This window comes from Mytilus trossulus, chromosome 7 (genome assembly GCF_036588685.1).
Source record: "Mytilus trossulus isolate FHL-02 chromosome 7, PNRI_Mtr1.1.1.hap1, whole genome shotgun sequence".
Taxonomy (NCBI): domain Eukaryota; kingdom Metazoa; phylum Mollusca; class Bivalvia; order Mytilida; family Mytilidae; genus Mytilus; species Mytilus trossulus.
Window position 1 is genome coordinate 24,004,967 of NC_086379.1, and position 56,635 is coordinate 24,061,601.

Genomic DNA, 56,635 nt, shown 5'->3' on the forward strand with positions numbered 1-56,635 from the left:
CATTCTAAAAATATACGCAAGGTCAACGCGTTTACAACCCTATTACATCACTAAAAGAAGCATTCAATACTTTTAATTGCATTGTTTCGCTATAATCATGACACCACCATTATCATCAAGTTTTTCTTTTATTTACCAGTGGACGTTATTGTGAAAACGTGTGCCATCATGTTTGTTTCAATTAATGCATTTCATTTTGAAATGAAGAATGCTGCAAGAGTGCTGTTATATTTAGTTAATCAAATTAACGTATACTAATGAAACATATATCTGATGTAATTATTAGGGTGTAAAGGGTGACCAAAGTACATTTTGTATAACGCACGGTCAACGCTTTCACAATCCTATGAAATTACTAAATGACAGCAATCAATACTTATAAATACATGTTTCGCTATAATCATAAAAACACGATTACTATCATCATGTATGTTACAATCCATTTTGAAATGAAAGTTGATTTAATTTAGAACTACGATGATTGTCGTTAGCCAGTTAAAAAATGTATAATAATGAAACATACACTTAAAGATCTGCAACAAGCATGACCATGTACGGTGAAATTGGAATATATCCATTAGAAAATAGCATTAATTGTATAATGATAAAATTATTATATTGATGCAGATTGCACTTTATATAAATTTGCATAGGTCATGAGCAAAATACCGACCTAACTAAATGTTTACCGAAAAGTATCAAAACTAGTAAGCAGACATCATGAAAAAAAATATGTTTATCTCATGAAAAACAAAGAAACTCAGACAGCTTCGCAATTTCATAAGATGTATCAACTCCTCCTTCTCAACCATAGTTTCAACATTTTTAAACGCTGAAACTATTTCTGTAAACATGTTTTTATACTTTGTTTGCATTCTCATATTTATAATTTTTCCTTTTTTTATTTACGCACATATATATTAAAACGCCTAATAAGTGTAAAAATTAATCATATCAATGTATATAATATATATATATTATGTTATCACATTTAATATTTTGTTTACATGTTTTCAACCTCTCTGTAACCTTTATATGGGCATGGTTTTATTAGAAATAATCTATCTAACTATGTATCAATTGTCCAGCTTGGTCAAACATGTCAATTAAAGTCAGCTTGATAGATATTTATCTATGTATCTTTTGAATAAAAACTATAATCATAATTGTAAATTAGCGACATAGCTTATGCACAGGTAAAAAGTAAAATCACAAAAATACTCCGAGGAAAATTCAAAACGGAAAGTCCATAATCAAATGGCAAAATCAAATCATAAAACACATCAAACGAATGGATAACAACTGTTATATTCCTGACTTGGTACAGGCTTTTCCAAATGTAGAAAAGGGTGGATTGAACCTGTTTTTTTTTTGCGCTATACTTCTCATTTTCAAACGTTCATAACAGCACAAATTTATCATACACAAAAAGCGCCTTTTAAGTGTAAATGTCGATCAGTGATGCTCGAGTTAAAAACTTTTAACTTGGAACTAGTAAATGTTTTTGATACGAAAACGTTTACATTCTAAGGGTGTTTGCAGGAATTGGTCCTTTCGTTGTGCAACGAAAATATATTTAGCTTTTATATGTATACTTTGCTAGCTAATTCAATCCTGCAGGCAATACGTTTTTTATACGATTAGGTGCCTTAATGCAACAGGCAATTCAAATCCTCTGTTGGAAACTCTATCTATTACGCTTTATACACTATACTGTTGTATTAGGGATTTAAAATCTTTTTTTTTTTTAAATAAATGCAACAGGGGATTTAGGTTCTACTTTTTCTCGCTAGTTTCAACGAACTCTACCCCGTGAGTCTTTTGATCGATTTAATAGTCCCCGGCCTATTTCGTTATTAGAGTAGGGGCATTTATTTTCATCGAGTAAATAATATGCGTTAAATATTTGCCATTGTGCGTCACAGAATAACTGAATGAAGCAATTATTATGGAATACTATTACATTTTATGTATGTTTCAGAAGAATCCGCTATTCTGATTGTAAAACAACGCTTGCGCATCATACTAAAACTAACTTTCATATTCCAATGAATTGCAAAATTTATAATCGGATACGTGCCATCATAATAATGTGCACAGGTTATTTAAAGAAATAAACGATCATGATAGAAATCGATTTTTTTATGATTATAGCATAAACATGTAATTTTAACAATTGAATGCTTCTTTTAGTAATCTTAAAGGGTTCTACACGTCTTGACCGTGTGCACATTTCTAGAATGAAGTGCAACATTTTAATCAATCAATAAATCATTTATCCTACCTAAATTGTACCAACCATCCAAACCAACAACTTTTATCTGTCGAACTTTAAACATCATTGATACTAAATGAATAGTACGAACCACCACATTTTTCTAAACCGATAATTAATTCTAACTAATCTTGTGATTTATCCATTTTAATGGCATTAAACGATGATTTTTTTTGTGTTTTGTCTGTCTGTACCAGGTGGTTTCCTTCGTTATCATTGGACCAACGACTTCTAGCAGTTCTTGAAACATAGATGGGTCTATTCTTACAACGGTCGTAATTGCTGCCTGATTATCCACAGTTCAGCCATAAGGGCATCATACTGGACATGGATAGTCCACATAGAAGCAAGTCCCAGCTGGTCCACCATCTCCTTCAGTCACACTGTCACGTTTTATTCCGTTTTAAAATGCTACGTATCAACTACGTTTTTGGATTAAAAATGTTATTTTGAAAGCTAGGGTTTACTAGGTTTGTGCTACGTTCCAATCACGGTTTGCTACGTATTCGTACGTGTAGACCCATGTTTTCACCATGCATTGATACGCTTCAATACGTAGTAAGCACGTTTTGTTACGTTTCAAGAGCTACGTTTTACTACGTTTTGAAAGCGTATCGAAACGGGAATATACGTAACAAAGCGAATTGAAACGTAGTTATTCTTTGTTCAAATCGGTACATGTCCCGTATGTTTTGAAAATTCAACAACAAACGTAGCGAAAATTGAAACGAAGTAGAACCGCCGACATGCAGCAGTTCCTGAAACATTAATTTGTCTAGTATAAAAAGGTCGCAACTGCTGCTTAATTTTCTACATGTTTACATCATACTAGACATAAATAGGTCTACGAAGAAGCCATTCCCTTGTCAACCACCTCCTCTGCATCCAGTCAAATATAAGTATGTCATCAAGTAGCTTGACCACTACCTTTATATCGTGTCCTATAAATATTCCACTTCAGCTAATTAATCGAAATCATCAGTTGTTGATTGTTCATGTTTGATAATGTTATGTATACCTATACGACAAAACAAAAACTACCTTGGACCCTTTAAGTAGGAAGTATTTGTACAGAAGCATGAAGTCATTTTTCTATGGACCGTAATTATCCGTATATTATTGTGCTAGAACGGAGTAAACTGTAAAAGACTCTGAAAAATATTCGTGATCCCCGGCAAACCGTTATATTTGTTATTCTCGTGGTGTTTTGTCTGATGCTTGGTCCGTTTCTGTGTGTGTTACGTTTCGGTGTTATGTCGTTGTTCTCCTCTTATATTTAATGCGTTTCCCTCGGTTTTAGTTTGTTACCCCGATTTTGTTTTTTGTCCATGGATTTATGAGTTTTGAACAGCGCTATACTACTGTTGCCTTTATTGCAACAATTAAATCGTTCCGTTCGTAAAATAATCGTTACGGTAGCAAATCATATGATTTCCTTACCGAATATATGGTGTAACTGTATTAGTACAGGTTCGTTATTGTCAGGAACTCTAAAGTGCATAAAACAAAAACAGAGGAATTTATAAAATCTGAATTATCAGTAAACAAAATGTGTTTCGATAAATGCATGCCTGCTGGCTTTCTTATCACTCGCACACATATTCCTAGACTTGTCTAACACAGCACCATCTATAATCAAGAGGGATAATATTAACCAATTGAATGAAAGAAATGAACCAATCAAAACATCATATGAGGGTATATACAGTATACTTATTCATTATTAACTGCGTTTAGTAACTGATAAGGGTTATAATTGTGGGATTTTATGCCATTATTCATAGAAAACACATCATTAAACCTTTGTAAGCTTTCACTCTACGATTAATACTTTGAAGAATACTTTACACCCAGATGTTTATTTCCAAGTTTTTTTTAATTACATTTCTTACCATTGAAAATCATATCCATTCCGGTGATATTAAACTTATTGCCAGGTAAACGGTAGATAAGTGGCATCCAATTATTTACGTTCTAGTAGATAAGCTACCAATCAGACATCATCTAGATATGAATACACCTTTTCACCAGGGATTGTTTATATAATAAATGCTTATACTTTACAAATAAGCATACAGATAGATGATTTATAGTCAAGACGGGATTATCTTTTAATGAAATTTTTTGGATTGAACTCTACAAAAAAAAATGCTGCGAGCTACCGTATTTCTCATAGTTATCTCTTGTGATCTGCTTTTACACATATTTTGTCTTGTCATGTTTTCTAAATCATCAAAATTACGAACTTCGAGATTTCACAAGTTGGTTCTAAATTTGAGCATAAGTGACACCCTTTTTCTTACCGAAATGATCATTCTTAACAGATTGAATTCGTCCGTTTCTAGATTTGACGAACCATTTAGCTATGCGTGTCTTTCTTTAACAGACGTAACATCAGGGACATATATGTTCTCCCTATATCAATGTTTCCTAGTGTGCTTGGAGCGACTCAATGCAACATTTTATACAGAACGGCAAAGTGTAAGAAGACTAACGTCTAATATAGGAATTATTTGTGGATGCAGTGCTTGTCATCTAGTTTCAATTCTCCAAATTGTAATTGATGTTTTGCGCTTCAATACACATGCCACGTGGTGCGATACTGGTACAACAACTGACTTCGTTGATTTTATCGTGCGCGTGCCTGTAGGAATACTGTGTACGCTGATCGTCGTAATCTATACGATAACACTGATCAGGATCTACAAGAAACAAGACAACAACCATGCGCATACAAATGAAAACATATTCAATTTAGCAAATACAACTAAAAAAGCTTTCAAAACAGTAGGTTTAGTTGTTTTAATTACACTTACAGCTAATGTTCCCAGCTGTTTTGTTGGCATTTATTCTGTATTCATCGGACAAAGTGAAGACACCATAAGATGGTTATATTACTGTAATACTTTGATTTTACTAAACCCATTGTTGGATCCATTCATATACGTATTTTGCATTAAAGATTTTCGTGACCAGATCAACAAGATATTGTGTAGAAGAAACGCTATTCAACCATTGAACAACCCTTACGCTATGGAGATGGCAGAGGGCTAATCAACCTTACGTGTGTGATAATAACGAATGGAAAAGCTACGTCCTTATTAACAGATCGTCCATAATATTCCAATGAAGCAATTAATTGCATAAAACATCAATGAATAATATACTATTCAAAACATTTTCTTTTCTTATTGACATTAATGATTTAAATCATGTTTTTTTGTAATTGCTATCGATGTATGGATGTTATTACACCTTAAAAGTGATATGTTGTCTGCTAGAAATCATGCGAAATAATAAAAAAAGTCCCAAAATGGCAGGTCAGAACTTCTGTCCTTTTTTTATTTTTGATATCTCAGATACCTAATATCGATGCTTTTTTGCGTGTTTTATTTTCGGTTTGTACGCGAAAATTTTAACCCGAGTAAATTTCCCTATACATTCCAAGATTGATCAAAATTTGATTTTTCTATATACTATACTGTTAATTATAGTCTTTCGTTTCTTTAAACAGATCATGAGAATGAGCAAACTTAATCAAAATCTCTGTCTTCACAATAATATAATCAGCAAAACATGCGTGTCACACATTTTGACAACCACATAACTAGAAAAGCAACACGACGGGTGCCACATGTGGAGCAAGATCAACTTACCCTTCCAGAGCACATTGGATCATTCCTCGTTTTTGGTGGGGTTCGTGTTGTTTATTCTTTAGTTTTCTATGTTGTTTCATGGGTACTATTGTTTTTCTGTTTGTCTTTTTTCATTTTTGGCCATGGCTTTGTCAGTTTGTTTTCGATTTATGAGTTTGACTGTGCCTTTGATATCTTTCGTTCATCTTTTAGATGCTGATAAGTGACGAGCTATTGTATTGATAGGTGTCATAATACAAACATTACGCAATATAATGTAAAATTATAATAATACTTATCACTTTTAAAAGGATATTTCTATATCTGTATTGATCAAAACCTTCAATATTTAGCATGCCCAAATGTGTATATAATTAATTTACGTTCCTTAACAGTTCTGTATACTTCGTTTGAGTTACTCGTATATATTTGTTTTCGATAACATGTAAGTCAATCAATGTGGTGTTACTTTTATCTATAACAAAGGGGTAGTTATATTTTCGCGTGTATTTTCAGCGAAAAGTATACTCAGTGAAAATTTAACATTCCCATTTTGTTCTTACACTAAATAATTCAAAATTTGGTGACTATGTGGAGCACATCTATCCCATCGAACTAGAGATAAAGGATACTACATATACAGTTAAGTCGCCTTCATATCTTGACTTACATTTAGAAATTGACAATCAGGGTCGGTTGAAAACAAAACTTTACGACAAAAGAGATGATTTCAGCTTTCCAATTGTGAACTTTCCATTTCTAAGTAACAACATTCCAGCAGCACCTTCATACGGGGTATATATCTCCCAATTGATACGATATTCATGTGCTTGCTTTTCCTATCATAATTTTCTTGATAGAGGTTTGCTGCTCACAAGGAAGCTATTAAATCAAGAGTTCCAAATGGTGAAGTTGAAATCATCCCTTTGTAAATTTTACGGACGCCATCACGAGTTGGTTGACCGTTATGGAATAACCGTTTCACAAATGATATCGGATATGTTCCTAACGTCGTAACTACATTCCCCTTCCCTGTCATGAATGTTACCTACCGAATTAGACTATTTACCGGCTTTGTAATCACATAAGCAACACGATGGGTGCCACATATGGAGCAGGATCTGCTTACCCTTCCGGAGAACCTGAGATCAACCCTAGTTTTTGGTGGGGTTTGTGTTGTTTATTCTATGTTGTGTCATGTGTACTATTGTTTGTTTGTCTTTTTCATTTTTAGCCATGGCGTTGTCAGTTTGTGTAAGATTTATGAGTTTGAATGTCCCTTTGGTATCTATCGTCCCTCTTTTGTGATGGAATAGCGAAAAAAGCCATCACGAAATAAAAACACCGTTTTACGGTAAAAGTAATTATGGAAACACATCTTAGACTTTGTTAAATTAAATCTTTTGTTAACGCAACAGACTTATTTGCATAATGCCATACACAATCATTTCATTGTAAATGAAAAATGTTCTTTTAAACAGTGAAATCTGATCTTTAACATTTTGACTAGCTATTTAAACTCCTATAAGCACAAAAAACCTTAGTAAAACGTTAACTCATGTCTGGAACGTTTTGTGTTGAAGGATTCGTCTGTAGGAAGAGTGAATATATGGCCTTGTAAGTCACAATGCATCTTATAAAATACTTTCAGTCTCTAGACCAATAGATATTGTAAAATAAAGAGTAAAAACCAAAATTTGGCGTTAACTTGTAAGACATTGAAATTAGCATCTTACTTTCCTATACTTAAATCATAATTAACACGAGTTATTTCCCCTTATTTACATACTCAATTAGGGACAACTACAACTAATCGATATTCTCTTAACGTATGGTTAATGTAGGCGTCGGTAGAACAGTTATTGTATATTTATACATACAATTGATTGGAATGAAATGTACAATAGGAAATCATGTAAATGCTCACTGTTGAGCTCCTAAACAGTTGGAGCTGTCAGAGTGACTTCTAACTTGGCATTAACAGTATACTGTTGTACAACTATCTAGTTCTCAACATAAATAAAATTACCTACATATACATGTAGCTACTGCAGATTGCATTAATATAATCTGGCATACAATTCCGGCGAAACAGTTTGCAATGTGCAATTGTTTTTCCTTTCCGAAACTAAAAAGTACAATGCTGGTATCATCGACCAAACTTTTTCTACTATCACTGAACTAAACATATCTAAGTCATATATTGCTGTGGATACCACACATTTTCCCTCAGCTTTTTAAAAACCAAATTCAGACATACTACATCTTATGTACGAGCTAGTTCTCTCAACTTATTGAAAATTATTTGAACATACAAGCCCATCATCAAGATCAAAACCCTGATTTCCCCCAGAACTGTATCACATATTTCAGAGACCTTCAGCGGCCAAATCACTCTTGAAACTACCCGACATTCACTGTATGTAATTAAAAGGGAGAACATTAAATACAAAATTCTGTGTTTTACTTTTTGAAACCCAACTGAAACCTAAATAAGTTCTATGATCCTCTAACATTTCCAGATGGTATCAGTCACTCTCAATAACATAATATCTAAACAAATAATTGTCTTTTTCAAACTTTCTTGTCACTGAACCATCTTTAAATTTGAACCTAAACTGGTTAGTCATTCATTTTTATATCAAAAATCCAAAACTGAAAAGGACTTTTTTTATTTATTAAAAGCTACTGTTAAAGGATTAATCACACAAGGTATATCGTTATCTTCTGAAATGCAACATTTGTTTGGTCAATTTAAAAATATCGCCCATAACTAATCCCCGATATTCCTTTCAGATTTTCTCGATACAACATTTTCTGGTAGTAATAGCATATTCCATTTCTATAACTTTTCAAACATACATGGTTGTGCCTATATCTCTGCATTAGTGTATTATTTTTTTTAATTTACCTACATATATAATTAAACTTGAAGTGACCTTTAACTGGTTAGACATGCTAGACATCTGTTCGATAAGTTGACGCTCGGGCAATTAAAAGCACAAGGAGTATACCGCTGTTCGAAATTCGTAAATCGATTGAGAACAAAATCCGGGAAACGCATGAAATATAAGAGGAGAACTACGACACAACATAAACACAACATTAAAATGTAACACACACAAAACCGAACTATAATATAGCAATAGCTATTTTCCTCACTTGGTACAGGACATTTTAAGAAAAAAATTGTGATTTGAACCTTCTTTTGTGGCACGCTCCCTGCTTTATGGCAATGTTAAATATAACACTTAAATGACAACATTACATGTCAGGACTACAAAAAAAAAAAAAAAAATGGGAAAACATATAGGACAGAGAAACACGAATTATAGCCAACAAAATTTACCATATTTAAAATGTAATACGTCAGACGTGCGTTTCGTCAACACAAGACCTACAAGTGACGCTCAGATGAGGAAAAGTACAATGTTGAAAGTACAAAAAGAACTAAAAATATCACAAACTTTGCGACCAAAACGGCTAGGGTTTTCTGCCTGGGTTATGAACATCCTTATTATTTAGAATAATTCATACTTTTGCAAACAGTAAATTTTAAAAAATAACTATAAATTAGATATACAGAATAAAAACGGATACAATACATAAAACAACCTAAACTAGCAAATGAAAATTCACAGCCGAGATAGCCAAAGCCATCAACGCAGTGACGTCACATTTGAATTTTTAAAAAAGATTTTCCAAAGATAAGATGGAATTAAGATTTTTTTGAATAATTGAAAATTACAAAACTAATTTATATGAAATTGTAGTATTAATTATATAATTTATTGTAATATCTAGCTATGTCGGTGATTCTTCTGAATCAAACTGTAAACCAAATATCGTATAAATTTCGTTCATCCAAACTAAAATCTAATAAATGAACCGGATGATTAATTATATTTACCATAACAAACGAATACAACAGAAAAAATAAGATATACAAACTTTAAGACATTTAACAAAATCTTATGAGAATAACCAACATAACTAAATACATGAATTTGGGATAGGAAAGTACACATACTTACATTATTCAAAACATATTTTACAGACTATCATTTACTAAAGGTGATTTTTATTCACCTGAAAACTTAACAGTGAAGTATATCTGAGTAAATACTATCTGAATTATTTACATTAACTGAGATGTTACTCACCCTTCCGGAGCACAGGAGATCCCCCCCCCCAGTGTTTGGTGGGGTTCGTATTGCTTAGTTTTTAGTTTCTATGTAGTGTCATGATTACTATTATTTGTCTGTTTGTCTTTTTTTTTTAATTTTTAGCCATGGCGTTGACAGTTTATTTTCGATTTATGAGTTTGACTGTCCCTATGGTATCTTTCGCCCCTTTTAAGTACCTAACTGGAAGAAGTTAAACGAATTCCGGTTCTTCCACTTGCTTTAAACTTTTGTCGTTAACATGAAAGTTGCAGTACAAATTGACTTGGTATACGTCGTTGGTCATTCATTCTTAACTTTGCTTGCTTTGGTTTTACTCTCCTCTCGTGGATGCGATCTTACAACTTAACGATAGTTCACAGAATCATCTAGGATTGAAATTGTTGTAAATTTCTACACCCCGTCCATCCCATTTGTAACGAATCTGCAATTTTCACTAGCTCTTGCGTGAAGCGTATAAGTTGTATACCTTCTGATATTTTTCTGCTTCTCTAAACCTGCACATGGATCTCTTGGCTCCAAACTAGTGTCGGCTTTCTTCAAAGTAACAGAATTGAATTTGTATTGTTTCTTACAAGTCAACATTTTCCGAAAGTTCATTTTGTAAACTGTTCATGAGTAATACCACTCTCTTTCTGTTGGTGATCAAATACTTGTAGTTTTATTGAAAAAATCCTTTTATTTCCAAATGATTTGTTACACAATATCGTATCGCGACAAACCAGCAGAACTGGTTCAGGTAATAACGAACAAACGCCTACCGTTCAATCCAGTATTTTAATAACATGTTAGTACACGTCAGTTTATCGATAACATATTGTTTGGAAATTACCAGAAGAGTTTAAATCTAACAATTTGGACATGCAATTGTTTGTGCAGATTTTTATGGTGAGTCTCCCTTATTTGGGTGGGTTTTGATAACCGGATTTCAAAATTATTTTCATGTCCTCCCGGAAAAATATGTTTGCTTTGTCCAAAACAAAATATACGTGAGAGTTTCATGAGGACTAAAACACCTTAAATGAAACATTTTTCGGAATAGCGTTCACATTTTACCTAGCTTGAAAATCTTTAACGACCGACCGTGGCTGCTGATAAACCACAAGCTAGCAATCCTGCTCTGGGTAATTTTAAGGTTTACAATTTTTAACCTTAAAAATAATAAACTTAATTGATAAGACCGGACAATAAAACTTTATTTTTGTAAAGACTAATTCCATCTTTAACTTTGAAATGTAGTTTTATGAGATTTAAGTTCACTGAATATAAATGAATAAAAAATGTATATTTGTTCACTTTGATGCTTTTACATCAAATATACTGAATCACGTCTACTACAATCTTAAAACATAAAGTTTTCACATGCAAAGAAATATTAATGATAGAAAATAACTTTATTAAAATAACTTTAATGTATGTATTACTTCTTTTAGGAAAATGTGCCGTAATGGAATGCATTTTTATTCGAGGTCTCTAAAAATACTAGACACTAATTTTTGTGAATATTTCGTTAGTAAGAAATAACAAAACATGGATATTTATCATAGTGAACAAATATTGTTTATCATGTTTATACAGCATAAAACATACACGGAACCTTTAGTCTACATCCGTTGTTTTATATAAAATCCCTAAAAAAGACTATTTTCAAATAAAATGTTCAAAAACTGTTGTCGATTTCGAAGAGTATATATTTAAACATTAGCAACAAAGTCCATGTATTGCGTATTTCAAATATTAAAAACAATGAATTACAAAAAAAAAATAATATGTCCAATTCTTCTAGAAAAAAATACAATGTAAAAAGCCAATATTCTCCTAAATTCGAATATCAATTTTGCCATGAATAAAATAATCCCGGATAGCAAGATAGCAAAAAATCAATATGTGGGTCGGGTAAAAAGCGTCTCTTTGCAACTCGAAAATCAATAAGTTTTTCATGTTTTTTATCATCATTAGTGACAGGAAGGGTACAATGTTTTGCCCCTCGGTTTTTTAGAATGAAGAAAAGCCATCACAGAGTCTGTGATTGTGTTTATGACAATTGATTTATATAGTGTTAGTCTTTTGAGAAATTTGGCAGAAAAAACATAATGTACCACCAATATCTTTATTGGATATGTCATACATGCGTCTGGCGTATATACTAAATTTAGTCCTGGTATCTATGATGAGTTTAATTATATGCACATGAAAACAATCGCAATTATGGTGTTGAGAATAAACGATTTCGACCCATTTAACCATGATCAAACAGTTAAATCAAATTTTAACGCCTATATAATAAAATTATAATTAAGATTGTTCAATGATTTGCAGTAATATAGAGTGATTTATTTAACGACTCGTTTGTGTTTTTTAAAAAGGTATAAAGTTGTAGCTTATTACTGTTTTGATATATTAAATCAGGAACAGAATAATAAAGTTATAATAAAACTTTATTCAGAAACAATAAACCTTATTGTATAGATTATTAATTTCTACAGTTATTGAATAAAGACAACAGTAGTATACCACTGTTCGAAATTCATAAATCGATTGTGAAAAAATCAAATTCGGGTTACAAACTAAAACTGAGAGAAACGCATCACATATAAGGGCAAAACAACGACACAATAGACAAACTACATTTATAAGTAACACACACACAGAAACAAACTATAAAATAACAATAACCATTTTCCTGACTTTTATAAATAAAAAGTGGGTTGAACCTGTTTTTGTGGCATGTCATTCCTCTCTCTTTTAACAATTATTTACAATTTTACTACATCAAGCAAAAACAGCTGTTATGTACCTTGATTGGGTTATATTTTTTTTGTATGTAAACACCTACCATTATAATTAAAAAGGATATACAAAACTGTCACATAAAATAAATGGGTTGTTATTTAAAAACAATTTTCTTGCCTTTTAAACTACCACTGAAAGCCGAAGAAGCCATAGAACGAATGATGCAATTCATGCATTCTGGGTGTTCCAAAGACCCTTTCATGATCTGAAAATGCAAGTTTTGTTTTAATGATTTTTTGACACTATTTTGGTCTCAAAGCAAAATGTATAAATTCAGTGTAAGCTGACCTAATTTTCTAGGGACAACATCTAAAGACCAATGTGCATGATAAATCAAAAAAGTAATTCACATAGTTAAGTCTGTGGCTTCTGATTTTTCTTTTTAACTCATGATCAAGTTCATAACAAAATTACTGGATTACACAAAGGAATACAACATTAACAGATACAGAAGGGCGATCAATGAACAAAAGACAAATAAATAAGAAACATTGATCCCGAAAAATCAGGCCTACGTCTGAGGGAAAACAGAACTTGCTTCTTGCAAGGCACTCGCCGTGAACGCAATTTTTTTTTTGAAATTTCCTACATGAGGCATTTGCCTCATGAAATGTTATTACGGCCCTGTCAACGGTTTCCAGAGACAATATACCTCAAGTTAAGTGAAACCAGTTTTTAGACTTTTCAAGTATATCTAAATAAACTATACTTTCATTGTTGAAAAAATTGGGAAGTTTTTCCCGATTTTTTTTGGAAATAAGATGAGTTTATGAAGAATCTGGTGCCATCTCAATTCTTTCGATTGGACCTGCTGAGTAATTTATTTTCGAAACATTGCAAGTCAGGTAATTTATTTTCAAACTACCACAGAACAAACCATTTATTTTTCTGATTATCAAGGCTGAGTTATTTATTTGCAAAAAAAAAGTGCAACAAAAAAATAACGACAATGCAACACACACAGAAACGAACTATAAGATGACAATTGCCATTGTCCTGACTTTGTTCAGGACATTTCAAGATTTTTTTTTAGATTGTTCTAAAACAAAATACAATGTCAAGGTCACCATTCTCTTATATTCGAATAACATGAATTAAATAAGCCTGTATAGCAACATGTTAAAATCAAATCTGTGTCACGTAGAAAATTCAATTAGTACTTAATTTTTATCATCATCTAGACACAAAAAAGGTAGGGTAAGTTGCTTTACTTCTCAGTTTTAATTAATGAAGAAGGACCAGATCTATGATTATGATCATGACAATTGATTAAGATGGTGTTATTCTTTTGAAAAATTTAGCAGGACAAACATAATATTCAACACTTTTCAGTGATTGGATATGGCATAAATGTGTAGGCAAATAAAACAAAACGAAATTATGTTGTTGAGGATTAAAGATTTCGACACATTTGATCATGATGAAACAGTCAAATGAAAATTAAATGTCTATGTAACAAAAAGATAACTAAGATTAATAAATGATTTGCAGAAACTAATCTCAAGGTGATTTACTTTACGAGTCGTTCGGGATTAAAAGTGGTATAATAGTGTAGCTAATTATGGGTTTTATATATTTAATCATACACAATAACAATAATTATACTAGTACTTTATCAGAAACAAAACCCCTTATTTTATAGAATATACAATTTTACAGTTATTAAAAAACATTTACAATATTACTACATCAAGCGAAAACAGCTTTTATACCTTGATTGGGTAATATTCACCTGTCTATGTAAACACCTACCATTATAATTAAAAAGGATACTTAAATATACAAAATTGTCACATTTTTTGTTGTTTAAAAGAACAATTTTCTTGCTTTTTACACTACCTTTATTTCTTAATAAAAGCAACAGCAGTATACCACTGTTCGAAAGTCACAAATCGAGTGAGAGAAAACAAATCAGTGGTTACAAACTATAACTGAGGGAAACACATCAAATATAAGAGGAAAACAACGAAACAACAGAAATACTAAAGTGCAACAAAAAACCTAACGACAATGCAACACACACAGAAACGAACTATAAGATCACAATTGCCATTGACCTGACTTGTACAGGACATTTCAAGAAAAAAATGGTAGATTGAACCTGGTTTTGTGGCTATCCAAACCTTCCGCTTTCAATGCAATGTTCAATATAACACTAAAATGACAACGTGCCATGACAGAACTACAATACCAAGAAATGAGAAATACACGAATTAACAATACAATAGAACATTAAGAAATGCTATAACAGTTATCAAAGGTACATCACGCGTGCTTTGTCTACACAATACTTACTATTGCACTCATGTTAAAATAGTAAAGAAAGCTAAACAAAGATAAAACAAAAAAACATTGATGACCCAAAATTCCCCAAAAAATTGCCAAATACGACTAAGGTTATCTGCCAGAGATAAGTATATCTTAGTATTTAGAATAATTCATACTTTTAAGTTTATAAAAATGCACATATACAATAATATAATTGATGTACATGTCAACACAGAATAAAACAAAATAAAAACGGACATGTTAACATCATAGTTTACGACTAATTTTATAAATTATACTAGACATATAAAAAGTTTAGTTTCAACCATATTTCTCTGACAAATGTTTGAGGAATAGTAAACAGCATTCAACTTATTTTGAATATTGTCTATGTTAACGTTTTCGTTAAAAAACAAAACCCAGTGCTGTTTGCGTACATAAGTAATCTATATTTAAAGATTTCATTCGTATTACTGACAGATATTACTAATAAGCTCTATTTTCATATCATTAACCTACAACCGTAATTATAATGGAGATAAAGATTCCCCTTGCATCAAGCAAGTATAACATTAAAACGAAAATCAGAATGTTTGCTATTACACTATATACAAGTTTTCATATTTGAATACGTAGATTTAATTATAATTAAACGTTCACCAGCAACACAAAATCTAAAAGAGGGTAAACAAATACCAGAGGGTCATTCAAACTCATAGATCGAAAATAAACTGACAACGACATGGCTTAAAAAGAACAAGACAAACAGACAATTGATAGTACACAAGACTAAAAAAAAAACTTACGAATAAGGAACATGAACCCAACTAAAAACTGGTTTTTTTTCTATATATTCAAAACAACTACTTAACATGAAAAACACTATCAAAGGCTTCTATATAACCGATATAACAGCAGTATAAGCTTTTACCCTTTATTAATATATCATAAATCAAAGAATGACGACATTTTATGGCATCAGAAGTATCATATTCCAACTGTGCATCTACATGTCTCAGAGTGTTGTAAATCTTGCACCATGCTATAAGTCTTGTATTAATCAAGGACGTACATAGTTTTCTATGATGTGATATCAGCAAAATGTATGTTTTGTTTCCAGTATCGTCTGAATTTCCTTTCTGAAAGATTGAAACTTAAAAACATTTCACCCATATTACAGGAAAATTTCTTGAACAAAAAACGTTATTGAAAAGTTTACAAAAGAACAGGTTTCAATAAAGTTTTGACAAAAAGAATATAAACGTTCATCATATCATCACAATCAGTGAATTTATTTATTTTATTTCATTTGTTGATGCACCAATCAAGTTGTTTCCATAGTATGAGTCATTCCAACATTACCTCGGGAGTTCTGACATTAGTTTTATTTTAAATATTCCAATGAAGTGTTCTTTGTAAGTCTATTCTATAAAAAAAATCTCATAGACACGGTTTGGATTTTTTAATGACGAGGGCATATCCTCGTTGATTCTTAAATTCAAGTTTTAAAGATTATTTAGTCTTTTTTTTTGTATGTTGAGTAGCAACTTTTTTTGATATCATCTTATAATCCATCATTCCAGTTTAATACATTTAACTTAGTTTCATTACAATGGCATTGGCCGTAAGTTTAATTATTGCTACTAGAGGTCGGTCATTTAAAGACATATCAGCTGTATCATAAACGTTGGCGTATACGCATCTGCAGATATACATACATAAAGAACAGTATATGATGCCGGGCTTAAGTTTATTCATACTTTAAATCATGCAGATGGGCAACTGAATAATTTCTAATTATAATATTGTTGATAGCTGACTTATTTGTTGGAAAAAAATTCCATGAATCTGTATGCTTCAATTTCATATAATTTAAATGTGGTTATCGACATTTTTGTACATGGGAAGAAGGATATGAAAAGCATGCACTAACGATGTGTTCAAATGTACACGTATAACACATATCACATTGTCAGGAAAAAATGCATATTGTGGATGCTGATGACCTGTAGAAACTCAACACACGAAATTCGAAAACTGCTTTTCTTCTTATTTGAATAACAAAATTTTACTAAAATGTTCTGTCAATTTGTTCTCTTAACATTTGCCAACACCTCACTTGAACTCATCAGTTACTCATTCTACAGCGGTCGTATTAATAATGTAAGAGAGGATCAGACCTTTAAATATATTTTTCTCCAACAGTCAATGACCAAACGACCAGGCAAAAATACAGTCGAAGGATCAAAACCAAAAATGAAATGAATTCCAAGTACAAACATACAGATGTCAATGAGTTATATGAGATGTAGCATTGAAAGATTGCTTACGAACCATAAACCCTGATCTCATTATCATACAACTGATAAGGTTTTTTGACATGAGAAACAGAAAAATCGATGCACTTTTAGATAACGAGGAAAACTATACCATGTATTAAAATCAGCTCTACTTCTGTGTACACTTTCCGTATTTTGTTTACCAACAAGAAAAGTAAAAAACGAATTTAAATAGCAATAAATTGTTTACTGTCTTCTTGAACTGTCATCCCATATATCTGCTGGCAGTCACCTGTAAACTTCAGAAGATAGAATGGTTTGTCCAGCGGCAAAAAGACTTTATTTGCATTAGAACCATCATTTCTGAAAGTATATAGTATAACTGCAATGTTTGACCTTCATTTTTTATCTTTTGCGAACTAAAGGTGAATGGAGGTAAAGTGAACTGCCCAAAGTAATGATCGATTCATTTGATTTCAAGTAATTTGATTAAGAGCCATTCTCTGTTAGCATCAAAATTTCTGATATAGGGTGGGAAAGTCAGGACCTCAAATTTCAATGAAACTTGGTAGGTAATACTCATATGTCACCCTTGTTTGAAATTTGGTATAATATTGATACACAGAGTTGCGGTTGCCATGGTTACCATACATCATCAAATAAGGCTTCTTACAGAGTCTTTCAATCAGTGAAATTACCATTTTCTTTGCATATAAAACATAAAGCAAACTGTTCTGAGGTCATATTCTTTATTTGTCATCATGAAGACAATGAACTAAGCATATAATATCAGTATATAACATAATAAAAAAAACCTTGATTTTGACTTTTTGGGGATTTTTCAAAAATTGGATTTTTTACCAATTTTAATAAGAGACTGTGAAAAATGCACCGACAGATGTTCTTAAAATAATGCATATATAATGTTTAAAGCATAAAGTCCAAAATATCAAAAAATTGGAGTAGTGTTATTTCTCAAAAAAAAAAAATTCGTTGCCATGGCAGTGATTTAAATATCTAAAAAAAAAAAAAAAAAAAAAATTTGCAAATTTTAAGTTAAAAATGAAGAAAATTTAGTTCAATTGGATCTGATTATCAATTTAACTCTATTTGAAAAGATAAATGTCAATTTAAGATTGTGGCTACCATAGTAACCATTTATATGACTCTAAGCAAAAAAAACTTTGAAATAATATACTACAGAGTTGCACTGGTGCTAAAACACTATGCAAATAAAACACAATTCAATGTCTGTCTATGATTGGAAATATCATAGGAAATCCAAATCTCACTATTAGCTTATAAAAGCAAGAACAAAATGTTGTCAACCGTCCACAGATGCTCGTATGCTCCATGCACACTATCATTTTCTATGTTTAGTTGACTGTGAAATTGGGAAAAAAAATCTAATTTGGCATTTAGACATATTAAATTAGAAAGATCATATCTTAGGGAACATGTGTACTAAGTTTCAAGTTGATTGGAGTTCAATTTCATCAAAAACTACCTTGACCAAAATCTTTTACCAAAAACTTATAACGGAAACTCTTACCATCATTGTCTATGTTCAATGGACCGTGAGTTTGATGTTTCATTTGGTATTTTTATTGGAAAAACAAATTGTTTTATAGCAATTTCACTTTAAGCTATTTAAATTTGTCATTTTGAAGCCTTTTGTAGCTGATAATGCAGTATGGGCTTTGCTCATTGTTAAAGACTCTACAGTGACCTTTAGTGTCGTTTATAGGATTTGTATCATTGACAATCATACCATATTATAAGTGCATAAAATATTTGTAGTTTTTTACATAAAGTTGGTAAAAGAAATTTAATTAAGTTCATCTGCAGTTAGTTCTCTCCTGATAGTTATAGTTTCTTCCCTTGATGCATCAACAGAATCATCAAATGATTTGTTCTTCCTGCTCATTCTAGAAAAGAAACTTGTGATTTGTTGTACCGAAAGGATTTCGTCATATGAAAATCTTCTATTTCCATCTTCTTTTCTCTCAGTCAGCATTTCCTCTGATACCAAAAAAGGATCTTCCTTTCTGCAAGTTTTTAGACCTTTGTTAAACTTTTCAGTGAGATATTCTTTTTGGTTCACATTAAACCTTTTGTTCTTCCTTTCTTCTTTTAATGCCCAGCCAAGTTCTAAATCAGAGTTGTCATTAATTCCAACTGTCAGCCCTGCTGATGAAACTTGAAAGTTGGTTGAAAAAGACTTAGATATCTTTGTAATGTAAGTCTTCTTAGTAATGTTATATCCATTACTAAACTGGCACCTGAATTCAAACTCACACTTGCCGAACATTAAGTGGCTTGACAGGTCATGAAAAGATGAAAAAGACAGTGTGCATCCTTCATTTGCACATGTTATGGTGTTTTCTTCCTTTTCAGCTTTAAGCATGTTAAGTGGCAGTTGGCGAAAATCAACATCAATTTCTCCCTCTATCTCTGGACATGAGGTATTTAAAATACACTTTTCAACACTTGGAATATCAGATGAAGGTATTAGCTTTCCTAAAATGTAGAAAATAAAATTAAATAACTTATAATTTGAGAATACTGTTTAAACAATAATTGATTAATTGATTGATTGTTGCTGTTTTACACTCAGTGAAAATGAACTGGCTATATATTGTAGCTATTGACATGAAAAGTATGTTTGAAATGAATATAACTGAACTTTGAGTCTAGTGCTGGATATACATAATCCTTGGCTGCCACATCTAGTATGTGTCTATATAGTGTTAGTTGTTTTTGCTTTGTTGTGATCAATCTGACAAGTTAGAACTGTGTTTATAGTTTGTTCCGATGTTGTACTGTTATTCCACTGTCCCATGTTAGGGAGTAAATTAAATAGTGCCAAAAAAAACTTATTTGAATCTTAAACCTGCTTACCTACATGAAGGAAACGGTTTGCAGGAAGTCATAAATAATTTTTGGACACTATATTCTGACTTGGAGCAAACTAAAAAATTTGTGACAAATTTTTCAACATAATCGCAAAAAATAATACTTGAATCACATATATCAAGTTATGGTCTATTGACTGCTTACAGATATCAATAGAAAATCAGTGTTTGGAGATCTTAATCATGATTAGGAATTATAAAAAGAAAGGATAAGAAAATAGAAAATTAACAAGCATTCTAAGAGTACTGCAAAGACTCTGATGGGCATTGCTCATCATTGAAGGCCATATAGTGACCTATAACTGTTAATTTATGTGTCATTTGGTCTCTTTATGGATAGTTGTGTCATTGGCTATCATACCACATTTTCTATTTTCATATTCATGTTGCGGGGAATTATAAAAATAATATTTATCTTTTTACCTGTGCCAACTTGGTATGCCTTCCATGCAGTAATGCCATGTGCGCTAAATGTGAAGTTACTATAGGTTGATATTGCAGGTATAGCAGTGTACTTAGTTTTCCTACACTCAGTTCCTTCTATGACACGAACTATGTACTTCACATTTTTTGCTGACTTGTCTATTGCCTGTAAATAAAGTGAAATTATTGTAAATGCTTATAAGAAGAAAAATAACTAGAGTAGATTAGAACTGTTGGCTTTTTTGGTTGTAAACCTTTATTAAAATTATAAAAACCTGAAATCATAATAGATATAAAAACATAACAAAAAAGAGCTTACAATGAAGTATCTGGGGTTTTTTTCATTGTTTAAGGCCTTGCAGTGACCTATAATTGATAAATTCTATGTCATATGGTTTCCAGTGGAGATTGTTATCAGGCACAATTATACTAATCCTTGTTTTTATATTTATATAGAGTAAAAAAGTAACTTTAGCTGTCCTATAACTGGGTCTAATTCCTTCAGTTATTATATCCAAATTAGTTTTGTTGTTGCTCACTGGTTTCCACATGATTTTAATCTTTTTAAAGCTGCACTCATGCTATTCTAGATCATTTATAATAAACCTTGTTAATTGTTTTGCTTGGCACTGACATTGTTAGACTAATATATTATTGTGTGCATTTGTTATTGCAATTTTTGAAGAATTAATGAAATTGTGAGATATATTACTGCCATATTTGGAAAAAGGTGCATACATATTTATGTTTAAAATATCAGAATGAGAGTTCTTATTATTTCTATAATCAAGCAGTCTAACAATTCGAATTAATGACCATTAATAAAAACCTTGCAATAATTTCTGAATTTCAAAGTACATTTACAGCTGTAACCTAGGGATGTTGAAGACATGAAACTGATTGGGTTTTAAAAAATATCTGTACCTTTTTCATTGATTGTGCTGTAAGTACATCATGACCCTGGTTTACATATCTTCTAATAGAAGATTTGATGGTTGCAGCAGTGCGGTCAAATGGTCCCTTCCCATTCTGGGATTCACAGAAGTCAAATGACAGGGTAAGACCTGAATGGAATAAGAATGAAAGCATCTCTGTTGACTTGTAACAACCAGCATTGTCAGACCATACATGAAACTTTATGTCATTGGTGTTAATTTCTATAATTTTATCCATTACATCTTGGATAATACTGGCTGTTACTTGGCTGTCCTGTTAAAAGAATGTAAACAAAATAAATCACAACTTTTAAACTGCTTTATAAAATATCCATTTCCTAAGCATAATTGATCAACTACAACTAAAATTAGAGCACAGATACTAAATTGTTTTCAGAAGAAAGTGTCATATCAAGTATATGGATAGGTATTCAAACACAATTTTGTTTAGGGTAGTCATACATGTCATACATGTACATACACTATTTGATTAATGATACCAAAGGTTAACCCCAAGATGTTCATTTGTTTGTCTCTTATTCTTAGTGTATAAAAATGCATTATGAAAATGGATAATACATATCCAGAGGCGGATTTAGGGGGGGGGGGGCCGGGCCCCCCCTTTTTGGGAAAAAAATTGGTTGTTTATATAGGGAATCACTGAAGTGTGACTGAAGTGGGCCCCCTCTTAGGTCAGTCAGTGGACCCCCACTTATGAAAATTCCTGGATCCGCCACTGATATCTCACAGCTACATCAGTGTACAGACCACATTTAATCTCACCAATGGCACAATTTAATTTATTAGCCAATGTCTTTACCTTATTTTCTTTATGTGATATTCTTACTCATTGTCATGGTATGGTTCCTCTTACACATTTTAAAAATATTTTACAAGTTGTCTGCTAGGCCTATTACACCATCTTCAACTTGCTTTATTGTGGGCCATTCATATTTATTATAATTTAAACTATGTTATATGTTGAGATGTTGTCTCGTGTACGTTTACCCTCTATTCTTTCTTTGTTATAGATGAATTTTGCAAGCAGGTTCCTACTTGCCCTACCATATATTGTTCAATATGTTATCTTTACAGTAAAAAACATTTATTTGTACATAAAAATTATAGCTTATTCATATAAAAAAATCTAACCTGGGATATTTGGGTTGCAAACAAATGAACAAACCCAAGGCTACCAATGCTTCCATCATCTTTCCTACAGAATGCTATAGATATGTGCCATGGTATTCCTCTCTTTCCGAACCAATCACATTGATCTTCACGAAACTTTCGGGGTAAAAACTTCATAGCCCAGTCACATACCAGTAAAACTTCACCTGAAGGCATGGTTTCAAAAAGATGAGTTTTTGCTAGGTCTTGGTTTTTGCATCTTATTATGTGCTTTTTCAGGCTGAAAATACTCTTTGTTGCTTGTTGTACCTAAAAATGAAGATCAATTCATAAAACATATTTTTATTAAGTTTTATTCTAAATTTAGGTATGACCTGCTAGGTAATATTTTGTTCTGATCTCTGATGTCAGTTTTCTAAAATGTATGCTTTTTCATTGGTCTTTTCTTAGGGGAATAATTAAAGCAGGGTAAATTTAAATATAAATTACAGACTTTCCTGTTGCAACTCAATTAGCCTAGTGACGATTCATTCACACTTAAAAATAGAATACTCTCTGATAAAACATATCCTGAATTAGTTAATTCTTTTTATTTAATTCATAAGTTAATACAAATATAATCAAATATTAAACAGTTGCTCTTTCCTTCTAGTCCAGTACATATATTGTGTAATGGAAATTTTATGCAGAATGATAGCCAGCAAAATACCGGTAGGAAGATTGGTCATCAAGTAACAAATCGGAAAAAGATAGTATTGTATTTGGGAAACATATATATGGAGGAAATATTCAAAGAAACTAATAAGCTTGATTACATCCCATAGCAAGCTGAATTAACAGCAAGCAACAATAATAGATAAGGGTAATTAATTTCCTTGAACAATCATATGTAAATGTAATCAAACTTTTTTACATTTATAAGTGGTCATATAAATAATATAATAAGTTACCCTGAAATTGAGGTCATTCATCTCATCCTCTTTTCCATCTAATAAAGAAGTCACAAAGATCTTTTGTAATGCAGCAATGGTCTCTTTCAATTGTTCACAGCTTTCACAGACCATCTGGTGATTGTGAGAACATTGTTCTGTAAATGCCTCATCCTTTTCGTCACTGAGGGCATACAACATACAGTGATCTGCTACTTCTCTTCCCTTTGAAATATGAATCTGAAAATATTATAAATTAATGTGAAGGTATATAAAATAACATATGAACTACACTTGTTTCAATTTCATTGGCCTAATACTAGTGATTTGCAAATACATTTAAACTGGATCTCAAATATGCCATCGATGCTGGAAATACAATGTAGCATACATATGAGTTGCTTTTTTATTATTTCTAGGCAAGACAAAAATCAAGGGATTATTTAATCTAAATGAAGTTTATGTAATGGATGGATGCAAATCTTCATTAAAAAATTTATAATATTTTGGCACCCCAACGATTTTGAAACTGAAGAAATTCAAAAACCTAAAAACTAATGGCAATTTCTAATTTACCACATAAAATGGACTTAATTATCCTTTAAAAGTGTCCAAATTTAGTCTAACAAACCTTATAGTCAGTCCTTAAATACTGCTTTGATTGTAAGAACAGTGCCTGGAAACTTTTGTGGTCATCTGGTGATATAGCGTCGTAGGTCAGCAATTTGTCTAAGACATCTTGAAAGGTAATGAAGGCACGTCCTCCTTCTGCTACAAAATAGTCCAGTCCTTCAAGGCTTTTTCTGACTTTAGCACCACACTGGGCAAGTATTTTTAACATGGAACTGTCACCTATTTTATAAAAGTAACATTTAGTTTAGATTGATTGATTATTGTTTAAATGTCCAAGTAGCACAATTAGATTTGATCCATTTTATAATTCATTCATACCTTTTTTTCAATATTCAATATTATTAGTCAATATGTATTATACAAGGATAACCAATCCTTCATCTTTCATCTGATACTTTTTAAATATATTCTACACATAAATTTAAAATCATGTTACCTATGCAAAGAAACTAATTGGTTTTAAATATGTGTTTCTTTCAAGTATGTGTTTTTTTCAACCGGTGCTAATTCAGGTGGTGTTGCATTTGACAAAGTCTATCAAAATTATTTTTGCATAGATTTCTAGCCAAGAAAGTGCTATTAGTCATCTTAAACCTGCTCCTTGTTGAAGGTGTCATTGTGACTTTGAGATGAAGAACAAATATTAAAATGCACTGTTCGTATGCTTTTTGTTTTTGTGTGTGTTTTTTTTTTAGATTTTGTGTCATGGTTAGACACCCCATATGATATCCTTTAATTTGTGTATTTTTCTATACATATATCTTTATTTTGCCTTACCTAAAAGTGAAATTTCATTTTCCTGACAGTATGCTTTGTACTGCTGTATTATGTCTGCTGAACCCATGCAACGTACAACGTTAGGTAAATTGTGGACTGTTCCATCTGAAAACTTCAGTTTTTTTCCCCCAAAAGGTAGATCACGGACAACATGACTGGATGTAATGAAATCTAAGAATGCGTCTAATCTTTCAGGATCTAATTTTGGTCGATGCAATTTTTTCTCAGGAATTGGAAGTGCTGGCCCAATTTTCTTTGAATGACTGAGAGCAGCATAGTAGGGATGAGATGTGACTTCTGGTAGTATGGTAGTAGAGACAGTAAGTCCTTGAAGGACATTCTTGAGGCAAGAACTGAAAGAACTTGTCTACCTTGTTGCCAGGATTCTGCTTTTCTGTATGAAGTGACAATATCTTTGTACTCTGTATGACTAGTTCTGTTTTCTTCATTTAACTGCTTGGGACATTTTATGTCATCAATTACTTCATCAACATCATTTGGAAATAATATTCCTATTATTAATTTCATAATCTCATCAAATCTTTCTTGGTAGGTATTTCTTGTTTTAAATGTGTAGGACTGCCATGTTTTTCGTTCTTTTTCTTGAGAATTCCTGCAATCTGACTGATGACAGGAAATCATTCAAAGATGTCAAGAAGCTGCAACGTTCATAACTTCTGACTGATTGCTGCAAAGAAGTATAAAACTGATTACAATTAAATAAAGGAGGAATGGGCCAAAGGGTCATAGATGATTCCCCTGCTTGCATGTAACATTTTAAGGGACACAACTTGGTAAATAGTTGTCTTATTCACAACTTTACAACATTTCCTTTTTTTCATACATAAGCTTTTGTCAATGGAAACTCAATGAGAAATATACAAATCTATTTCAGATAATTGTAGTGGCAATAATATATTTTATCTTGCCTCCTATAGATTTATTGGGATATGATTGGTTAATGAACAAGTGAAACTGCAAGCTACTGCTCACTGATGATACCCCCGCCGCAAGTGGATAATATAAATAGTGTAAAAATATGCAAGTGTTCAGTAAACAGGAAGCTGTCGAGTCATGAATCTGAAAACGCATCACATGGTATAGCTGACTTATATAAATCCTAAAATCAAATTTCAGAAATCCTTGTATTGTAGTTTCTGAGAAAAGTGTGACGAAAATTTTAAACTTGGCTATCATGTGTAAAATCATACAAGTGTTCGGTAAACAGGAAGTTGTCAAGTGATCAATCTGAAAACGCATCACACGGAATAGCTGACTTAGATAAACCCTGAAACCAAATTTCAGAAATCCTTGTATTGTAGTTCCTGAGAAAATTGCGACGAAAAATATTCATTGGACGGACTGACGGACGGACTGACGGACAGAGGTAAAACAGTATACCCCCCCCCCTTTTTTAAAGCGGGGGTATAACCCTTTTTTAAAGCGGGGGTATAATTACACATGGTGACTATATATATTTGATATAGATTGTCCTTAAAAATACATGGTTAGTTACCGCATAGGGTTAGCAACCATATAGGTTTAGTAAGTAGTTACTTCCCTTTTAAATCAAAAATGAAATCAGAATGGCTTTTACAGACAAATACATTTTGTAAACTGAAAATGAACAATTGAAATATTCATAAAACAAATTTAAATTCCTAATAACTGTACAAATTGAGGTGCGATCCCAAAAACTGGTAGTAAAACGTTATAATTCTAAAGTACCAGGAAGAAGTCCTTCGTCTCTCATCAAAGAACTTTACATTAATATTCATTGTTTTTTAAATTTGCTGTTGTCCTAAAAATGCATGAAATATTTGCCACAGGACGTATTGTCACTTGTTGAGTGATGTTTGAAGTTGTTAATATCTGTGTCATTTTGGTCTCTTGTGGACAGTTGTCTCATTGGCAATCATACCACATCTTCTTTTTTTTATATTATGATTTCAAAAGCTTTAAAAAAATCAAAAATGTTGAAAAAAAAATTAAAACACCTCTGCATGAAGCTAGTCCTGCATTATCCTCATACATGTTTAATATTATTATATAGTAAAGTATCACAGCAGTCTATTAGTACATGTACAAAATGATTTTCTAAGTAAAAGATTATTATAACTGTACTAAAGTTTTTATTTTCACTCTAAATATGCATCAAATACTTGCCACTAGACATTATGCAGGCAGCGGGAAAGAATTATGTTTATGTTCATAATCAATCTTGCATAAACAAAAACAACTGAACATTCATATGCAACAACTTTTGTAACGCTCATTTTGATTGGATAACGTCATTTATTTACATGGCATCAATTGAAAATTGATGCTATGGGACGTTCGCGCAAGCGCAGATGGCATATTACAAATTTTAAATACATGTTTTAACGTTGATTTCTGACAGTTTCATTAGAATGGAGATAACAATATTGTATTTTAAGCTCTGACGGCATCAATTTGGGATTTGATGGTCGCAAATACCCATTTACTGTTTCCGCTAACGCATCGCCAGTAAACTTAATTTACGACCATCAAATCCCCAATTGATGCCGTCGGAGCTTAAAATACAATACAGTTATCTCCTAAATGTAATGCTTATATGTTTTGATTGTTCTACTTTTAATTCTGTTTCCTTTTAATTTCTGGTAATTATGCCTAAAATATAGGATTCATTTCTTTTGAATGTGGCTTTAACAGTTGTTTAATTTCTATTTTTGAGTTGTCACATTGATCATGTTAAAGTGTAAATGATATAAACTTTTATCAATGTAATGAGGTAGAATACTTTTTTTGGAGATTTTACTTACTTGTGACTGGGATAAATAATTTTGACTTCCTGACTCTTCTGATGTAACTGTATATTCGGATGCTGAAATTTCAATCTGAAAAATAATGATGTATTTTGTTTACATTTTTTGAAATCCTGAATGTGCTAAATGCATTAACACATTTTTAGTTTTCAAACATAATTAATTACTATAGAAACAAAATATTTTTTTTTTTAAATATCATGGTCTGTATACAGTATCTAATTTTTGCACTTAACTATATTCTAACCTTGTTTTAAGTAAAACAGTTTTTACCACCGACAAATATATATTTTGTTTTGGTACATAAGACACAGACACATGTACTAGTATATAATACATAAACCTGTTTATAAAATCTTTACATTTAAACATCAAACATCGAACATCAACAAAAAAAGTAACGTCAGAAAAACAAATGCAAATATATACTTTAGTTAAAATTAAATGTATTTCTTAGCAAAATGAACAATTTCTATGTGCTTTTATTTTGCACTTTTATCAATTGAGAAGGTAATTTTAATTTAAATTTTGTAATTCAAAATCATTGCAAAAAGGGACAGATTTATAAAGGAGGGGATGCTAGTTTTCCTCGTTGCATTGTTTTACAATTGTCTTTTGGGGGCCTTTTGTAGCTAACTCTGTGATTTATGGGTTTTTCTTATTGTTGAAGACATAAGAATGACCATTAGCTATTTGCTTCAATGCCTTTGGTCTCTGGTGGAGATTTGACTTGTTGGCTATTAGTATTATACCACATCTTTTTGTTTTTGTATGAATTGTGCCCAAAAAATTATAAATATGTTGTTCTTGTGTTGAAATAATGCAACTGATGACTAAAATATCCTTTACCTTGTTATAATTGTCTAATATTTTAGGGTCACAACCTCCCCCCCTAAACCACCCCCAAATAAAAACTAAAATAACCCAATTATATCAAAAATGACACTAGCTGTGCTTACAAGATTATCGCAAATATTTTCTTTTTCTGTTAACACATCCAACTGGTCAGTCTCCATGAGATATGTTTCATCATCTGTATCTAATTTTGTGCATTGCTGAATCTGTTAAATACAAATATAAAGTCTATTGATAAGAAATGTATTGGTTATTCAATACTTTTTGGTACATCCTGTCAACATTTATTTTCTTTCTTGGACTGATTTAAATTTAGATTTTATTATCCAGGGGCCCTTGCCCTTTATAGCCTTTCCATTCCAAAAGAATTGTTTTCATTGCAAACCCATACAGTAACCTGCATTTGTTCATATCTGTGTTCTTTGGTGGGTAGCTGTTTCATTGCCCATCATTCAACATCTCTATGTAGAATGTATATTGAACAAACATACAGTCAATTAGGCATAAATATATATGCTAACCACCTATATCTTAACATGTTATGGTGCAATGTATCTGTGGTACACAAAATTATTCATCTAGTGATACTGGTGTCAGACAGGTTTACCATGTTTACAAAGAAAAATTCTGACTCTTTTTTTTATTTTTTTGTTCCAGTAAATTAGGTAAAGAGTTTATTGACCCTATATGGAATTTGAATAAAGTGTATAATTAGTTAAGCAGTTAGGGTTGGTATGCATTGGAATTTTTTTTTATTCATATTTATGTTTAAAGAGCTTGCTGTACATGAAATTTTAGATAAATTCACAGACACATGTACTCTGATTGTTAAAACAATGTTTTGTTTGCCTTACCTGGTCATCCTCACGCTTTCCTTGATCAAGACTTTCAGCTTCTATCTCTGTGGACTGCTTGGAAATTTTAATAAGGCAGCTAGTGCATGCAGCTGAAAAAAAGAAGCATTGACTTGACATAGGCTGTTTTGATCATTCTGAAATGTGCATCTTTAGATAATTTTTGAAAGGGCATATGGGTTGTTTAAATATATTGGATTTTTTCTCATATGTGGGTTCAATCATTCCTGAAAACTTACATAATACATGTACATGAATATGGTTGATCAATAGAAACTTTACAGCAATGGTTATGTTTATATTGAGATTGAAGAGATCAACACATAGTTTTTACAGACATCTTACATGTAACAGAAAAGATCAACATGTTCATGTCTATGACCTATTGAGGGGGTCTCATTTGGGGTTCCGATCCCGGATCCCGCTTACCGTTTTGTCAGATTCCCGTATCCCGCTTTAAACACTATGTGCGTAAGCAATTATCATTTTTTTGTCATCTCCCAGGTCTCGCAAGACCTCATTTCCCGTTTTCAAGACACAATAATTTGACTTTCACGTTTCACGCTTACGAAAAATCGGCAATCCCGTGTCACGCTTAGACCCCAATGAGACCCACAATTGACATATAAATTGCACCCCACTGATATATAGTTTTATATAAACAGAAATCAGTACCTCAGTAGGATTCCTCCCCTTATTAGGAAGCTTCCATTTGATTTTTAAAGGGATAAAGGATAAAAAAAAATAAAAAAAGGCAGGACAAGAGCCTCAGAAGTTTTGATGGAAAAAAAGATGAACAACTTTGTCCACAAAATGGCAGGATGACAAATAATGTAAAAAAAAAGTCAGAATTAAATCAATGAAAGAATAAAACAATACCCAATATCTAGTCAGAGTGATAAATAAAACGGCAAGAAAGAGATAATCTCAGATTACAACTAAAAAAAGTACAGGACCCCCCCCCCCCTAAAAATTCAAATGGTAGCTAAAAACTTTTAAAAGGGTTTCTTTTGTATTTCTAGAGTGTTATTTAAAAAAGTATTGAACAAATGTAAACTATACCAGGCAATTGGAAGAAAAAAAATAAACAGTCATAATAAATATATTAATTTAGTTTTTAACTTACGCGTTCCAATAGGAAGTGTGAGGCCATAACACTTCTGAATCTTTTCTACATCAGTGATGGTGATATTGCGGCTAGGCTTTGGCTTTTTTACACCAACAACAGAGTGTGATGCTACTGGAGGAGGTGCACTAATCAAAGTAGGAAGCTGACATACTTTTCTAGATATTTAGGATAACATATATCCTTCATCAGTACGATTATGATGTAAAATTAATCATATCGATGTAGATAATGCCATTGAAACCGGGTGGAAATGGGCATCATAAAGACTCGGTTGTAGTATTATGGATTCTTTATTAAAGGTCTTAGTAAACGGTTGTCTCGTATAAAGACCCTACAAAACATAATTATAAAATACTATAAATACAGGTGCAAAGATAGATAACTCTGACATGTTTATGAACAAGTACATTGCACTGTATAACATCACATTTAATATTTTGTTTACATGTTTTCAACCTCTCTGCAACCTTTATATGGACATGGTTTTATTAGAAATAATCTATCTAACTATGTATCAATTGTCCAACTTGGTCAAACATGTCAATTAAAGTCAGCTTGATAGATATTTATCTATGTATCTTTTGAATAAAAACTATAATTAGCGCCAAAGCTTATGCACAGGTAAAAAGTTAAATCATAAAAATACTGAACTCCGAGAAAAATTCAAAACGGAAAATCCATAATCAAATGGCAAAATCAAATCATAAAACACATCAAACGAATGGATAACAAATGTCATATTCCTGACTTGGTACAGGCTTTTCCAAATGTAGAAAAGGGTGGATTGAACCTGTTTTTTGGCGCTATACCTCTCATTTTCAAGCGTTCATAACAGCACAATTTTATCATACACAAAAAGCGCCTTTCAAGTGTTAATGTCGATCAGTGATGCTCGAGTTAAAAACTTTTAACTTGGAACTAGTAAATGTTTTTGATACGAAAACGTTTACATTCTAAGGGTGTTTGCAGGAATGGGTCCTTTCGTTGTGGAACGAAAATATATTTAGCTTTTATGTGTATACTTTTCTAGCTAATAAAATCATGCAGGCAATACGTTTTTTATACGATTAGGTGCCTTAATGCAACAGGCAATTCAAATCCTCAGTTGGAAAGTCTATCTATTACGCTTTATACACTATGCTGTTGTATTAGGGATTTAATTTTTTTTTTTTAAATAAATGCAACAGGGGATTCAGGTTCTACTTTTTCTCGCTAGTTTCAATGAACTCTGCCCCGTGAGTCTTTTGATCGATTTAATAGTCCCCGGCCTATCTCTTTATTAGAGTAGGGGCATTTATTTTCATCGAGTATATAATATGCGTTAAATATTTGTCATTGGGCGTCACAGAATAACTGAATGGAGCAATTATTATGGAATACTATTACATTTTACATATGTTTCAGAAGAATCCGCTATTCCGATTGTATAACAACGCTTGCGCATCATACTAAAACTAACATTCATATTCCAATGAATTGCAATATTTATAATCGGACACGTGCCATCATAATAAAGTGCACAGGTCATTTAAAGAAATAAACGATCATGATAGAAATCGATTTTTTTATGATTATAGCATAAACATGTAATTTTAACAATTGAATGCTTCTTTTAGTACTCTTATAGGGTTCTACAAGTCTTGACCGTGTGCACAATTCTAGAATGAAGTGCAACATTTTAATCAATCAATAAATCATTTATCCTACCTAAATTGTACTAACCATCCAAACCAACAACTTTTATCTGTCGAACTTTAAAAATCATTGATACTAAATGAATAGTACGAACCACCATATTTTTCTAAACCGATAACTAGTTCTAACTAATCTTGTGATTTATCCATTTTAAGGTGGTTTCCTTCGTATTCATCGGACCAACGACTTCTAGCAGTTCTTGAAACATAGATGGGTCTATTCTTACAAAGGTCGTAATTGCTGCCTGATTATCCACAGTTCAGCCATGAGGGCATCATACTGGACATGGATAGTCCACATAGAAGCAAGTCCCAGCTGGTCCACCATCTCCTTCAGTCACACTGTCACGTTTTATTCCGTTTTAAAATGCTACGTTTCAACTACGTTTTTGGATTAAAATGTTATTTTGAAAGCTAGGGTTTACTAGGTTTGTGCTACGTTCCAATTACGTTTTGCTACGTATTCGTACGTGTAGACCCATGTTTCCACCATGCATTGATACGCTTCAATACGTAGTAAGTACGTTTTGTTACGTTTCAAGAGCTACGTTTTACTGCGTTTTGAAAGCGTATCAAAACGGGAATATAAGTAACGAAGCAAATCGAAACGTAGTAATTCTTTGTACAAATCGGGATCTGTCCCGTATGTTTTGAAAATTCAACAACAAACGTAGCGAAAATTGAAACGAAGTAGAACCGCCGACATGCAGCAGTTCCTGAAACATTAATTTGTCTAGTATAAAAAGGTCGCAACTGCTGCTTAATTTTCTACATGTTTACATCATACCAGACATAAATAGGTCTACGAAGAAGCCATTCCCTTGTCCACCACCCCATCTGCCTCCAGTCAACTCTAAGTCTGTCATCAAGTAGCTTGACCACTACCTTGAGATTTCGTGTCCTATAAATATTCCACTTCAGCTAATTAATCAAAAACATCAGTTGTTGATTGTTCATGTTTGATAATGTTATATATACCTAAACGACAAAACAAAAACTAACTTGGACCCTTTAAGTAGGAAGTATTTGTACAGAAGCCTGAAATCATTTTTCTATGGACCGTAATTATCCGTAAATCATTGTGCTAGAACGGAGTAAACTGTAAAAGACTCTGAAAAATATTCCTGATCCCCGGCAAACCGTGTTGCAACAAATAAATCGTACCTTTCGTAAAAAATCGTTACGGTAGCAAAAAATATGATTTCCTTACCAAATATATGGTGTATCTGTATTAGTACAGGTTCGTTATTGTCAGGAACTCTAAAGTGCATAAAACAAAAACAGAGGAATTTATAAAATCTGAATAATCAGTTAACAAAATGTGTTTCGATAAATGCATGCATGCTGGCTTTCTTATCACTCACACACATATTGCTAGACTTGTCTAACACAGCACCATCTATAATCAAGAGGGATAATATTGACCAATTGAATGAAAGAAATGAACCAATCAAAACATCATATGAGGGTACATACTTATTCATTATTAACTGCGTTTAGTAACTGATTAGGGTTATAATTGTGAGTTTTTATGCCATTATTCATACAAAACACATCATTAAACCTTTGTAAGCTTTCACTCTACGAATAATATTTTGAAGAATACTTTACACTCAGATGTTTATTTCCAATTTTTTTAATTACATTTCTGACCAATGAAAATCATATCCATTCCGGTGATATTAAACTTATTGCCAGGTAAACGGTAGAAAAGTGGCATCTAATTATTTACGTTCTAGTAGATAAGCTACCAATCAAACATCTAGATATGAATACACCTTTTCACCAGGGATTGTTTATATAATAAATACTTATACTTTACAAATAAGCATACAGATAGATAATTTATAGTCAAGACGGGATTATCTTTTTATGATTTTTTTTGGATTGAACTTTGCAAAAAGAAAATGCTGCGAGCTACCGTATTTCTCATAGTTATCTCTTGTGATCTGCTTTTACACATATTTTGTCTTGTCATGTTTGCTAAATCATCAAAATTACGAACTTCGAGATTTCACAAGTTGGTTCTAAATTTGAGCATAAGTGACACCCTTTTTCTTACCGAAATTATCATTTTTAACAGATTGAATTCGTCCGTTTCTAGATTTGACGAACCATTTAGCTATGCGTGTCTTTCTTTAACAGGCGTAACATCAGGGACATATATGTTCTCCCTATATCAATGTTTCCTAGTGTGCTTGGAGCGACTCAATGCAACATTTTGTACAGAACGGCAAAGTGTAAGAAGACTAACGTCTAATATAGGAATTATTTGTGGATGCATTGCTTGTCATCTAGTTACAATTCTCCAAATTGTAATTGATGTTTTGCGCTTCAATACACATGCCACGTGGTGCGATATTGGTACAACAACTGACTTCGTTGATATAATCATGCGCGTGCCTGTAGGAATACTGTGTACGTTGATCGTCGTATTATATACGATAACATTGATCAGGATCTACAAGAAACAAGACAACAACCGTGCGCATACAAATGACAACATATTCAATTTAGCAAATACAACTAAAAAAGCTTTCAAAACAGTAGGTTTAGTTGTTTTAATTACACTTACAGCTAATGTTCCCAGCTGTTTTGTTGGCATTTATTCTGTATTCATCGGACAAAGTGAAGACACCATAAAATGGTTATATTACTGTAATACTTTGATTTTACTAAACCCATTGTTGGATCCATTCATATACGTATTTTGCATTAAAGATTTTCGTGACCAAATCAACAAGATATTGTGTAGAAGAAACGCTATTCAACCATTGAACAATCCTTACGCTATGGAGATGGTAGAGGGCTAATCAACCTTACGTGTGTGCTAATAACGAATGGAAAAGCGACGTCCTTATTAACAGATCGTCTATAATATTCCAATGAAGCAATTAACTGCGTATAACATCAATGAATAATATACTTTTCAAAACGTTTCATGACGATTTTCTTTTCTTATTGACATTAATGATTTAAATCATGTTTTGTGTAATTGCTATCGATGTATTGATGTTGTTACACATTTAATATTTAGTGATATGTTGTCTGCTAGAAACCATTCGAAATAATAAAAAAAAGTCCCTAAATGGCAGGTCAGAACTTATGTACTTTTATTTTTGATATCTCAGATACCTTATATCGATGCTTTTTTGCGCGTTTTATTTTCGGTTTGTATGCGAAAATTTTAACCCCAGTAAATTTCCCTACATATTCCAAGATTGATCAAAATTTGAATTTTTTATATTCTATACTGTTAATTATAATCTTTCGTTTCTTTAAACAGATCATGAGAATGAGCAAAGTTAATTGAAATCTCTGTCTTCACAATAATATAATCAGCAAAACATGCGTGTCACACATTTTGACAACAACAAAACTAGAAAAAGCAACACGACGGGTGATACATGTGGAGCAGGATCAACTTACCCTTCCGGAGCACCTGGGATCACCCCTAGTTTTTGGTGAGGTTCGTGTTGTTTATTCTTTAGTTTTATATGTTGTGTCATGTGTACTATTCTTTGTCTGTTTGTCTTTTTCATTTTTTGCCATGGCTTTGTCAATTAGTTTTCGATTTATGAGTTTGACTGTGCCTTTGGTATCTTTCGTTCCTCTTTTAGATTCTGATAGTGACGATCTATTGTATTGATAGGTGTCATAATCCAAACATTACGCATTTAATGTAATAATACTTATCACATTTAAAGGATATTTCTATATTTGTATTGATCAAAACCTTCAATTTTTAGCATGCCCAAATGTGTATAACGTTCCTCAAAAGTCTGTATACTTTCGTTTGGGTTACTCGTATATATTTGTTTTCGATAATATGTAAGTTAAAGTGGTGTTACTTTCATCTATAACAAAGGGATAGTTATATTTTCGCGTGTATTTTCTCATTCAGCGAAAAGTATACTCAGTGAAAATTTAACATGCCCATTTTGTTCTTTCACTACATAATTCAAAACTTGGTGACTATGTGGAACGCATCTATCCCATCGAACTAGAGATAAAGGATACTACAGATACAGTAAAGTCGGCTTCATATCTGGACTAACATTTAGAAATTGACAATGAGGGTGGGTTGAAAACAAAACTTTACGACAAAAGAGTTGATTTCAGCTTTCCCCGATATCCCTATCAAATTTTTATTTTTCGATATAAAATGTTCTGGTAGAATTGGAATAGCGTATCCCTTTCCTATAACTCTTCGAACAAACATGGTTGTGCCTATATCTCTACATTAGTGTATTTTGTTTTTTTATTTACTTACATATAAAATTAAACTTGAAGTGACGATTAACTGGTTACATATGCTAGACACCTGGGGTGGTGTTCTCGAAAGTATCCTAAAATTCGTCCTAAGTCATAGATAAGACCAATTTTAGGATGGACTTAGGATCGACTTAGGACACTCTTAAGTTGTGTCTCGAAGCTCTCTCAGACAAATCTTATGTTAGGATATCCTAAACATATCCTAAGTCGAAATTTTAAATCGTTAAAATATTTTTTTGTAAAACATTAATTAAAGACGAAATTATTTAATAAAATTGTTTACGAATTTTATAATAACATGTATAGAATGAAAGGCATAATTACCAATATAATTATATCAAAAAGGATTGTAATTTAAACTAGAAAACAATTTGTTTTGGAATGAGAATTAAATTTGTAGTGTAATCGTATCGTGAAACACGAAGTTCAAAGTTTAAAATCATGCACAATTTCTTTATATACGAGTAAATAACCGATGGTGCGTTTCATTTCATGTTCATTTTCATGTAAAATAATGAGCAAAAAGCGAAATCCAAACTTTATTATGCTAGGATGAAGATAGGATGATGTTAAGACACCTTATTGGGTGTCCTAAAGTTAGGACGAAAAATGAGATATACCATAAGTTAAGAGAGCTTCAAGAACACGACTTATGACAAAGACTTGTCATAAAATAGACTTAGGACACGTCCTAATCATAAGATAGCTTCGAGAACACCACCCCTGTTCGATAAGTTGACGCTCAGGTAAATAAAAGCAAAAGTAGTTTAACGCTGTTCGAAATTCGTAAATCGATTGAGAAAAAAGTCCGGGAAACGCATCAAATATGAGAGGAAAACTACGACACAACATAAACACAACATTAAAATGTAACACACACAGAACCGAACTATAATATAGCAATAGCTATTTTCCTCACTTGGTACAGAAAATTTTAAGAAAAAAAACGGTGATTTGAACCTGCTTTTGTGGCATGCCAACCCTCCCTGCTTTATGGCAATGTTAAATATAACACTCAAATGACAACATTGCATGTCATGACTACAATAAAAATAAACATATAGGACAGAGAAACACACGAATTATAACTAACAAAAGTTACCATATTTAAAATTTAATACGTCAGACGTGCGTTTCGTCCATACAAGACCAACAAGTGACGATCAGATGGAAAAAGTTCGAAAAGTACAATGTTGAAAGTACAAAAAGGACTAAAAATTCAAAAACTTTGCGACCAATACGGCTAGGGTTTTCTGCCTGGGCTATGAACATCCTTATTATTTAGAATAATTCATACTTTTGCAAACAGTAAATTTTATAAAATAACTATATAATAGATATACATGATAAACTTATACAGAATAAAAACGGATACAATACATAAAACAACATAAACTAGCACATGCAAATACACAGCCGAGATAGCCAAAGCCATCAACGCAGTGACGTCACATTTGAATTTTTAAAAAGATTTTCCAAAGATAAGATGGAATTAAGATTATTTTGAATAATTGAAAATTACAAAACTGATTTATATGAAATTGTAGTATTAATTATATAATTTATTGTATTATCTAGCTATGTCGGTGATTCTTCTGAATCAAACTGTAAACCAAATATATCGTATAAATATCGTTCATCCAAACTAAAATCTAATAAATGAACCGGATGGTTAATCATATTTACCATAACAAACGAATACAACAGAAAAAAAATAAGATTTACAAACGTTAAGACATTTAACAAAATCTGATGAGAATAACCAATATAACATCAGAACTGAATAGTTTTCATGAATTTGGGATAGAAAAGTACACACACTTTCATTATTCATAACATATTTTACAGACTATCATTTAATATAGGTGATTTGTATTCACTTGAAAACTTAACAGTGCAGTATATCTGAGAAAATACTATCTGAGTTATTTACATTAACTGAGATGTTACTCACCCTTCCGGAGCACATGAGTCACACCAGTGTTTGGTGGGAGTCGTATGGCTTAGTTTTTAGTTTCCTATGTTTTGTCATGATTATTATTATTTGTCTGCTGTCTTTTTTTTAATTTGCCTTGTCGTTGACAGTTTATTTTCGATTTATGAGTTTGACTGTCCCTCTGCTATCTTTCGCCCCTTTTTTAGTACCTAACTGGAAGAAGTTAAACGAATTCCGGTTCTCCCACTTGCTTTAAAGCTTTTGTCGATAACATGAAAGTTGCAGTAAAATATGGCTTGTTATACGTCGTTGGTCCTTCATTCTTAACTTTGCTTGCTTTGGTTTTCCTCTCCTCTCGTGGATGCGATCTTACAACTTAATGATAGTTTACAGAATCATCTAGGATTGAAATCGTTGTAAATTCCTACACTCCATCTCATTTGTAACGAACCTTCAATTTCACTAGCTCTTGCGTGAAACGTATAAGTTGAATACTTTCTGATTATTTTCTGCTTCTCTAAACTTGCATCTGGATCTCTTGTCTCAAGATAAGTATCAGCTTGTTTCAAAGTTACGGGATTGAATTCGTATTGTTTCTTACAAGTCAAAGTTTTCCGAAATAGATATAGGAAGATGTGGTGTGAGTGACAATGAGACAACTCTCCATCCAAGTAACAATTTAAAAAGTAAACCATTATAGGTTAAAGTACGGCCTTCAACACGGAGCCTTGGCTCACACCGAACAACAAGCTATAAAGGGTCCCAAAATTACTAGTGTAAAACTATTCAAACGGGAAAACCAACGGTCGAATCTATATAAACAAAACGAGAAACGAGAAACACGTATATATTACATAAACAAACGACAACTACTGTACATCAGATTCCTGACTTAGGACAGGTGCAAACATTTGCAGCGGGATTAAACGTTTTAACGGATCCAAACCTTCTCCCTTTGTCTGAAACAATAGCATAACATCACGAAAGTTCATTTTGTAAACTGTTCATGAGTGTAACCGATCTCTCTCTGTTGGTGATCAAATACTTGTAGTTTTATTAAAAAAACATTCCTTTTATTTCCAAATGATTTGAGACATAATATCGTTCGCAACAAACCAGCAGTACTGGTTCAGTTACTAACGAACAAACGCCTACCGTTCAATCTAGTTTATTAATATTTTGTACACGTCAGTTAATCGATAACATATTGTTTGGAAATTCTCAGAAGGGCGTAAATCTACCAATTTGGACATATAATTGTCTGCGCAGATTTTTAAAGCTAGTCTCCTTTTTCTTGGCTTTTTTTTATTAACCGGATTTCAAAATTGTTTTTTAATAAAAAGTCCCTTAGAAGGATGATTTTCAAATAAAATTTTCAAAAACTGTTGTCGAGAGTATATAGTTGAACATTAGCAACATATTCTATGAATTGCGTATTTCAAATATATTCAAAATAATGATTTATTAACAAAAATGTTCAATTACTCTAAACAAGAAATGCAATGTAAAAAGCTACCATTATCTTAAATTCGATTATCAAGCATTTGAGTTTTTCTGAAGAATTAAATAAGAAGTAAAGTCACAAAACTACTGAACCTCGACGACAATTCAATCAGAAAGTCCTTAATCACATGGTTAAATCAAATTACAAAACACATCAATCGAATGGACAACGATTTTTCCTGACTTGGTAGAGACATTTTCAAATGTAGAAAATAGTGGATTAAACCAGGGCCGCGCAAAAGTCGTCTCTTTGCCACTTGAAAATCAATAACTTCATGTTTATCATCGTCAGTAGAGACAGGATGGATAAATTGATTGCTCATCAGTTTTTATTTATGAAAATAAACTATGTTTAAAATCATATACAATTTTATTACATCAAGCTAAAACAGCTTTTATACCTTGATTGGATAATATTTATTTGTGTATGTGTTCCCTTAAAATACCAAAAAAATCAACAACAAAGATCAAAGCGACACGAACTGCCCCGTTTCAAAAAGTTGAAAAATCTGCAATTTCAATAACACAATTTTATGTGGACTCAAGCAAGGTGGTAGTCCCACATATCAAAAATCAGCTAAAAATCTGGAGGCGTATAGAAAAATGTTCATATAACTGTGACTTTCAACTATTTTCAAAGTTGTAAACACTTAATTTTGACAGAAATTAGCAGACCAGAACGAAACTTAAACTTGATCTGTAACTGATTATGGTTAGCTCATATACCTAAAATCAGCCCAATAACTAAAAGCATTCAGATAAAAGGTCCGTATAACTGTGATTCAAAAATTTATCAAAGTACAAAGCCCAAAATTACAGCAAAAATTAGCCGAGCAGTACGAAATATAAACTTGACCTGTAACTCATCATGGTTAGCTCACATTCCAAAAATCAGCCCAATACATGTATCTGAAAGCGATTAGAAAAAAAGTCCGTATAACTGTGATTTTCAACAATTTATCAAAGTCCAATGCCCGTAATTTTGGCAAAAAGGCAAAACTAGTAGAGCGGAACGAAACTTTAACTTGGTCAGTAACTCATCATATTAACTCACATACTTAAAATCAGCACAATATGTGAAGGTTTTTAGAAAAAAAATCCGTTTTATAATTTGTTGCGGAATGACGGAATTACGGACAGGGTAAACTATATGGCACCGACAACTTCGTTGCGACGCAATCCAAATATTCAAAATTGTCGCATATAGTAAGTGGGTCGTTATTAAAACAATTTTCTGAATAAACACAACAGTAGTATACCGCTGTTCGAAAGTCATAAATCGATTGAGGGAAAATTAATTCGGGTTACAAACTAAAACTGAGGGAAACACATCAAATATAAAGTAAAACAGATTAACGAAACAACAGATATTTTTAAGTGCAACAAAAAGAAAACGACAATGCAACACACAGAGAAACGAACTGTTAAATAACAATTGCCATTTCCTGACTTGGTACATGGTATTTTAAGAATAAAAATGATGGATTGAACCTGGTTCTGTGGCTAGGCAAACCCCCCGTTTTCATGGCAAGTTAAATATAACACAAATATGACAACATCACATGCCAGGACTATAATCAAAATAAAGAAAGAAACCCATTCTGGATAGAGAAATACACATATTAACAAATTGAATGAACATTACGACATGTTAATAGTTATTTAAGTTAAATCTAATACGCCAGACGAGTGTTTCGTCTGCACTCACCATTACATTCATGATAAAATAGTAAGCCAAACAAAGATAAAGAGCATTGATGACCCGAAATTCCAAAACGTTTTGCCAAATATGGCTAAATTTATATAAATGCATAGAAAATATAATCATTATTTAAAATTACTGAATATTGCAAGAATTTTAGGAAATGCTTAAATTCTTTCAGGCATTTAAAAAAAAATGCCTAAATTAAGAAAATGCCTGTAACATGTGTTAAAAGTAAAATCGCAAAAAAAACTGAACTCCGAGGAAAATTCAACACGGAAAGTCCCTAATCAAATGGCAAAATCAAATGACTAAACACATCAAACCAATGGACAACCACTTTCATATTTCAGACTCGGTACATCCATTTTCAAATGTAGAAACTGGTGGATTAAACCTAATTTTATATGGCAAAACCTCTCACCTGTATGACAGTAGCATCAAATTGCAGTTTATTTACAACAATGTGTGAACAAATCAGACATAAAAGGTAACACTGCCGCCATAATATGGGCACAGCAGTCGTCACTGTGTCACAATATCAAATAAACAAATATTAAACAAAAAAGCACATAAAAATCTATCAATTTTAACAACTACATGTGGTGGTTTTCTTTTATATATATATTTTTTTTAAATCAACCAATAAAGACTGGAAATATATGAAGTCGACTGCATTCACATCGACACTTAGTGTATATAGTCGAGCGTTTGACGTCAGAAAATATAAGCGTCACACAGGAAGAAATATAAACTAGTTTTGTCGTTCAAAGTATTTTCAAAACTTTAATTTTAGATAGAAAATGGTAGTATACAGGGAAGAAAAATCCAAAGTTTTTCTTAGAACTAATTTCAGAAAAAGACTGAGTTTTAAAATTGTCCAGAATTGTTTTAGAATCCATATAATAACACCATGCGAGTAATTAACAATTTTGTCGTTCAAAGTATTTTCAAAATTATAATATAGCAATAACATAATGGCGCGCCTTTATTTGGCCTTTTTTATTATTTTTTCTAAGCTTCACCGATGATTGAAAAAAATTATATGGTATGATTGCCAATGAGACAACTCTTAACAAGAGTCCAAATGACACAGACCCATACGGCCTCCAACAATGCACAAAGCCTTTTCCGCATATATATATAGTCAGCTATCTAGGGCTCTGAAATAACTATTGTAAAATCATTCAAACGAAAAATGCACGGCCTTATCTATGTACAAAAATGAACGTAAAACGAATGTATAACACACCAACCAACGACAACCACTGAATTACAGCCTTTTGATTTGGGCCAGCTCAGCCGTAGCGTAATGGAGGCAAAGGACCCATGAGGCAAATGCCTCACTTTGAAACGACGACCAATCTTTCGAAGTGTCATTTATTTTTAATTATGTATTTAAATTATCAATACCGGGTCCAATCTGCAGCAGCGATTGCAGCTTTTGGACCATAGCGGTGACGGTAAATAAATAAGTGTTCCGAATACAAATCAAAATAACAAAATTAAAACAAATCTAAATGCCGTTACAAAACCGGTTGGAGACGGTTTTTTCAAGAGAAAAAAAGATGAAAAAGGTAACTTCTGAGTATAAACACGTACCCCCTATAAGTATGCTGGCTTATTACTTTCTTCTTTTTTTTTTTAAATCGATAACGCTATAGCTACCAATGTTTACACTATCAACTCACTGAACAACAAATGCTAATTGATAAAATAATTCATTGACCATAATAAAAATAAATAAAGAAAAAAAACCCATTCTGGATAGAGAAATACACAAATTAACAAGTTGAATGAACATTACGACATGTTAATAGTTATTTAAGGTAAATCTAATACGCCAGACGAGTGTTTCGTCTGCACTCACCATTGCATTCATGACAAAATAGTAGGCCAAACAAAGATAAAGAGCATTGATGACCCGAAATTCCAAAATGTTTTGCCAAATATGGCTAAGATTATTTAAATGCATAGAAAATATAATCATTATTTAAAATTACTGATTATTGCAGGAATTTTCGGAAATGCTTAAATTCTTTCAGGCATTTACAAAAAAGAAGGCTAAATTAAGAAAATGCCTGTAACATGTGTTAAAAGTAAAATCACAAAAAAAACTGACCTCCGAGGAAAATTCAACACGGAAAGTCCCTAATCAAATGGCAAAATCAAATGACTAAACACATCAAACCAATGGACAACCACTTTCATATTTCAGACTCGGTACATCCATTTTCAAATGTAGAAACTGGTGGATTAAACCTAGTTTTATAGGGCAAAACCTCTCACCTGTATGACAGTAGCATCAAATTGCATTTTATTTACAACAATGTGTGAACAAAACAGACATAATAGATAACACTGCCATAATATAGGCACAGCAGTCATCACTGTGTCACAATCTCAAATAAACAAATATTAAACAAAAAAGCACAAAAAAATCTATCAATTTTAACGACTACATGTGGTGGTTTTCTTTTATATATATATATATTTTAAATCAACCAATAAAGACTGGAAATATATGAAGTCGACTGCATTCACATCGACACTTAGTGTATATAGTCGAGCGTTTGACGTCAGAAAATATAAGCGTCACACAGAAAGAAATATAAACTAGTTTTGTCGTTCAAAGTATTTTCAAAACTATAATTTTAGATAGAAAATGGTAGTATACAGGGAAGAAAAATCCAAAGTTTTTCTAAGAACTAATTTCAGAAAAAGACTGAGTTTTAAAATTGTCCAGAATTGTTTTAGAATCCATATAATAACACCATGCGAGTAATAAACAATTTTGTCGTTCAAAGTATTTCAAAATTATAATAGAGCAATAACAAAATGGCGCGCCTTTATTTGGCCTTTTTTATTAATTTTTCTAAGCTTCACCGATGATTGAAAAAATTATATGGTATGATTGCCAATGAGACAACTCTTAACAAGAGACCAAATGACATAGACCCATACGGCCTCCAACAATGCACAAAGCCTTTTCCGCATATATATATATATAGTCAGCTATCTAGGGCTCTGAAATGACTATTGTCAAATCATTCAAACGAAAAATGCACGGCCTTATCTATGTACAAAAATGAACGTAAAACGAATGTATAACACATCAACAAACGACAACCACTGAATTACAGCCTTTTGATTTGGGCCAGCTCATCCGTAGCGTAATGGAGGCAATTGACCCATGAGGCAAATGCCTCACTTTGAAACGACGACCAATCTTTCGAAGTGTCATTTATTTTTAATTATGTATTTAAATTATCAATACCGGCACACTACATATAGTGTGTCCAATCTGCAGCAGCGATTGCAGCTTTTGGACCATAGCGGTGACGGTAAATAAATAAGTGTTCCGAATACAAATCAAAATAACAAAATTAAGACAAACCTAAATGTCGTTACAAAACTGGTTGGAGACGGTTTCTTTAAAGAGAAAAAAAGATGAAAAAGGTAACTTCTGAGTATAAACACGTACCCCCTATAAGTATGCTGGCTTATTACTTTCTTTGGTCTATTTTTAAATCGATAACGCTATAGCTACCAATGTTTACACTATCAACTCACTGAACAACAAATGCTAATCGATAAAATAATTCATTGACCAAAAATAATTATTATTCATAATTAATTGCAACAAAATCATGCAGCGCCTTTTCTATGGAAGTCTTTGATGTATAAGGAAATTCATGATTCTTTAATAAAAATATGAAATATATTTTTGGTATTGTTTGAAAATATTTTTTTCGTGTTTCTTTTTCTGATTATGATCAGCATTGTATGGTTGTATGCTAGCGTGTTCCATTGATTCTAGTGCGGTAGGTCGTAGGATCGATAGGTCGTAGGATCGAACCATGGTAGGTCAAGCCAATGACTTAACAATTGGTAGAATAATGTGTCCAGGTAGGTTGACATGTCTTTCAGCGGAATGTCTACAGATAACTTGTGATCGCTTGTGACATAAGAATGCTTATAACATGCTCTCGTCTTCTAGAAGCTTATAACTTGATACTGGACATAAATATATATACATGTGTATACATAAGAACGTGTGTTGAAGCTTTTCGATAGTACAGATCACAGGAGAATCGGATAGTTTTGGTTCACTAACAGAGATTAATTTTAATATTTACTTATAGGCTAGCTAATAAAAATAACGCATTTCTGTTTTTTTTATAGATATTTATGCTGAAATAAGCTATCTTCTCCCGTTTCAGACACCCGAAACCCCCCTTAAAAAGGCTCTAACTCCGTTCGGCGATGTGCCTCACTTTAAATGAACATGCGCTACGGCCTTGATCAGACACGTACATACCAAATGTGGCTGGGTTAAACTTTTGAAAGGGATCCCAACCCTCCCCCTTATTTGGGACAATTGTGTACAACATAAGAACAACATATTCAAATCAGTTGGTAAAGACTTAACTCATCAGATGGATACAAATAGAAATACATCTTACAAAAAAGAGTGAAAGGGGCCGGTTACTTGTATATTTATACGACAAAAAGACACTAAGTACTGATCTGAGAGTAATCGCAGATACGGACAGCTAGTTCAAAGCCACTAACATCTAATAAAAACATGCATCTAAGACAAAGTGTCTTTTTTTAAGACAAAACGCACGTCTGGGGCAAATACTAGATTGCAATTGTGTAATAATCTTTGATGAGTTTATTGTAAGAACAATTATAATAGAAAACGATACTTGTTTTCCAAAATATTGCAGTTATTGGCATACAAATGTATCAATTTGCGTAATATTTGCATGCATTTTAGATATATTGTTTGGAAATCTAAAGTATTTGTTCAGTTTTATGTTATACTTAGAATTTATCAATCCATCCCCAAAAATAGGTTTGTGTTTTTATTCTTGGGCTGTTCCGTATATAGCAATACACTTCAGTGGAATATCTACATACATAATTAAACTTGATATTTTATAAGTCGTAAATCAACAGTCAACGCCAGGCGTAAAAGAAAAAAGACAAATAGAAAAATACGAACCCTATGTCATTGTTAAGATTGATAATATTAATAACATTATATTGTATTTCCTATCATGATTTCCTTGATAGAGAGTTGCTGCTCACAAAGAAGCCATTACAACAGGGGCTCCACATAGTGAAGTTGAAATCAAACCCTTCGTAAATTCTACGGGCGCAATCACAAGTAAATACATAAATAAAAAATCACCAACATATACGAATCAAACAAGCATATACAAATTAATAATAAAATAAAAAAGAAATAAATGAAACATAAAATGCTTGTCCTCTAAAATAAACATAAAAAAGTCTATAATAAAAGCAGTCAATTGAAAGTTTTTGTAATCTACATGAATCCTCAAAAGCAGTTCGAAATAAGTGAGTCTTGAGATGCTGTTTCAAAAACATCTAAAAAATGTACACACCACGTGGACGATTGCATACTGTTCCAAAGTGTAGGGGCGGACTTGTCAAAACGCCTCTAGTCTAAGCTTTTCGTTCGGACGTTATTTGGAGGATGCAAAGCATACTGGTTTCTACCTGAAGGATCTACTGGGTAAATATGTCGTATTTAAATCTTAAAGAAAGCCATGAGTCGTGCCATGCTGGGTTTTGTACACATTAAGAAGAAGATTGTATTGGCAACGGTGATGAATAGGTAGCTAGTGTAACGATGTTAAAGCAGGCGTAATTGTGTCAAATTTCCTTTATTTGATATTCAAACGTGCTGATTTGTTTTTGACCCGCTATAACTTTTTTATGATGTTTGTGATAGTATCTGACAACAATGCGTTGACAAGTGCAGCCTTGATGTAACCAAAAGCGAGCCTTAGTGATAGACTGGCTTGATATTCCATACTGATGGTTTTATCAGAGTACATTACCTGATTTTCCACACAAGACACATTGGTATCTCTAAACACAGTTCAATCAAATATCAGACTGAATTCAGAAAGATTCTTTAATCGACGTTTTGTTGCACAGATAATCAATTCTGTTTGCTTTAATTCACCCAATCAGTAATACCCGACTTACATTTTTCTAGACGTTTGGACAGATCGTAACAGTCTCCATGCGTTGTTACGATTTGAAAGACCTGAGCAACATCTGAGAATAGTAAACTCATAGTGTTGGAACGCTCCCTTCATATAGGAGTTTAAAAAGGGATCTGTTCATTTCGAAAGTGTTATTTTAAACAAAAACAAATGTGTACTACCAAAGAAGTGGAAATTAAAATGAAAAAAAAAGGGTCGCATACAAGTAAGCATTAAACATTCGTGTTCCAATTGCAAGTCACCATAACTTTTTAAGGAAGCTGGCTTGTCATGTTTTGGAGTTTTTGTCAGATTTTCGGAATTCTCTGGTTTTATCCATTTGAATGCCTTGAAAAAATTTGCCCGGTGACCCCCATTTTTCTTTTTGTTAATCTTTTACATGTATAATGATAAGCCATCTGTAAAAGTCTTATAAAATTTCAATTATTTTTTAATAGTTTTTGAGAACTTAAACTTGTCAATGATAAAGCTATGAAAAGTCAAGAGAGACTATTTTCCCGCCAAAATTTCAATGGCTAATATCTCGAAAAAAAAAGCACGGTGACCTATATATTTTTTTTGCTTTTTGGATTCCTTTATTAATCCCCTATCAATATAAACTAGTGTTTTGAAAAGTTAATTACTTTGAAACTGACAAGCGAACTCCCTCAATCTTCTTAATGATAGCAATGTTTTGTTTGAAATTTTAACAACAACGACATAATTTTATGATACTAGAGGATTCTCACTTATCAAAGTTGGAAGCTGAACTACTTTTCCTTTTTCTTCAATCTAAGTTTCTTTTTAATAGATGATAAAAATCGGTTGATCATACATGTATATAGATAAATTTCAGTAACAAAAGACTGGATTCAGTAAAAATTAAAGAAAACAAAGGCAACAGCAGTAAACACTGACTACTATAAAAGGAAAACATGTTAACAGCAGAAACACTGAATTGGAACAAACAAAAAACGACACTGCAACACACACAGAAACGAACTATAAGATAACAACTAACATTTTCATAATTTGGTATAGGACATTTTAAGATAGAAATGGTAGGTGGAACCGGATTTTGCGACTATCCAAACCTCGCACTTTTAAGGCAATGTTAAATATAAAACTAAAACAATGTTATATAACCAGCTGCTTTAATTACACTTTTGTAGACTTTAATCCTGTTATTATACATTATAAAGTTATATTTCAATGAAATTGTGTAAAAACATACGATCAAATTGTTTTGTATTTTCAAAACTTAAACCACTTAACTAAGTGTGCAAGTTAGTAGACACCTCGCATACGATAGTGAAAATGAACTAACTAGATTTGCACTTTAAATATGATTTTTACACAGTTGATCGTTAATCTAGTTTTCGTTGAAGTTGGTTAATCAAATTCGATTCGTTTTGCTAAAGTACCTCATCAGATACCAACATTATTAGCAGTCGATAAAAATATTAAAATTATATTTATTATTCTTATTTAGAATAAATTTCATAAAAATTGTAAACGAATTTGACTAAACTTATTTGACAAGCACTGCATGTGTTTAAACAAACAAAAATATTCAATACGTTTAGTTCATGTAATAAGCTACATGTATACAAACTACAACAACAAGAAGAAAAGAAATGCAATGTCATATACCATGTATACCGGTAAAATCAATTATATACGATATTGGAGCATTTGTTTAAAGGAGCAGATAATTTTGGAAATAATTACGACTCTATACCTGTTCCTGTTGCATAACGAGCAACAGATGTATTTGGAAATAAGCATGGTTTTATTTCACTGTCACCTATTGTACAATCAAAAACATTTGAAACATGATAGCAATAATACATATTATCTTTGGAATGCTGTTCTAGCTGACATTCTTTAGAAGATACTAATTTTCCTACAAATACATAAGCCACAGTCTCATCTTGAAAATGTGGTGATCCGGTTGCTTCAAAGCATACTAAAGATCCACTATCACCTTGTTCAAAAAAATTATTTGTGTCGCATACAATTTTATGAAGGTTTTGGTCGAATCTGTCGTTTTGATCCTTTCTTGATATCCAACCTTTATATGTACCTCTAGTTAAACCACTTTTTGCACCCCATTTGTATACTTTTAGACTTTTCATTCTTTCTGATTTGATAACTTGCGCTGCTATAATTTTTCCTTCAATGAATTCATCGGCTGTATTACGTAATCCCAACTGACAATGTTGGATAATGGATGGTTCTGCTTTAACAATTGATAGGTCAACATATTCAACCTTCGTCACGTCTGGTCCAGTATTCACTGCATGGATACTTTTTCCTATTACGATATTTTCGTTGCTATAAGCATCATCATCTTTTTTAATAACATGTTCACATGTTGTGAAATAAATGTTTTCAGATTGGTCTTTCAAAAACAATCCAAGTGTTCCAAATTTTCCATCGGATCTGGCTACTCTGCTTCCTTGCTTTAAATTATAGTTGGAAATATTGTTCCCATCATCCCAAACTTTAATCTGTATTTTTGAAATCTTTCCATGATAATATTTGTCCAGGAATAATTTTAAGTCAGCTTCCTGGTGCAATTCTTTTACATAAATGGAAATAACATCGTCGTCAAAGCCGAATGCTGATACGTCGTTTGTTCTAATAAGAAAATAGAAGACAATATTTTATTCAAATTATGTAGTACATGAATATCATCAATTTAAGTAAATAGTGAAACATTAACCTGCTTAAAGGAGGGACGGAAGATACCCGTCGTGTTGTTTATGAGATAACAAATCCTGAATTTATGTAAATATTCTTTTATTTGTTCATCAAAAATTTAGCATCTACGATTGACTGAAATGTTTACAGATTAAATATAACCTTTTGATAAACATGATAAATGTATAGTGTTTTTAAAGCAATGGACATTTGACTTGACTGTTAATTCGTTTATATTCATTAATTTACTCTAAAGCTACGATAAAAAATTTAAACAAATGAAATTCTTATGCCATATAGCATAGGATTGACCTGTTCGGCTTTTTTTCCTGAGCAATTTCTAGTTTTATCACTTGCCAGTCTGTACTATACTTTTAAACATAATGTAGCTACAAATATACCAATAACGTGTTTAACATCAAGTACAAGGAGTTGACTGACAATTTCATCTATGCGACTTGTATTTATATCATGCCTTGCCGCTCCTTTTTCGGTTTACAGTTTTGTAAATTTGTCAGTGTTTTGAAAAAAATGCAAACATTGTTAATAAAATGATCATGCGATGTACTCATATAATGAGTCAACTGACAATGTATGATGTGCAAACCAATCTGTAGGGGTGTTTTTTTCTGATAATGTTTACTGTGATAATTTTTCTCCACCAGCTTTTTTCAATTTTTCTAAAATGCATAACAGGTAAAGATCGCCACTTCCAAGAAAAATAACCAATTAACGCTAAAAATCGACTGATCGACTGATAATGTTGTCGGTTTAACGAATTAGAAAATCCTAACTTGATAGTCATTCTTTTTATATAAAATTCATCTAGATTTATTATATTTTTAAAATAATAGACAAATAGAAATAAAATACGAATTTGTCATTTAGGGTCAATAACTTATATAAGTTGACTAATTGTTTCGCCTTTAAAATAAATATTAATCTTTTCTTGTTTTTTTTGTATTAAAGTTTCTCTCCGACTGTTATAGTTTTTTAAGATAATTGAGAACCCGCACAAAAATGGTAAAAATCGTTATCTCCTATGAAGAACCAACTGACAATTTCCACTATTTACTTTGTTTGTCGAGTAATGTCGTATCTTGCTGATTCGTTTTAGAATACAGAGTCTTGTGTATTAATAAGATAATAAGCAATATTCAAAAAAAAAAAGTAAAATAAAAGGAATCGTCTGATAATTTTTGCTAAATACACATGTTTGTAGAATTTAAATTTGCCTAAGTCATATTTTTGGAAATGTCTGTACCAAGTATGGAATGCTATAATTGTTATTCACTCTTTTAATGGGCTTTTTATTTTGCCATTTAATTTGATACTTTCCGTTTTGAGGCAGGATTTTGGTGATTTTACTTTTTTCTACGTACTTTAACGGTTTGCAAAATACTTCAACTTAAAAAAAACTTGCATATGAATAAAATATTCTGCTTGGTCTTGGTATTGGTAACCATGCTGATTTAATTAGCCCAGTAGTTCAGGAAGAGGATATTTATAAAAAGTTAACGGACCGCAACGGAATTTAACTATCTATATCTTTCACATTAGTTTAAATATTCTTAAAGGGTTTTTAAGGGTTACATTTTACCACAAGTGTGTCGATACACAAAATTTACAATACGTATTTCTCCTATTGATTCAAACCTGCGTACAAGGTACGAATTCAGTACGAGGTAAAATGTTCCTTAGATTAATTTTCACGATTCAATTTTAAATACTAGAATATGGTACGCAACTGCACATTAAAAGACATTTATTTCTCAAAATATCGAATAAAGTTATAAAATCCCCGTAAATTGTTTACGAAATACAATCTTAATCTTGAATATTTTTCCATGATAGTGCATGTGGCAAAATCCTGGGAACTCTATTCAAAGGATTTGTAACATGTGACCTGGGTCTTTAAGTAGTAAATTGGAACTGAAGATTTTATCCAATGTACTGATAATCAGTCTTTGATCTGACACTAATGTGTTCTTCAAATCTTCGATTGGCGAATATTTACAAATATGTTGGGAAATGTCTAAAATTTGGCAATTTGCGAAATTGGTAGATGAAACTTCATTTATTTAATAGAATTATGACAAATACTAAAAGAAGCAGGTCAGATAATAAAATTAACGGTACCAATTTTCTTGCACCAGATGCGCATTTCGACAATACATGTCTCTTCAGTGATGCTCGTGGCCAAAACATTTGAAATCCTAAGCTTATATAAAAGATGAAGAGCTATAATCTAAAAGGTCCAAAAAGTATAGCTGAATCCGAGAAAAGAATTAGAGCTTTGCATGAGGGAGATACATTCTTTAAGTTATAAAAAATTCTATCATTTTGTAACAGCAAATTTTTATAACACAAACAATCCGTATTTTCATGCCAGTACTGACTACTGGGGTGGTGATACCCTCTGGGACTAATAGTCCACCAAGCAGAGGCATCGACCCAGTGGTAGTAACATAGATTCCTACACTGCAACAAGTGTATTACGATATTCTCCACTCCAGACAGTTAAATTTTATTATTTAAAGCGCGAGGCTTGCCGAGCACTTTAAATAATTAAATTTTAACTGTCGAGGGTGGAGAAATATCGTAATACACGAGTTATAGTGTCGGAATCTGTTTCTCTAATAATTTGTATCCTTCTTTTTTAAACAATTTCAGAAACTTGTGTTCTTTATATGCGACGTCATAATGCATTGTCGCCTTTTTTCATGACGTCACAATGGGAAAATTCAGAAGAAAACAAAACATTTAGACATCATAATTTAATTAAGAATTAATTTTTCCTAGTGAGGAGACACATTTTTCTCAAACCGGTCAGGAAATGTGAAAATAGCACAAAAATTAGAGAAATAAAATTAACGGGATCAATTTTCTTGCACCAGATGCGCATTTCGACAATGCATGTCTCTTCAGTGATGCTCGTGGCCAAACTATTTGAAATCCAAAGCTTATATGAAAGATAAAGAGCTATAATCCAAAAGGTCCGAAAAGTATAGCCAAATCCGTGAAAGGACTCAGAGCTTTGCATGAGGGAGATATATTCCGTAATTTTTAATAATTTCTATCATTTTGTAACAGCAAATTTAGATAAGATATGTTTATTTGAAATTCTCTTTACAAGAAGCTTTCCCTATATGCATAAGTTACCTCTCTAACAAAACTTCCAGCTCATGCATCTGACAATTATCTGGTGTGCTCGGTTGAAATTCTGAGACTACTACTTTCCAATCCATGGTGGTCGTTGTTTCCAACGGGAATTGTTGAAATTTTGTATTTTTTATGTTGGTCAACGTATTATTCATGCTTTCACTTGTCTGGTTCTTTTTTGCCATTTCTAAAATATATCTGGTCAGTGATTGCTCTAAATAAAGTCCAATTCCCTCCTTTAACTTTGGTTCATCCATTGTATAGGTTCTGCAGAAAATGTTGTTTGTAATGTGATTGGTCTTCAATTTCCGTTGTATCTCAAAACTAATTTCTTCAGGTTAAGTTTGAAATCTTTTACTCCCTTCACCATATATAGGACATTTATCTCCGTAAATTTATGGCAATTCTCTTCGATGTATGATATCAAACGCCTGGCCTGCAAATAATGTTTTAGGAACTGATGATTTGAATAAAAATCAGTATAATATTTTTAGACGTCATATTTTGATTTTATTAAGATAAATCGCCAATTATAAATTATATACCGGTAATTATAATTACTAGCAGAGATACTGTGGAATTATTTATATTTGTGGGTACAAAATTTCGTGGATGAAGACAATCTTATATGTTCGTGGATATTTAAATTTGTGGTTTTGCCGAAGACTGCATACAGGTCTATACAAAATTTGTCATTCGTTTAAAATTTGATTGCATGGTTCACCTTAACCATCAAACCCGCGAGTTCCAACGAATACTTTTGAATACAAATTATATTTTCAAGTTGTTAATTGCGTCCAATAATACTAATCATTTCATTAACGTCTTGGCCGTACAGTAAACGTAAGGAGTAACTAATACAAAATGTACTGTCATTAATATTAATAAAAAAGGCAATTGTCTTCAATCAATTCATTTAACAAAGAATTGGTTCTATTTTTAGAATGGTATACTTCTGTACATAACTAAGGTTGCAAACACCGTAAAGGAAATTTGGACATGGTTTGGCTGTCTTTTTGAATTGTGCATAAAACTATCGTTTTTCCTCGAGCATACATAATAAAGATTAATCTATAAACGGATGTCTTGCACACTTACATCGGCGTTTTATGCTTTAAAATTGTAATGGTTTACTTTTATAAACTATGCCTTGGATGGAGAGTTGTCTTATTGGGTCTGATACCACATCTTCTTACATCGTTATATCGACTTGTCAACATGATTTTATTTGAAAAGTAGTTCTGGTTGCTTTGGAAAGATTTCATGATTAATAAGTAACACAGGTTAATAGTAAATTAAATGTGTTTCAAACACATTAAGAACGAACGAAATTACCTGTTTTTCGATATGGCCTTTGTCATCAATTGCAATATAACACAACAGTAAAACAGGTACCATGTTTTTTGAAAACATAGTCAAGTCATCTTTAATGCATGATTTAGTTGTGGAAGTAAATACTTTTTCTTTATCTTTTTTTCCTATCTTTGAAGTTAACAGTTTTAAGTCGGGTGCTTGGTTGGTCCATAACAGCACAATATGAGGTTGTGTAATATTACATTGATCGGATTTCGTGTTATAAGATTGAAGTAAATCTAAGTTGTTCCTTTTAAACCATGAATATATATTGTGCAATCGAGGAAATGTAGTGTCTGCTACTTCAATTGATATCATCCGAATAACAATTTCCTTAGCATGTGTTCGTATATTTTTGCTGAAAATATATAAATAAACAATAATTATGATACCAGTTACTTACTGCGTGACTTATCTCGAAATTATGCCTAATTGCAAATGAGTTACACATATATAATACAACACAATTTGAAAGGTCGGCCCTTTTATTGATTATTTTATATATTTGTATTAAGTAAAACATGACTAAGAATGTTTCTCTATAGAGGTGTGAAAAGGTATTTCCCTACATTCTGTCTATTCATTTTATTAATATTTTTGGCAAAGCACAAGGCCATTCAAACTGATTATTATTTCCCTAACATTGAAATTACATGTAACCTGTTTCGTGTGACTACAAGTGTAATATAAAAATTACTATACAATAATTTCGTTTGGGACGTGCATCAAAATATATAATTTGTATCATTTAAATAGAAAGACTTACTGTAGTTGTTTGTATCTTCAAACAAGGTACTGACAAGTCGAGCAGTACATGTCAAGAGGAATGGGTTAGTATGAGGAACATAATCATAAATCTATTATATAATAATTTCACATTTATACTCATCATAGATAACTTGCATACAATTTTGTACCCTATGTGTAGGTTTTGTCTTTATAAAACTTACCAGTGACGCTCGAATTAAAAAGTTAAAAACGGTTATCTCGTCATAGAGTATTAAATCCTTCGTATTTCAAATTGTTTGACAGTTAATTTGTAAATGTGATCATTCCAAGGACAATTCATGTCAACATAGAAGTGCTGAATACTGTTCTGATGATTCAAATTATATTCAGAGTAGTGCAGTCAAGTTGTTGCTGATTCATTTGTTTTGTTTAGGCTTTTGATTTTGCCATTTGATTAGGGATTGTTTTATTTTGAATTTTCCTCGGTGTTCTTGTGATTTTATTTTTTACATAGCATAAACTATTTATAATCTTACCTATACACATCCTTAAATATTTTTGATGAATAAGATAAAAGAATACAGACAACGCTAGTGAGACCAAACTGTCTAACAATATCCAACCCAGCTAGGAGGTATGTTTCTTCTGAAAAATAACAAAACCACACTGCTTATGTTGTTGTATTTTTCAAAATAGGTGTGGCAGACCTAGCTACATGTAGGTATGA

At 32.0% G+C, this 56,635-nt stretch overlaps 1 protein-coding gene and 1 long non-coding RNA gene across 2 annotated transcripts; both read right to left on the bottom strand.

Moving 5' to 3' along the window:
* Positions 1–19,262: 19,262 nt before the first annotated feature.
* Positions 19,263–25,819, bottom strand: LOC134726283 (uncharacterized). Its single transcript, XM_063590683.1, has 6 exons — positions 25,549–25,819; positions 24,399–24,619; positions 22,860–23,147; positions 21,697–21,981; positions 20,773–20,938; positions 19,263–19,954 (listed from the first exon to the last, which is right to left on the bottom strand). The coding sequence occupies exons 1-6, from the start codon at positions 25,817–25,819 to the stop codon at positions 19,263–19,265; spliced, it is 1,923 nt and encodes a 640-aa protein (XP_063446753.1).
* Positions 25,820–25,836: 17 nt separating this feature from the next.
* LOC134726914 (uncharacterized) lies at positions 25,837–29,048 on the bottom strand. The gene is made up of 3 exons (XR_010108674.1): positions 28,944–29,048; positions 27,982–28,056; positions 25,837–25,865 (listed from the first exon to the last, which is right to left on the bottom strand). It is a non-coding gene; the product is annotated as an uncharacterized LOC134726914 (long non-coding RNA).
* Between the last annotated feature and the right edge of the window lie 27,587 nt (positions 29,049–56,635).

Coding starts and splice junctions, on each gene's coding strand:
- LOC134726283 (XM_063590683.1), bottom strand. CDS start 25,819: ATGATTTCCTGTCATCAGTCAGATTGCAGGAATTCTCAAGAAAAAGAA. Junction 23,148..24,398: donor ATTTAAGGACTGACTATAAG/GTTTGTTAGACT, acceptor CTTCATTTTTAG/GTACAACAAGCAACAAAGAG. Junction 19,955..20,772: donor GGCATACCAAGTTGGCACAG/GTAAAAAGATAA, acceptor TCTACATTTTAG/GAAAGCTAATACCTTCATCT.